Source organism: Syngnathus typhle, linkage group LG19 (genome assembly GCF_033458585.1).
Source record: "Syngnathus typhle isolate RoL2023-S1 ecotype Sweden linkage group LG19, RoL_Styp_1.0, whole genome shotgun sequence".
NCBI classification, from domain to species: Eukaryota; Metazoa; Chordata; class Actinopteri; order Syngnathiformes; family Syngnathidae; genus Syngnathus; species Syngnathus typhle.
Genome location: NC_083756.1, coordinates 587527 through 659615, shown reverse-complemented (window position 1 = coordinate 659615; position 72089 = coordinate 587527). Strand labels below are relative to the sequence as shown.

The 72089-nt window shown below is 42.5% G+C and overlaps 2 protein-coding genes across 2 annotated transcripts; both read right to left on the bottom strand.

The window, feature by feature from the left end:
* Nucleotides 1-17171: 17171 nt before the first annotated feature.
* On the bottom strand, nucleotides 17172-21518 carry LOC133143948 (uncharacterized). The gene is made up of 9 exons (XM_061266243.1): nucleotides 21165-21518; nucleotides 19955-20052; nucleotides 19617-19751; nucleotides 19020-19168; nucleotides 18782-18918; nucleotides 18596-18689; nucleotides 18333-18456; nucleotides 17512-17731; nucleotides 17172-17436 (listed from the first exon to the last, which is right to left on the bottom strand). Coding segments are annotated over exons 1-9 (1086 nt in total). The 5' UTR covers nucleotides 21293-21518; the 3' UTR covers nucleotides 17172-17435.
* A 5850-nt stretch (nucleotides 21519-27368) lies between these two features.
* On the bottom strand, nucleotides 27369-37490 carry LOC133143632 (uncharacterized). Its single transcript, XM_061265693.1, has 2 exons — nucleotides 36697-37490; nucleotides 27369-30522 (listed from the first exon to the last, which is right to left on the bottom strand). Exon 2 carries the CDS (start codon nucleotides 30190-30192, stop codon nucleotides 28030-28032), a length of 2163 nt encoding a protein of 720 aa, XP_061121677.1. The 5' UTR covers nucleotides 30193-30522; nucleotides 36697-37490; the 3' UTR covers nucleotides 27369-28029.
* Between the last annotated feature and the right edge of the window lie 34599 nt (nucleotides 37491-72089).

The following is a 72089-nucleotide window of genomic DNA, read 5'->3' as shown; positions in this document are numbered from 1 at the left end:
CCAACCTAACCAGAGTGACGGGAGCGGCACAATTCAGAAAAAGTGCTCAGCTCGCCGAGAAAATGCGATTTAAGCATTAAAATTAAAAATGCTTATAAAACATAAACCAAACGTTGGAGGTGGTCATTTCTTAATGCGCAGTAATAAACTCGGCACTCTAAAGCACCCGAGAGCGTTTTTTTCGATGCCAACCTAACCAGAGTGACGGGAGCGGCACAATTCAGAAAAAGTGCTCAGCTCGCCGAGAAAATGCGATTTAAGCAATAAAATTAAAAATGCTTATAAAACATAAACCAAACGTTGGAAGTGGTCATTTCTATATGCGCAGTGATAAACTCGGCACTCTAAAGCACCCGAGAGCGTTTTTTTCGATGCCAACCTAACCAGAGTTACGGGAGCGGCACAATTCAGAAAAAGCGCTCAGCTCGCCGAGAAAATGCGATTTAAGCAATAAAATTAAAAATGCTTATAAAACATAAACCAAACGTTGGAGGTGGTCATTTCTTCATGCGCAGTGATAAACTCGGCACTCTAAAGCACCCGAGAGCATTTTTTTCGATGCCAACCTAACCAGAGTGACGGGAGCGGCACAATTCAGAAAAAGCGCTCAGCTCGCCGAGAAAATGCGATTTAAGCAATAAAATTAAAAATGCTTATAAAACATAAACCAAACGTTGGAGGTGGTCATTTCTTCATGCGCAGTGATAAACTCGGCACTCTAAAGCACCCGAGAGCGTTTTTTTCGATGCCAACCTAACCAGAGTGACGGGAGCGGCACAATTCAGAAAAAGCGCTCAGCTCGCCGAGAAAATGCGATTTAAGCAATAAAATTAAAAATGCTTATAAAACATAAACCAAACGTTGGAGGTGGTCATTTCTTCATGCGCAGTGATAAACTCGGCACTCTAAAGCACCCGAGAGCGTTTTTTTCGATGCCAACCTAACCAGAGTGACGGGAGCGGCACAAAAAAGTGCTCAGCTCGCCGAGAAAATGCGATTTAAGCAATAAAATTAAAAATGCTTATAAAACATAAACCAAACGTTGGAGGTGGTCATTTCTTCATGCGCAGTGAATAACTCGGCACTCTAAAGCACCCGAGAGCGTTTTTTTCGATGCCAACCTAACCAGAGTGACGGGAGCGGCACAATTCAGAAAAAGTGCTCAGCTCGCCGAGAAAATGCGATTTAAGCAATAAAATTAAAAATGCTTATAAAACATAAACCAAACGTTGGAGGTGGTCATTTCTTAATGCGCAGTAATAAACTCGGCACTCTAAAGCACCCGTGAGCGTTTTTTTCGATGCCAACCTAACCAGAGTGACGGGAGCGGCACAATTCAGAAAAAGTGCTCAGCTCGCCGAGAAAATGCGATTTAAGCAATAAAATTAAAAATGCTTATAAAACATAAACCAAACGTTGGAGGTGGTCATTTCTTCATGCGCAGTGATAAAGTCGGCACTCTAAAGCACCCGAGGGCGTTTTTTTCGATGCCAACCTAACCAGAGTGACGGGAGCGGCACAATTCAGAAAAAGTGCTCAGCTCGCCGAGAAAATGCGATTTAAGCAATAAAATTAAAAATGCTTATTAAACATGAACCAAACGTTGGAGGTGGTCATTTCTTCATGCGCAGTGATAAACTCGGCACTCTAAAGCACCCGAGAGCGTTTTTTTCGATGCCAACCTAACCAGAGTGACGGGAGCGGCACAATTCAGAAAAAGTGCTCAGCTCGCCGAGAAAATGCGATTTAAGCAATAAAACTAAAAATGCTTATAAAACATAAACCAAACGTTGGAGGTGGTCATTTCTTCATGCGCAGTGAATAACTCGGCACTCTAAAGCACCCGAGAGTGTTTTTTTCGATGCCAACCTAACCAGAGTGACGGGAGCGGCACAATTCAGAAAAAGCGCTCAGCTCGCCGAGAAAATGCGATTTAAGCAATACATTTAAAAATGCTTATAAAACATAAACCAAACGTTGGAGGTGGTCATTTCTTCATGCGCAGTGATAAACTCGGCACTCTAAAGCACCCGAGAGCGTTTTTTTCGATGCCAACCTAACCAGAGTGACGGGAGCGGCACAATTCAGAAAAAGTGCTCAGCTCGCCGAGAAAATGCGATTTAAGCAATAAAATTAAAAATGCTTATAAAACATAAACCAAACGTTGGAGGTGGTCATTTCTTAATGCGCAGTAATAAACTCGGCACTCTAAAGCACCCGAGAGCGTTTTTTTCGATGCCAACCTAACCAGAGTGACGGGAGCGGCACAATTCAGAAAAAGTGCTCAGCTCGCCGAGAAAATGCGATTTAAGCAATAGAATTAACATAAACCAAACGTTGGAGGTGGTCATTTCTTAATGCGCAGTAATAAACTCGGCACTCTAAAGCACCCGAGAGCGTTTTTTTCGATGCCAACCTAACCAGAGTGACGGGAGCGGCACAATTCAGAAAAAGCGCTCAGCTCGCCGAGAAAATGCGATTTAAGCAATAAAATTAAAAATGCTTATAAAACATAAACCAAACGTTGGAGGTGGTCATTTCTTCGTGCGCAGTGAATAACTCGGCACTCTAAAGCACCCGAGAGCGTTTTTTTCGATGCCAACCTAACCAGAGTGACGGGAGCGGCACAATTCAGAAAAAGTGCTCAGCTCGCCGAGAAAATGCGATTTAAGCAATAAAATTAAAAATGCTTATTAAACATAAACCAAACGTTGGAGGTGGTCATTTCTTCATGCGCAGTGAATAACTCGGCACTCTAAAGCACCCGAGAGCGTTTTTTTCGATGCCAACCTAACCAGAGTGACGGGAGCGGCACAATTCAGAAAAAGTGCTCAGCTCGCCGAGAAAATGCGATTTAAGCAATAAAATTAAAAATGCTTATAAAACATAAACCAAACGTTGGAGGTGGTCATTTCTTAATGCGCAGTAATAAACTCGGCACTCTAAAGCACCCGAGAGCGTTTTTTTCGATGCCAACCTAACCAGAGTGACGGGGGCGGCACAATTCAGAAAAAGTGCTCAGCTCGCCGAGAAAATGCGATTTAAGCAATAAAATTAAAAATGCTTATAAAACATAAACCAAACGTTGGAGGTGGTTATTTCTTAATGCGCAGTAATAAACTCGGCACTCTAAAGCACCCGAGAGCGTTTTTTTCGATGCCAACCTAACCAGAGTGACGGGAGCGGCACAATACAGAAAAAGCGCTCAGCTCGCCGAGAAAATGCGATTTAAGCAATAAAATTAAAAATGCTTATAAAACATAAACCAAACGTTGGAGGTGGTCATTTCTTCGTGCGCAGTGAATAACTCGGCACTCTAAAGCACCCGAGAGCGTTTTTTTCGATGCCAACCTAACCAGAGTGACGGGAGCGGCACAATTCAGAAAAAGTGCTCAGCTCGCCGAGAAAATGCGATTTAAGCAATAAAATTAAAAATGCTTATAAAACATAAACCAAACGTTGGAGGTGGTCATTTCTTAATGCGCAGTAATAAACTCGGCACTCTAAAGCACCCGAGAGCGTTTTTTTCGATGCCAACCTAACCAGAGTGACGGGAGCGGCACAATTCAGAAAAAGTGCTCAGCTCGCCGAGAAAATGCGATTTAAGCAATAAAATTAAAAATGCTTATTAAACATAAACCAAACGTTGGAGGTGGTCATTTCTTCATGCGCAGTGAATAACTAAGCACTCTAAAGCACCCGTGAGCGTTTTTTTCGATGCCAACCTAACCAGAGTGACGGGAGCGGCACAATTCAGAAAAAGTGCTCAGCTCGCCGAGAAAATGCGATTTAAGCAATAAAATTAAAAATGCTTATAAAACATAAACCAAACGTTGGAGGTAGTCATTTCTTCATGCGCAGTGATAAAGTCGGCACTCTAAAGCACCCGAGAGCGTTTTTTTCGATGCCAACCTAACCAGAGTGACGGGAGCGGCACAATTCAGAAAAAGTGCTCAGCTCGCCGAGAAAATGCGATTTAAGCAATAAAATTAAAAATGCTTATTAAACATAAACCAAACGTTGGAGGTGGTCATTTCTTCATGCGCAGTGATAAACTCGGCACTCTAAAGCACCCGAGAGCGTTTTTTTCGATGCCAACCTAACCAGAGTGACGGGAGCGGCACAATTCAGAAAAAGTGCTCAGCTCGCCGAGAAAATGCGATTTAAGCAATAAAACTAAAAATGCTTATAAAACATAAACCAAACGTTGGAGGTGGTTATTTCTTAATGCGCAGTAATAAACTCGGCACTCTAAAGCACCCGAGAGCGTTTTTTTCGATGCCAACCTAACCAGAGTGACGGGAGCGGCACAATTCAGAAAAAGCGCTCAGCTCGCCGAGAAAATGCGATTTAAGCAATAAAATTAAAAATGCTTATAAAACATAAACCAAACGTTGGAGGTGGTTATTTCTTCGTGCGCAGTGAATAACTCGGCACTCTAAAGCACCCGAGAGCGTTTTTTTCGATGCCAACCTAACCAGAGTGACGGGAGCGGCACAATTCAGAAAAAGTGCTCAGCTCGCCGAGAAAATGCGATTTAAGCAATAAAATTAAAAATGCTTATAAAACATAAACCAAACGTTGGAGGTGGTCATTTCTTAATGCGCAGTAATAAACTCGGCACTCTAAAGCACCCGAGAGCGTTTTTTTCGATGCCAACCTAACCAGAGTGACGGGAGCGGCACAATTCAGAAAAAGTGCTCAGCTCGCCGAGAAAATGCGATTTAAGCAATAAAATTAAAAATGCTTATAAAACATAAACCAAACGTTGGAAGTGGTCATTTCTTCATGCGCAGTGATAAACTCGGCACTCTAAAGCACCCGAGAGCGTTTTTTTCGATGCCAACCTAACCAGAGTTACGGGAGCGGCACAATTCAGAAAAAGCGCTCAGCTCGCCGAGAAAATGCGATTTAAGCAATAAAATTAAAAATGCTTATAAAACATAAACCAAACGTTGGAGGTGGTCATTTCTTCATGCGCAGTGATAAACTCGGCACTCTAAAGCACCCGAGAGCGTTTTTTTCGATGCCAACCTAACCAGAGTGACGGGAGCGGCACAATTCAGAAAAAGCGCTCAGCTCGCCGAGAAAATGCGATTTAAGCAATAAAATTAAAAATGCTTATAAAACATAAACCAAACGTTGGAGGTGGTCATTTCTTCATGCGCAGTGATAAACTCGGCACTCTAAAGCACCCTAGAGCGTTTTTTTCGATGCCAACCTAACCAGAGTGACGGGAGCGGCACAATTCAGAAAAAGCGCTCAGCTCGCCGAGAAAATGCGATTTAAGCAATAAAATTAAAAATGCTTATAAAACATAAACCAAACGTTGGAGGTGGTCATTTCTTCATGCGCAGTGATAAACTCGGCACTCTAAAGCACCCGAGAGCGTTTTTTTCGATGCCAACCTAACCAGAGTGACGGGAGCGGCACAATTCAGAAAAAGCGCTCAGCTCGTCGAGAAAATGCGATTTAAGCAATAAAATTAAAAATGCTTATAAAACATAAACCAAACGTTGGAGGTGGTCATTTCTTCATGCGCAGTGATAAACTCGGCACTCTAAAGCACCCGAGAGCGTTTTTTTCGATGCCAACCTAACCAGAGTGACGGGAGCGGCACAATTCAGAAAAAGTGCTCAGCTCGCCGAGAAAATGCGATTTAAGCAATAAAATTAAAAATGCTTATAAAACATAAACCAAACGTTGGAGGTGGTCATTTCTTCATGCGCAGTGAATAACTCGGCACTCTAAAGCACCCGAGAGCGTTTTTTTCGATGCCAACCTAACCAGAGTGACGGGAGCGGCACAATTCAGAAAAAGTGCTCAGCTCGCCGAGAAAATGCGATTTAAGCAATAAAATTAAAAATGCTTATAAAACATAAACCAAACGTTGGAGGTGGTCATTTCTTAATGCGCAGTAATAAACTCGGCACTCTAAAGCACCCGTGAGCGTTTTTTTCGATGCCAACCTAACCAGAGTGACGGGAGCGGCACAATTCAGAAAAAGTGCTCAGCTCGCCGAGAAAATGCGATTTAAGCAATAAAATTAAAAATGCTTATAAAACATAAACCAAACGTTGGAGGTGGTCATTTCTTAATGCGCAGTAATAAACTCGGCACTCTAAAGCACCCGAGAGCGTTTTTTTCGATGCCAACCTAACCAGAGTGACGGGAGCGGCACAATTCAGAAAAAGCGCTCAGCTCGCCGAGAAAATGCGATTTAAGCAATAAAATTAAAAATGCTTATAAAACATAAACCAAACGTTGGAGGTGGTCATTTCTTAATGCGCAGTAATAAACTCGGCACTCTAAAGCACCCGAGAGCATTTTTTTCGATGCCAACCTAACCAGAGTGACGGAGCGGCACAATTCAGAAAAAGTGCTCAGCTCGCCGAGAAAATGCGATTTAAGCAATAAAATTAAAAATGCTTATTAAACATAAACCAAACGTTGGAGGTGGTCATTTCTTCATGTGCAGTGAATAACTCGGCACTCTAAAGCACCCGATAGCGTTTTTTTCGATGCCAACCTAACCAGAGTGACGGGAGCGGCACAATTCAGAAAAAGTGCTCAGATCGCCGAGAAAATGCGATTTAAGCAATAAAATTAAAAATGCTTATAAAACATAAACCACACGTTGGAGATGGTCATTTCTTCATGCGCAGTGAATAACTCGGCACTCTAAAGCACCCGAGAGCGTTTTTTTCGATGCCAACCTAACCAGAGTGACGGGAGCGGCACAATTCAGAAAAAGTGCTCATCTCGCCGAGAAAATGCGATTTAAGCAATAAAATTAAAAATGCTTATAAAACATAAACCAAACGTTGGAAGTGGTCATTTCTTCATGCGCAGTGATAAACTCGGCACTCTAAAGCACCCGAGAGCGTTTTTTTCGATGCCAACCTAACCAGAGTTACGGGAGCGGCACAATTCAGAAAAAGCGCTCAGCTCGCCGAGAAAATGCGATTTAAGCAATAAAATTAAAAATGCTTATAAAACATAAACCAAACGTTGGAGGTGGTCATTTCTTCATGCGCAGTGATAAACTCGGCAATCTAAAGCACCCGAGAGCGTTTTTTTCGATGCCAACCTAACCAGAGTGACGGGAGCGGCACAATTCAGAAAAAGCGCTCAGCTCGTCGAGAAAATGCGATTTAAGCAATAAAATTAAAAATGCTTATAAAACATAAACCAAACGTTGGAGGTGGTCATTTCTTCATGCGCAGTGATAAACTCGGCACTCTAAAGCACCCGAGAGCGTTTTTTTCGATGCCAACCTAACCAGAGTGACGGGAGCGGCACAATTCAGAAAAAGTGCTCAGCTCGCCGAGAAAATGCGATTTAAGCAATAAAATTAAAAATGCTTATAAAACATAAACCAAACGTTGGAGGTGGTCATTTCTTCATGCGCAGTGAATAACTCGGCACTCTAAAGCACCCGAGAGCGTTTTTTTCGATGCCAACCTAACCAGAGTGACGGGAGCGGCACAATTCAGAAAAAGTGCTCAGCTCGCCGAGAAAATGCGATTTAAGCAATAAAATTAAAAATGCTTATAAAACATAAACCAAACGTTGGAGGTGGTCATTTCTTAATGCGCAGTAATAAACTCGGCACTCTAAAGCACCCGAGAGCGTTTTTTTCGATGCCAACCTAACCAGAGTGACGGGAGCGGCACAATTCAGAAAAAGTGCTCAGCTCGCCGAGAAAATGCGATTTAAGCAATAAAATTAAAAATGCTTATAAAACATAAACCAAACGTTGGAAGTGGTCATTTCTTCATGCGCAGTGATAAACTCGGCACTCTAAAGCACCCGAGAGCGTTTTTTTCGATGCCAACCTAACCAGAGTTACGGGAGCGGCACAATTCAGAAAAAGCGCTCAGCTCGCCGAGAAAATGCGATTTAAGCAATAAAATTAAAAATGCTTATAAAACATAAACCAAACGTTGGAGGTGGTCATTTCTTCATGCGCAGTGATAAACTCGGCACTCTAAAGCACCCGAGAGCGTTTTTTTCGATGCCAACCTAACCAGAGTGACGGGAGCGGCACAATTCAGAAAAAGCGCTCAGCTCGCCGAGAAAATGCGATTTAAGCAATAAAATTAAAAATGCTTATAAAACATAAACCAAACGTTGGAGGTGGTCATTTCTTCATGCGCAGTGATAAACTCGGCACTCTAAAGCACCCGAGAGCGTTTTTTTCGATGCCAACCTAACCAGAGTGACGGGAGCGGCACAATTCAGAAAAAGCGCTCAGCTCGCCGAGAAAATGCGATTTAAGCAATAAAATTAAAAATGCTTATAAAACATAAACCAAACGTTGGAGGTAGTCATTTCTTAATGCGCAGTAATAAACTCGGCACTCTAAAGCACCCGAGAGCGTTTTTTTCGATGCCAACCTAACCAGTGACGGGAGCGGCACAATTCAGAAAAAGTGCTCAGCTCGCCGAGAAAATGCGATTTAAGCAATAAAATTAAAAATGCTTATTAAACATAAACCAAACGTTGGAGGTGGTCATTTCTTAATGCGCAGTAATAAACTCGGCACTCTAAAGCACCCGAGAGCGTTTTTTTCGATGCCAACCTAACCAGAGTTACGGGAGCGGCACAATTCAGAAAAAGCGCTCAGCTCGCCGAGAAAATGCGATTTAAGCAATAAAATTAAAAATGCTTATAAAACATAAACCAAACGTTGGAGGTGGTCATTTCTTCATGCGCAGTGATAAACTCGGCACTCTAAAGCACCCGAGAGCGTTTTTTTCGATGCCAACCTAACCAGAGTGACGGGAGCGGCACAATTCAGAAAAAGCGCTCAGCTCGTCGAGAAAATGCGATTTAAGCAATAAAATTAAAAATGCTTATAAAACATAAACCAAACGTTGGAGGTGGTCATTTCTTCATGCGCAGTAATAAACTCGGCACTCTAAAGCACCCGAGAGCGTTTTTTTCGATGCCAACCTAACCAGAGTGACGGGAGCGGCACAATTCAGAAAAAGTGCTCAGCTCGCCGAGAAAATGCGATTTAAGCAATAAAATTAAAAATGCTTATAAAACATAAACCAAACGTTGGAGGTGGTCATTTCTTCATGCGCAGTGAATAACTCGGCACTCTAAAGCACCCGAGAGCGTTTTTTTCGATGCCAACCTAACCAGAGTGACGGGAGCGGCACAATTCAGAAAAAGTGCTCAGCTCGCCGAGAAAATGCGATTTAAGCAATAAAATTAAAAATGCTTATAAAACATAAACCAAACGTTGGAGGTGGTCATTTCTTAATGCGCAGTAATAAACTCGGCACTCTAAAGCACCCGTGAGCGTTTTTTTCGATGCCAACCTAACCAGAGTGACGGGAGCGGCACAATTCAGAAAAAGTGCTCAGCTCGCCGAGAAAATGCGATTTAAGCAATAAAATTAAAAATGCTTATAAAACATAAACCAAACGTTGGAGGTGGTCATTTCTTAATGCGCAGTAATAAACTCGGCATTCTAAAGCACCCGAGAGCGTTTTTTTCGATGCCAACCTAACCAGAGTGACGGGAGCGGCACAATTCAGAAAAAGCGCTCAGCTCGCCGAGAAAATGCGATTTAAGCAATAAAATTAAAAATGCTTATAAAACATAAACCAAACGTTGGAGGTGGTCATTTCTTAATGCGCAGTAATAAACTCGGCACTCTAAAGCACCCGAGAGCGTTTTTTTCGATGCCAACCTAACCAGAGTGACGGGAGCGGCACAATTCAGAAAAAGTGCTCAGCTCGCCGAGAAAATGCGATTTAAGCAATAAAATTAAAAATGCTTATTAAACATAAACCAAACGTTGGAGGTTGTCATTTCTTCATGCGCAGTGAATAACTCGGCACTCTAAAGCACCCGAGAGCGTTTTTTTCGATGCCAACCTAACCAGAGTGACGGGAGCGGCACAATTCAGAAAAAGCGCTCAGCTCGCCGAGAAAATGCGATTTAAGCAATAAAATTAAAAATGCTTATTAAACATAAACCAAACGTTGGAGGTGGTCATTTCTTCATGCGCAGTGAATAACTCGGCACTCTAAAGCACCCGAGAGCGTTTTTTTCGATGCCAACCTAACCAGAGTGACGGGAGCGGCACAATTCAGAAAAAGCGCTCAGCTCGCCGAGAAAATGCGATTTAAGCAATAAAATTAAAAATGCTTATAAAACATAAACCAAACGTTGGATGTGGTCATTTCTTCATGCGCAGTGATAAACTCGGCACTCTAAAGCACCCGAGAGCGTTTTTTTCGATGCCAACCTAACCAGAGTGACGGGAGCGGCACAATTCAGAAAAAGTGCTCAGCTCGCCGAGAAAATGCGATTTAAGCAATAAAATTAAAAATGCTTATAAAACATAAACCAAACGTTGGAGGTGGTCATTTCTTAATGCGCAGTAATAAACTCGGCACTCTAAAGCACCCGAGAGCGTTTTTTTCGATGCCAACCTAACCAGAGTGACGGGAGCGGCACAATTCAGAAAAAGTGCTCAGCTCGCCGAGAAAATGCGATTTAAGCAATAAAATTAAAAATGCTTATTAAACATAAACCAAACGTTGGAGGTGGTCATTTCTTCATGCGCAGTGAATAACTCGGCACTCTAAAGCACCCGAGAGCGTTTTTTTCGATGCCAACCTAACCAGAGTGACGGGAGCGGCACAATTCAGAAAAAGCGCTCAGCTCGCCGAGAAAATGCGATTTAAGCAATAAAATTAAAAATGCTTATTAAACATGAACCAAACGTTGGAGGTGGTCATTTCTTCATGCGCAGTAAATAACTAGGCACTCTAAAGCACCCGAGAGCGTTTTTTTTCGATGCCAACCTAACCAGAGTGACGGGAGCGGCACAATTCAGAAAAAGCGCTCAGCTCGTCGAGAAAATGCGATTTAAGCAATAAAATTAAAAATGCTTATAAAACATAAACCAAACGTTGGAGGTGGTCATTTCTTCATGCGCAGTGATAAACTCGGCACTCTAAAGCACCCGAGAGCGTTTTTTTCGATGCCAACCTAACCAGAGTGACGGGAGCGGCACAATTCAGAAAAAGTGCTCAGCTCGCCGAGAAAATGCGATTTAAGCAATAAAATTAAAAATGCTTATAAAACATAAACCAAACGTTGGAGGTGGTCATTTCTTCATGCGCAGTGAATAACTCGGCACTCTAAAGCACCCGAGAGCGTTTTTTTCGATGCCAACCTAACCAGAGTGACGGGAGCGGCACAATTCAGAAAAAGTGCTCAGCTCGCCGAGAAAATGCGATTTAAGCAATAAAATTAAAAATGCTTATAAAACATAAACCAAACGTTGGAGGTGGTCATTTCTTAATGCGCAGTAATAAACTCGGCACTCTAAAGCACCCGAGAGCGTTTTTTTCGATGCCAACCTAACCAGAGTGACGGGAGCGGCACAATTCAGAAAAAGTGCTCAGCTCGCCGAGAAAATGCGATTTAAGCAATAAAATTAAAAATGCTTATAAAACATAAACCAAACGTTGGAAGTGGTCATTTCTTCATGCGCAGTGATAAACTCGGCACTCTAAAGCACCCGAGAGCGTTTTTTTCGATGCCAACCTAACCAGAGTTACGGGAGCGGCACAATTCAGAAAAAGCGCTCAGCTCGCCGAGAAAATGCGATTTAAGCAATAAAATTAAAAATGCTTATAAAACATAAACCAAACGTTGGAGGTGGTCATTTCTTCATGCGCAGTGATAAACTCGGCACTCTAAAGCACCCGAGAGCGTTTTTTTCGATGCCAACCTAACCAGAGTGACGGGAGCGGCACAATTCAGAAAAAGCGCTCAGCTCGCCGAGAAAATGCGATTTAAGCAATAAAATTAAAAATGCTTATAAAACATAAACCAAACGTTGGAGGTGGTCATTTCTTCATGCGCAGTGATAAACTCGGCACTCTAAAGCACCCGAGAGCGTTTTTTTCGATGCCAACCTAACCAGAGTGACGGGAGCGGCACAATTCAGAAAAAGTGCTCAGCTCGCCGAGAAAATGCGATTTAAGCAATAAAATTAAAAATTCTTATAAAACATAAACCAAACGTTGGAGGTGGTCATTTCTTAATGCGCAGTAATAAACTCGGCACTCTAAAGCACCCGAGAGCGTTTTTTTCGATGCCAACCTAACCAGAGTCACAGCAAAAACTGGAGTGTTGAATCAACTCCCACAGAGTCAATTTTAACACTTTTTGTGGGTTTATATAGCTCCACACTCTACAGAGTTAAATTAACACTTTCAAAATAGTTAATTATTTAACACTGTACCTAGAGTTACTTTTTAACTCCCTAGACTGGGTTGAATTAACACTATATCGAGTTACATTAACACTATATCAGAGTTACTTTTTAACTCCCTAGACTGGGTTGAATTAACACTATATCGAGTTACATTAACACTATATCAGAGTTACTTTTTAACTCCCTAGACTGGGTTGAATTAACACTATATCGAGTTACATTAACACTATATCAGAGTTACTTTTTAACTCCCTAGACTGGGTTGAATTAACACTATATCGAGTTACATTAACACTATATCAGAGTTCCTTTTCAACTCCCTAAACTGTGTTAAATTAACACTATATCGAGTTACATTAACACTATATCAGAGTTCCTTTTTAACTCCCTAAACTGTGTTAAATTAACACTATCGATTTACATTATATCAAAGCTCCTTTTTAACTTCCTAAATTGGGTTAAATTGACACTACATAGTTAAAAAAAAAACAGTACAATACAACCATTAAAATGACAATTCCAAGAAAAATGCATTTTCAAAAACACAATTTATTTTAACTTTCCCCCCAATGCAGTCAGTTAAAACATGAGGGTATAATGTACAAACTTCCATCTGCTTACCATTTATTTTAAGAACTTTCCCCCAATGCAGTCAGTTAAAACATAATAAACGAGGGTATAATGTACAAACTTTCATCTGCTTTACCATATGAGCTTTGAATATCAAATGGTTTGTGACATTTGAGTTCAGTCATTTTCATGACACACCTCTCTTCAGTTGGTAAAACTTTGAAGGCATGGTGGTGTTCAACAAACATCTCTGTAAATAGCTTTTTTGTCAAAAAATAAACGTCATCTTCAACCAGAAGTACATCATCTATTTGACAAAAGACTGGCATGTCTTCCTCCATGGAACTGCAAACAACAAGTCCACCTTTGTACTCAACACCATCGACTTTAACCCAACTTGTTGAGAAAACATCTTTGGACAACAGCATTTCACACATTTCACTGTTGACCACATTTTCATCTCGTAAAGAAAATGATTTCATTGGCCCATATTCCTTCTGTTTAAGGGTGAAGGTTTCCCAGTGATAAGCAATGGCCATTTGATGCCTTTTAGCTAGTGATTTGGTAATGTTTTTGAAATTTTTGAAGTAATCTTTAAACATCTTGTGTTTTGCTTCGTACCTCATACACCAAACGTACAACAAAGGGCCAATTTTCCTGATAGAAGAGGGGTAATGGATCATAAAGTGATGCTTGGGTATGAGGTTTCTGTGTGGATACAAGCACTTGAATAATTTGTGGTGGTCAAGGATCAAATCTTTTAAATATACAGTCATGCCCAGAGTGAGAGAAGGTGAAAAGACTATGTTCATAATTTGTAACAGTAACAGTAACAAACTCCAGTGTCTGTTCTCTGCAGGAACAATGTCCCCAAACAGGAGTGGAATGTTTTTCACAAGACAGAATGTCTGGATAGAGTTCAAGCCGATGCCATTGCCAGCACTGTCCAATACGATTTTCGTGGGGCGGTTCTTTCGTTCTAGAAATCCGTAATCAAAACCATAAATCCTTGAAAGCAAGTTCTGTTGTGATATGAAGTGGTGGGTGAGATACTCAAAAAGCAATTTGATCTCATACTGAGCTACACCCTCGAGCAGATCATGCATGATATCAAACGAGTAGTTATGGCAAACATGGAAATACTGCAATGAATTTAGTGCAGAATTTCTTTTCAAACCATACAATGATTTCAGCTGAAGATTTTCCTTTAGAGACTGGCAATGCATGTCAAACATATCTTTCCCACGAAGGATCACTTTAGGATCATCCTCACTGTACACTGTCTGACAATCATCTTTATCAAGCAAACATAGGCGACAGAAATGACGGCTACTGAATGACTCGTTAAAACCAAGAATAGAGTGCATTCCCAGATTATCTCCAGTGATCTGTGAGATTGTACCATGTACCTGCTCATCAGAAAATGGAAGACTTAGCCCTTGGCTTTCCAGTTGTTTCACATCATTTAGCAGTGGTTCCAGTATTGCATCAAAACCATACTTTTGCAGATCTGGCGTATGGAAAAGTGATACTAAATGAATGTTCATCAAAATCGAGTTCAATTTTGGAGGCAGGTTTCTTAAAACAAAATAAATGCAGCCAATCTTGTGGATTCCGCGTTTTGAGCCAAGCGGATTGGCCGTTTCGAAATCATCATAGTATACCTGAATTTGTAATGCAAGTCTTTTGGCTGAAAACAAGGGATGAGCTTTAAAGTAACTTCCGTCACAAAAGTCATGGTAAGTATCAGGCTCTGAGCTACACTCTGTCTTTAGGAAATCACAAATCTCTGGATTTCTACACATGAACTTCAAGGTTTCCAAAATAGGAACATATATGAAAGTATCCTTCACAGGTACTTGATCATATGTACCGGATTTCTGATTGTGCCTGGTGTCATATCTTACTCCAAGTGTCATTTCTCTAGGCTCTACAACTCCCCATTTTTGGTTGAAGTATTTATTTCGTTTCCATTCTGTATTCAGATCAGTGAAGGGGTTTTCAAATTTTTCAAAACATTCATTTATGACAGGAATGTTGGGGTCAGTTGTGGGTAAAGCAGAAGTAACGGCCTGCTTCGCTTCTGAGCGAAGCTCACTTGTTAATTCCTCCAAATCTCCTACAAGCGAGGATACCAAACTGTTAGAAATGCCACTACCTTGCAGTTTGGCCACGATGGATGCACACATTTCTTTGGATAAGTCTCTGGTAAGTCCTGAATCACTGGTCTCTGGAACACTGGAAGAACTAGACACTGGAAGAACACTGGAAGAACTTTGAGGAAGACTTGAGTGAAATTGGTCCTCCAAAGCATCTGAAACTGGGTCACAAGAAGAGCAAGCAACATCTGAAGCAATTTGCTGAACATTGCTGTGAACACTATTGAGGTGCTTTCTGAAGCCAGCGTAAGTTTGGAACTGAAGTCTGCAGCTCGGCTGACAACAAAACAGTTTAAACTTAGGTCCAGGATAATACCCATGTGCACCTCTTAAATGTGAAATCAACTCTTGACTGCTGGGATAAACACTCTTGCACATAAAACATGTTAGCATTTAGCTCACAACTGCCCTGCCTTTTACTCAGATTTTGACAACTACTTCCTGGTTAAGGAGTTTGGCTCTCAAGTCACGAACTCTTGGTGACTCCTTCATTTTTCCCATATCAATGTTATAGACAGTTGTCTGCAGAAAGGTGTAGAAATTCACAAGTGCACCATCATAGGAGACATTGAAGACAAAATGAGCTTTAAAAAGCTCATCAAATGCCCCAATGGAGCGGGTGGCCTGGCAGGGGATGAGATGCTTGTCGATGGAGACGTAGAAGTTGTCGATCTTCCTCTTCTGCCGCCCAACCGCCAGGAGATATGGCTGCTGGTTCTGCTGACTCTGGAGATGCTCCTCCAAGCTGCAGCAAGACTGGGGTTGACACAAGGGTATTGGACAGAGTCAGGGCAAGTCAGAGAAAATAGAGTTACAGAAGTCATTATTCAAACATCCTACAAATCAGGGTGAGATGAGAAATCATCATGAAAACTATGAATTAGTCATAACTAGAAAAAGCATTTCCAGAAGGAAATGCATGTAAATTAGTTTAAGATGTTGTTGGGAAACAAAAAAAGAAAGGAAGAAAGAGACAGAGGGGGTAGATAAAGAAAAAGGACAGAGGGGTTAGATTGAGGAAAAAAAGAAAGAAAAAGACAGGGGGGAGAAGACAGAATAAAAAGAGAGGGGATGATAGAAAGAGGTCAGAAGACAGAAAAAGACAGGGGGTAGAAGACAGAATAAAAAGAGGGGGTGATAGAAAGAGGTCAGAAGACAGAAAAAGACAGGGGGTAGAGAAAGAAAGAAAGAAAGAAATGTGGTAGAAGACAAGAAAAGAGAGAGGGGGTGATAGAAAGAGGGGAAGGAAAAGGGAGAGAAAGAAGAAAGAAAAACAAAAGATGGACAGTGGGGACAGACAGACAGACTTGACATGTTAAAAGCTGTGTATATCAGTCTGATTTAGCTGTGTGTGGGGCTGTGTTTATACACAGCTTAACAAGCACCAGGCTGCACCTGTACCTAGATGTTGATAATGAGCTGGCCAAAGGCACAGAGCAGGAGCAGAGCATGAAGATTTGAGCTCAACCCAGCTCCCAAACAACAGCCGACAAAAAGAGGACCATACCTCTTATCAAACTGTGGTGAAGATTAATTGGGTCAGATGACCTTACTGAACATGGTGATATGTATTAAATGTTTGTAAGGCAAATACTTTGTTTGATATTGCGAGTTAGAAACATAATCTATTTCTGCTTTTCTCAGATCAGTGCCTGCTTTTGAATGTCAATGAGAGGAAGGGAGGGAAGTGGCCACACTCAGCTGTCAGACTGTTAGTGGATGGAGTAATAATAAGTTTAAACAAAGAGAGGAACAATTACCTTATGAAAGACTACCAGTCTCTCGACTGCATCAGAGGCACTGATTTTTGGAAACCTCGGTCGCCCTGGTGGTGGTGGAAGAAGGTACAACAACAGCAACAGGGCGGACATCTCTTGGTCATAGGCTATGGATGGAGAGTAACAAGAATGAATTAACTGCAAATATTTTACAAGTTATTGTTGAAGTTTTAATGAGAACTAGAACCAGCATTTCCTGTGAGCTGAGAAGGGAATGGCTTTTGTAAAGGGCTAAACGCAGTGGAAATGTTAAAAAGACTGAAAAAAACTTTAAATCCTGCTGTTTAAATGTAACAGTGAAAAACAGAGTTGAAATGTGCTTCAATAAACTGTAAACTGACAGCTAAAGAATTATTATTTTTTTTAAAAAGAAAAAGAAATACACAGAATGAACGAACAATTGAAGTCCAGTAACATAAAATCAATCGGTCTTTATTAATCACAAGACTATTGAACTGTAATTGCTTATAACAAATTCTATCGAACAAAACTCACTTGGTGCCTCATCAAGTTCACTTCCTGGAGACTCTGCGGCCTGCAGCATTCGGCGCAGCTCAGGTGTTGGGGTGAGCCGCTTGGCCTCTTTGATGACGTTATCTCTGAAGAACGGATCCCATTTCTGGAGCAGCAGGTTGGAAACCTCCTCTTCAAACAGGAGTGTGAAGTCTTGATTCATCTATAAGAAAGCAAATGTACTACTACCACATTCAGCACATTTCAAGGCATTCTAAAAATCCCATTTCATACTTACCAATCCCTTTGTATCCAGGAATCTTGGGAAGATGGAGAAGATATCTTGAGTTTTGTCTGAGTCGTGGATGAGTTTTTGGCGATTTCTCGAAAGGTCTCTCTCATCTTCAGAAAAATTACGGAACTGTCTGTTGTATGGTTGAGCAAGGAGATGGCTTCCTGGTATGCATCCCCATCAAGCTGCTGGTCAACAACAATGGACCTGCGCACATTTGGGCCTCCTGAAAAAAAGCACACAATTCTTTCAAGAAAAAAAACAAGAAACACCCTAGATGAAGTTGTAAGAAAGAAAGAAAAATGAGGGGTACTTAGAGAAAGAAAGACAGTTGCGGAGAGAGAGAGAGAGAGAGAGAGAGAGAGATAGAGATAGAGAGAGAGAGAGAGAGAGAGAGGAGAGAGAGAGAGATAGAGAGATAGAGAGAGAGAGAGATAGAGAGAGAGAGAGAGAGAGAGAGAGATAGAGAGAGAGAGAGGAGAGAGAGAGAGAGAGAGAGAGATGAGAGATTGAGAGAGAGATGAGAGAGAGAGAGAGAGAGAGAGATGAGAGAGAGAGAGAGAGAGAGAGATATGAGAGAGAGAGAGGATAGAGAGAGAGAGATAGAGAGAGAGAGAGAGAGAGAGATAGAGATAGAGATAGAGATAGAGATAGAGATAGATAGATAGATAGATAGATAGATAGATAGATAGATAGATAGATAGATAGATAGATAGATAGATAGATAGATAGATAGATAGATAGATAGATAGATAGATAGGATAGATAGATAGATAGATAGATAGATAGATAGATAGATAGATAGATAGATAGATAGATAGACTGACCTCCTCCTGGGGAAAAGCCAGTGGGGCTACTTGTAGATGCATGTCCTCTTCGAATCTTTCTCTGAATCGTTTTCAGACGCCAAGAAATGTATCCGGTGCTGCTTGCAGCATCATAGAAATGTTCCTAAAATGGAAATACATTCAAAATTAATGTGATGTCAACCTCATAAGCTACTGTGAAATTTCAGAAATCTAAATGTTACTGTAATGTAGACAAAACATGAAAATTATGTAAACAGAGAGTACAATAATAATGACTATACATAGCCTTTCTTGGAGTATGGGTCTTTGAGGGACGGGAACACTGTCACTATCCCAAGAGCGTACTCTTCTCGAACAGCTTTGCTGGGGAGTTGCCTGAGAAAAGATCAAATTAGCATTAATACAAGGGCCAAGTAGTTAACTTGTTAATAAAAAAAGGATAGTACAGACAAATAGAACACACATACCCGTGTTTATCAATCATGTGTGCCACTATTATATTGACCAACTTTCTTCTGGTAGCATCTGTTAGAGTTTTTGTTGTGTGATACTCTTGAAGGACCTCTTCACCACCTGAGCTGGTACCAAGGACATCTTCAATCAACTTTGAAAAAGAAGCAAAAAAACAAATGTGATAAACTGCCTTTCTAGAGTTTAAGGATGACAAATGTTGATTTTAAGAAACCTGTGAGTACTTAGCACAACCTTTCTAGCAGATGCTGCAGTAAGTGGGCCCTCAAGTCTTGGTTTCTTCCTAGGAACCTCATCTAGGAGTATAGTTGATGTACTTGCACATGAACTGAAGCTTGAATCAGAATAATCGGATGGAGAGGACAAGGAGCAATCAGAAAATTCTAAAAAAAAAAAAAAAAAAAGGGGGGTGGGGTGTTTATTTGCAGTATACAAAAAGTCATAGAAGATTTTTGATCTAACCAAGCCAACGGCACACCATAGACTCAACTCATTTAATCAATTGATTCTCAGTCTTGATAGGCAATTCAGAAATATTTTCAGAAATTGTTTTAAAGGCATGAATTAGATTAATCAAAAATACATTTGGTATTCATGTTGGATTTATGTCAGTTAAAATGACATTTAAACCATTTAATAAAAGTCAGGCTGAATGTCCCTGTTGTGTAACCACAAAGAATGATATTGAATATTTGATCCACCTTTAAGTGTATTAAATGACTTAATTCTGAAAACATTAAATTGAAATTGTTTACTGTATTTCTGTACTTATAAATTTGCATTAGTGTTTTACACATTGCATTATGTAATTTACCCCTTTACATTTCTCACCGTCATTTGAGAAAACTGATAGAGTCACATTGCCTTGGCTGACAAGGTCACTGAAAATGTCCTCATCAACTTCTGTCCCTGTTGCATCTTTGTACACTAATTTTGCGTCAGGTGGCAGGCAAAATCTCTCGATGACTGGAAAAGACAAGATACATCTGAGTGGACCTTTAAGCTAGCACTGATCTTGCCTCATTTCACATTCAATAATTTAATCCACCACTGTAAACAAATTCAGAGCCCTGCATAAAATACATTCCCTTTTCAGTCCAAATCTTAAAAGAAAGGGGCGTTGTTCTGCCCTTTATATCAAACCAAGCATAAGTAAAACAAAAACAAACCTTTGTCATGGAACTGCACAAAATCAAAACATCCATCAACCTCATCCAACTTCACATACTTCTGCTGTTGGCAATACCGAACCTGGATCAACATTTTTCTGAGACATGCAACAACAAACAAATGTCAGTAAACACTTAACATGCAAGAAATAATTATTTAACACTCACATAAACGTTGTGTATCATGCAAGAAATTGTTTCATTATTAATTTCACTGCATGTCTAAGATCAAACACATTCAGCAGCTGCTGGGAGGCTGTTAAAACATGCCACAGCAGGCCCAGTGGAAACGCTCTCATTGATGAACGTGGCAGCGACTAGCTGTAGTGACTGCAGCACATGCTACCGTAATTAACATTTACATTTGAGGCAAAACTGATTTATTAAAACATTCCCCTCTGTTAAAAGCTGGTTTTCAGCGACCAAACAAACACAACACAGCACCAGTAAAGTTGACCCTTTTTAGTCTGACTGCCCACTACATTACCTACATTACCCATTAATCAGAGTTATTAACCACACCTGTATGATCAGAGCCTCGGACACTCGTCTCGGTGCAGTGGCACAGGGAGTCTGCCACACAGGCACCCAACTGCAATTGTTTAGGCTAATTATTTCACTCTAGCCGTGGCTCCTATGCAAAGTGCGGGGTTAATTGCATGAATTAACTCCTCACTTCGTGTTGGAGCCAAAGTTCATCCTGTCGGGGCTTATTTCTCCATAACAACCTCTGAACTGTTTATCCCTTACTTATTCTAGAGGGTTATGGTTAGGATTAGGGTTAAGGTTAGATTAATGGACGCAGAAATTAACAAGTGTATGGTCGGAGAAATGGGAAGAGGAAGTATTGGGCAGTCGGACTCATGCCATGCACCCGCCATGAACTTCAAGTTAGCTTTTTAACATGTGCTAACGTTAGCCCCAAACTATATTCGACAGTTAAATATGAAGCCTTGTTTATACAACCTCTCAAGCACGCGTGAGACTTGGTAAAATGCAAAGGATAACATAGGAAACCGTTTTTTTATTAATGTTTATTTTTTAGCAAGTGGTAACGTTAGTGGTGAAGTTAACATTGCATTAAAAAAAAAATCCAAACGTTCGCTGTCCAGTGCCAACCACAAAAAATGCTTAGCAAAGTTACATAAATATTCTCAGCAGATGTTTAATTCAATGTTATTGTTCCTACAAGTTTGATTTTGTAGCTTACCTCGTGTAAAAGTCCAACTCCGCATCCATTTTTGATTCCAGCAGCGAAATAAACGACGGTTGACCACGCCACGCACAGGAGACTATTGATTGATGCACGGGTTCACCCTGCTGAAAGCCCAGGGGCATAACACATGGGGTTACCTGGACTGAAGCCCAGGGGCCTATCAAGCAAGTTAACTCGGCCGAGATGCACTTTACATCTCTACAGAGTTGATTTGCTTAGGTTGGAATAACTCTGTTAAATAACTCCAACACTGAACACCATTTTAATCAGAATGTGTTAAAATGACACTTTGAGAGTTGAAATCAACTCTGACATGTTTAACCCTGAAATTTCAACACTCCAGTTTTTGCTGTGGTGACGGGAGCGGCACAATTCAGAAAAAGTGCTCAGCTCGCCGAGAAAATGCGATTTAAGCAATAAAATTAAAAATGCTTATAAAACATAAACCAAACGTTGGAGGTGGTCATTTCTTAATGCGCAGTAATAAACTCGGCACTCTAAAGCACCCGAGAGCGTTTTTTTCGATGCCAACCTAACCAGAGTGACGGGAGCGGCACAATTCAGAAAAAGCGCTCAGCTCGCCGAGAAAATGCGATTCAAGCAATAAAATTAAAAATGCTTATAAAACATAAACCAAACGTTGGAGGTGGTCATTTCTTCGTGCGCAGTGAATAACTCGGCACTCTAAAGCACCCGAGAGCGTTTTTTTCGATGCCAACCTAACCAGAGTGACGGGAGCGGCACAATTCAGAAAAAGTGCTCAGCTCGCCGAGAAAATGCGATTTAAGCAATAAAATTAAAAATGCTTATAAAACATAAACCAAACGTTGGAGGTGGTCATTTCTTAATGCGCAGTAATAAACTCGGCACTCTAAAGCACCCGAGAGCGTTTTTTTCGATGCCAACCTAACCAGAGTGACGGGAGCGGCACAATTCAGAAAAAGTGCTCAGCTCGCCGAGAAAATGCGATTTAAGCAATAAAATTAAAAATGCTTATTAAACATAAACCAAACGTTGGAGGTGGTCATTTCTTCATGCGCAGTGAATAACTCGGCACTCTAAAGCACCCGAGAGCGTTTTTTTCGATGCCAACCTAACCAGAGTGACGGGAGCGGCACAATTCAGAAAAAGCGCTCAGCTCGCCGAGAAAATGCGATTTAAGCAATAAAATTAAAAATGCTTATAAAACATAAACCAAACGTTGGAGGTAGTCATTTCTTAATGCGCAGTAATAAACTCGGCACTCTAAAGCACTCGAGAGCGTTTTTTTCGATGCCAACCTAACCAGAGTGACGGGAGCGGCACAATTCAGAAAAAGTGCTCAGCTCGCCGAGAAAATGCGATTTAAGCAATAAAATTAAAAATGCTTATTAAACATAAACCAAACGTTGGAGGTGGTCATTTCTTCATGCGCAGTGAATAACTCGGCACTCTAAAGCACCCGAGAGCGTTTTTTTCGATGCCAACCTAACCAGAGTTACGGGAGCGGCACAATTCAGAAAAAGCGCTCAGCTCGCCGAGAAAATGCGATTTAAGCAATAAAATTAAAAATGCTTATAAAACATAAACCAAACGTTGGAGGTGGTCATTTCTTCATGCGCAGTGATAAACTCGGCACTCTAAAGCACCCGAGAGCGTTTTTTTCGATGCCAACCTAACCAGAGTGACGGGAGCGGCACAATTCAGAAAAAGCGCTCAGCTCGTCGAGAAAATGCGATTTAAGCAATAAAATTAAAAATGCTTATAAAACATAAACCAAACGTTGGAGGTGGTCATTTCTTCATGCGCAGTGATAAACTCGGCACTCTAAAGCACCCGAGAGCGTTTTTTTCGATGCCAACCTAACCAGAGTGACGGGAGCGGCACAATTCAGAAAAAGTGCTCAGCTCGCCGAGAAAATGCGATTTAAGCAATAAAATTAAAAATGCTTATAAAACATAAACCAAACGTTGGAGGTGGTCATTTCTTCATGCGCAGTGAATAACTCGGCACTCTAAAGCACCCGAGAGCGTTTTTTTCGATGCCAACCTAACCAGAGTGACGGGAGCGGCACAATTCAGAAAAAGTGCTCAGCTCGCCGAGAAAATGCGATTTAAGCAATAAAATTAAAAATGCTTATAAAACATAAACCAAACGTTGGAGGTGGTCATTTCTTAATGCGCAGTAATAAACTCGGCACTCTAAAGCACCCGTGAGCGTTTTTTTCGATGCCAACCTAACCAGAGTGACGGGAGCGGCACAATTCAGAAAAAGTGCTCAGCTCGCCGAGAAAATGCGATTTAAGCAATAAAATTAAAAATGCTTATAAAACATAAACCAAACGTTGGAGGTGGTCATTTCTTAATGCGCAGTAATAAACTCGGCACTCTAAAGCACCCGAGAGCGTTTTTTTCGATGCCAACCTAACCAGAGTGACGGGAGCGGCACAATTCAGAAAAAGCGCTCAGCTCGCCGAGAAAATGCGATTTAAGCAATAAAATTAAAAATGCTTATAAAACATAAACCAAACGTTGGAGGTGGTCATTTCTTAATGCGCAGTAATAAACTCGGCACTCTAAAGCACCCGAGAGCGTTTTTTTCGATGCCAACCTAACCAGAGTGACGGGAGCGGCACAATTCAGAAAAAGTGCTCAGCTCGCCGAGAAAATGCGATTTAAGCAATAAAATTAAAAATGCTTATTAAACATAAACCAAACGTTGGAGGTTGTCATTTCTTCATGCGCAGTGAATAACTCGGCACTCTAAAGCACCCGAGAGCGTTTTTTTCGATGCCAACCTAACCAGAGTGACGGGAGCGGCACAATTCAGAAAAAGCGCTCAGCTCGCCGAGAAAATGCGATTTAAGCAATAAAATTAAAAATGCTTATTAAACATAAACCAAACGTTGGAGGTGGTCATTTCTTCATGCGCAGTGAATAACTCGGCACTCTAAAGCACCCGAGAGCGTTTTTTTCGATGCCAACCTAACCAGAGTGACGGGAGCGGCACAATTCAGAAAAAGCGCTCAGCTCGCCGAGAAAATGCGATTTAAGCAATAAAATTAAAAATGCTTATAAAACATAAACCAAACGTTGGATGTGGTCATTTCTTCATGCGCAGTGATAAACTCGGCACTCTAAAGCACCCGAGAGCGTTTTTTTCGATGCCAACCTAACCAGAGTGACGGGAGCGGCACAATTCAGAAAAAGTGCTCAGCTCGCCGAGAAAATGCGATTTAAGCAATAAAATTAAAAATGCTTATAAAACATAAACCAAACGTTGGAGGTGGTCATTTCTTAATGCGCAGTAATAAACTCGGCACTCTAAAGCACCCGAGAGCGTTTTTTTCGATGCCAACCTAACCAGAGTGACGGGAGCGGCACAATTCAGAAAAAGTGCTCAGCTCGCCGAGAAAATGCGATTTAAGCAATAAAATTAAAAATGCTTATTAAACATAAACCAAACGTTGGAGGTGGTCATTTCTTCATGCGCAGTGAATAACTCGGCACTCTAAAGCACCCGAGAGCGTTTTTTTCGATGCCAACCTAACCAGAGTGACGGGAGCGGCACAATTCAGAAAAAGCGCTCAGCTCGCCGAGAAAATGCGATTTAAGCAATAAAATTAAAAATGCTTATTAAACATGAACCAAACGTTGGAGGTGGTCATTTCTTCATGCGCAGTAAATAACTAGGCACTCTAAAGCACCCGAGAGCGTTTTTTTTCGATGCCAACCTAACCAGAGTGACGGGAGCGGCACAATTCAGAAAAAGCGCTCAGCTCGCCGAGAAAATGCGATTTAAGCAATAAAATTAAAAATGCTTATAAAACATAAACCAAACGTTGGAGGTGGTCATTTCTTCATGCGCAGTGATAAACTCGGCACTCTAAAGCACCCGAGAGCGTTTTTTTCGATGCCAACCTAACCAGAGTGACGGGAGCGGCACAATTCAGAAAAAGTGCTCAGCTCGCCGAGAAAATGCGATTTAAGCAATAAAATTATAAATGCTTATAAAACATAAACCAAACGTTGGAGGTGGTCATTTCTTCATGCGCAGTGAATAACTCGGCACTCTAAAGCACCCGAGAGCGTTTTTTTCGATGCCAACCTAACCAGAGTGACGGGAGCGGCACAATTCAGAAAAAGTGCTCAGCTCGCCGAGAAAATGCGATTTAAGCAATAAAATTAAAAATGCTTATAAAACATAAACCAAACGTTGGAGGTGGTCATTTCTTAATGCGCAGTAATAAACTCGGCACTCTAAAGCACCCGAGAGCGTTTTTTTCGATGCCAACCTAACCAGAGTGACGGGAGCGGCACAATTCAGAAAAAGTGCTCAGCTCGCCGAGAAAATGCGATTTAAGCAATAAAATTAAAAATGCTTATAAAACATAAACCAAACGTTGGAAGTGGTCATTTCTTCATGCGCAGTGATAAACTCGGCACTCTAAAGCACCCGAGAGCGTTTTTTTCGATGCCAACCTAACCAGAGTTACGGGAGCGGCACAATTCAGAAAAAGCGCTCAGCTCGCCGAGAAAATGCGATTTAAGCAATAAAATTAAAAATGCTTATAAAACATAAACCAAACGTTGGAGGTGGTCATTTCTTCATGCGCAGTGATAAACTCGGCACTCTAAAGCACCCGAGAGCGTTTTTTTCGATGCCAACCTAACCAGAGTGACAGGAGCGGCACAATTCAGAAAAAGCGCTCAGCTCGCCGAGAAAATGCGATTTAAGCAATAAAATTAAAAATGCTTATAAAACATAAACCAAACGTTGGAGGTGGTCATTTCTTCATGCGCAGTGATAAACTCGGCACTCTAAAGCACCCGAGAGCGTTTTTTTCGATGCCAACCTAACCAGAGTGACGGGAGCGGCACAATTCAGAAAAAGTGCTCAGCTCGCCGAGAAAATGCGATTTAAGCAATAAAATTAAAAATGCTTATAAAACATAAACCAAACGTTGGAGGTGGTCATTTCTTAATGCGCAGTAATAAACTCGGCACTCTAAAGCACCCGAGAGCGTTTTTTTCGATGCCAACCTAACCAGAGTGACGGGAGCGGCACAATTCAGAAAAAGTGCTCAGCTCGCCGAGAAAATGCGATTCAAGCAATAAAATTAAAAATGCTTATTAAACATAAACCAAACGTTGGAGGTGGTCATTTCTTCATGCGCAGTGATAAACTCGGTTCTCTAAAGCACCCGAGAGCGTTTATTTCGATGCCAACCTAACCAGAGTGACGGGAGCGGCACAATTCAGAAAAAGTGCTCAGCTCGCCGAGAAAATGCGATTTAAGCAATAAAATTAAAAATGCTTATAAAACATAAACCAAACGTTGGAGGTGGTCATTTCTTAATGCGCAGTAATAAACTCGGCACTCTAAAGCACCCGAGAGCGTTTTTTTCGATGCCAACCTAACCAGAGTGACGGGAGCGGCACAATTCAGAAAAAGTGCTCAGCTCGCCGAGAAAATGCGATTTAAGCAATAAAATTAAAAATGCTTATAAAACATAAACCAAACGTTGGAAGTGGTCATTTCTTCATGCGCAGTGATAAACTCGGCACTCTAAAGCACCCGAGAGCGTTTTTTTCGATGCCAACCTAACCAGAGTTACGGGAGCGGCACAATTCAGAAAAAGCGCTCAGCTCGCCGAGAAAATGCGATTTAAGCAATAAAATTAAAAATGCTTATAAAACATAAACCAAACGTTGGAGGTGGTCATTTCTTCATGCGCAGTGATAAACTCGGCACTCTAAAGCACCCGAGAGCGTTTTTTTCGATGCCAACCTAACCAGAGTGACAGGAGCGGCACAATTCAGAAAAAGCGCTCAGCTCGCCGAGAAAATGCGATTTAAGCAATAAAATTAAAAATGCTTATAAAACATAAACCAAACGTTGGAGGTGGTCATTTCTTCATGCGCAGTGAATAACTCGGCACTCTAAAGCACCCGAGAGCGTTTTTTTCGATGCCAACCTAACCAGAGTTACGGGAGCGGCACAATTCAGAAAAAGCGCTCAGCTCGCCGAGAAAATGCGATTTAAGCAATAAAATTAAAAATGCTTATAAAACATAAACCAAACGTTGGAGGTGGTAATTTCTTCATGCGCAGTGATAAACTCGGCAATCTAAAGCACCCGAGAGCGTTTTTTTCGATGCCAACTGTCAGGTTCAAAATCAGCAAAAGGATCAGCAGACAAAACCAGTGAGGCAGAATGTTGAGTCTTTTCTCGCGAGGAGTGCAACCAGACTTACAGCAGTCCAAAATACACTAAAGATCTGTCACACCCCTCGCTCTTTTTATTTTGGGATGCCCTACCTACAATGTGAGACTAGCCCCTAACAGGTGGGGGGGGGAAAGCATGGCCTAGTCTCATGAGAAACAAAAAGAGCGCAAGGACAAAATGCTATGTAAAACAAGTGCTCACAAGACGTCATGAGAAAATAAAGGAGCGCAAGGACATAAACAAGTAGTCACAGACAAGACGTCATGACAAAATTCTATGTGAAACAAGTAGTTACAGACAGGACGCCATGGGAAAGGAGTGCAAGGACAGAATGCCATGTGCAGACATCAACAGAGTAGATTGAGCTATCAGCAACTTTCTTGGATTCCCAGAGGTGTAGAAGGTCAGGAAGCCCCAGACAGCATCGTATGACTTGTTGTGGACTGGTGGACGTCTGCAAGGCGAAACAGCAAGCATTCTGCGCAATAACTTATTAATAAGTACTCATTAGGGAACGCATGATAACATATATATACAATTTATCTAACAATTCCCCCCTGTTTATCATAAGTTCCCGGAGACCAACCCATCACCCATATGGCCACTTCAAAAAGATCTTCAGCCACAGGGATCACATTTCGCAGGAACCAACTTACACACGGGAGGAAACTGAGTCACAATCGGCAAAGCCCGGGTCAGAAAACAAATCGGACCAGCTAACCACAACAGATTCGCTGACCGGGTCGTCAATAGAGAAGGAACCCCCGTCGACCGAAAGGTCATCCCTTAGGAGCAACGGGAAAGTCTCAGCTGGTGGAGAGATAGCAGCCGTAATTAGCCTGTTAATTAGGGATCGGAGACAAGGGATGCAACAACATCCACACAAGGTCAAAATGGCAGAGAAAACGGCAACGGAGACCAGGGCAGAGGAAACCAGGGTGCGGTACTTTCCGAACACGTTCAACCAGTTGGCCCAAACCTCCGTGTTCACCCCACTGTGCTCCTTCATCTTCCCGTTCAAGGCCCGCAGGCCCTCAAGGGCCTGGGACAGGCTTCCGTCGGCCGCAGTGTTATTTGGAATAAAAGTGCAACATTGCTCACCGAACATGGCGCAGACACCGCCCTCTCTTGAGAGTAGCATGTCAAGGGCCATTCGATTCTGGAAAGCCATGAGGGAAGTAGCGGCCAGTTGGGAGTGGACCGCCCTGAAACCCGCCTCGGTCCAGTTTCCAAGCCTCTGCACGTTGTAATGGACGTAGTTAATCCTGTCAACATTTTTGTTAAGAGTACACCACCAACACAGGGCGGATTCAAAACCAGCCGCTATCTGATTCACCAGCTTATACTCATCCGGCACTCCCCTAGGAACACCAATGGCGTCGATGTAGGTTGGATTAGCTGTGCCCCGCCATTCGGCGTCTCGTTTCGTTCTCGGCCAGAATTTGGGCACTACGGACTTAGCAAAAGACGTTAGATCATAAGAGGACATCGGTATCAAATAAACAGGTAGCAATAGGGTTACCAAAGCGCAAATTCCAGCGCTGTCGAAAGGCAACCTATCATAAAGTTTGTCACTATTACACCAAAACCAAATATCACAACGAGCAATGGGCAAAAAAGGGGCCGTGACCTTGGTCACGGACCCACACCACGGAGCAGGTAGGGCGCCGAGCATCACACCGGTACCAGGTAATCTAATGCATGTAAAATTACCCTTAGCTACAACAGACGAAAAAAGGGGTTTATGCTTTGTCATAGGGGCAACAGGGTAAACCGTATCCCATCTAAAACAATCGTGAGTGGGTGAAATGGACGAGTCTAACATCAAAACGACAGCACACTTAGGGCCTATATTTGCAGGTATGATTTTCAAAAGAGGTCTGGGACCCATGCATGCAATGCAACTAGCGCCAGCCATCTTTGCGGCCTGCTCAGCCACAAGAAGCCAGTTGTTAGTATGACCGCTTATCCCTGTGGAGGCCACAAAATAGCTGTCTACATCAGTGAGGAGCGTACTTGTGATTTTTGCTCCCGCTGACAAGGTGTATTTATTTGTAACGGGACGGTCTGCGACCGACATTGTTCTATTAAGGCAAATAGCAATAGGAAAGCGAGGATCGGTTCCAGAGGACCAAGCCCACAGTTGAAAACCCCAACAAGAAGTGTTAAACAAGGTGGCATTTGGAGGACGAATATGACCGTCAGGGAGTGTAAGAGTCAAAAGGAGGCTTGTGCCCCGATTTATCAAAGTCACTCGTTTAGCAAAGAACACAGCCTCGTCACTGGAACCAGAGGGCCAATACCCTCGCATTTGCGTGGTGACAAGGGTGCCCCAGCCGGTGTTAACCGGGTGGCCAGTTAAATACCACCAATACCCGAGCCATCTATCTCCAGTAGTGGGGCGACCATTACGAAACCCTTTCAAACTTTTCAAAGGTAAAATAATAGAAGAAGATGTGTTAGGAGCCACAGTAAACATTAATGAGTTATTATAAGCCCAAGACAAAAGCCATGGTACACAGGTTGGAACACGGACGGCTCCTGGAACACAAACAACATGACCAAAAGGGGATTTAGTGTCGCGCTTATGTCTAGCAAGTTCTCCCCATGAGCCACATCGACTAGAATTAGCGTTAGCAGTCGCCTGAGAGAATAATGTGCGAGGCTCATGGTACTCTATCCCTCCAGATAAAGTAACCCCCGAAAAAAATATAATGGTAACACAAACCAGCAAAAACAACCAAAAGCACATGGTAGACTTCGCGCAGGCTACAGCCCGATTAAAGCACTCACCAAATGACTCTCTAATGCTCATGTTTTGGATCTCCCCAGAGTCAACACCCTGAGCTTCGGGTTGGTGTCTTGGAAATCGGCTTCTGCTAGCTTTCGTGTCAACCCTGGATCTTGGCACCAGGATCAGGCACTATTACCAGACTTTGCTCACCTTCCGTACTTAGGTTGGGTCTGCGGAGATCACTTTTTTACAATGAGTTAAATGAATCCACGTGTTGCGTTCGGCTATTTTTAAAGCATTAGGAGTCGTGAGTAGTACCAAAAAGGGACCTCCCCACTTGGGTGAATGCCAATTCTTCCTCTTGATACTCCTGATCAAAACCCAGTCTCCCGGTACCACTTTGGGGTCTTCCTGCAGAGAAATGGGTTCATCATCAGTGTTATTGGTTAGATTCTTTTGACGTTCCAACATTTTTCTCATGTAATCAGCTAACGTGGCGTCCTCGGGGATCTCCCATGTGTTTTTGAACTGAGGAAGCCTGTAAGGTCTCCCAAACATAGTTTCATAAGGAGTTAGCCCTGTTGTACTTGTAATATTTATGTACATTTTAACCAGGTCTAAACACTGAGTCCACGGTCGTTTTGTTTCTTCCATACATTTCTTTAATCTGTTTTTTATAGACTGGTTCGCTCTCTCAACCAGGCCAGCGGATTGCGGTCTGTATGAACAATGGTTCTTTACATTTATGTGGAACATTCTCCCAATGTTATGCACTATTTGATTTACAAAATGTGGACCATTGTCGCTATAAATTGTTTCTGGAATACCGTACCTTGGAATGATGTCTTTGCATAAGGCTTTTGCCACTGTGAGTGCATCTGCATGTTTGGTAGGAAATATTTCTACCCATTTAGAAAATGCGTCTATTATGACCAATCAATATTCTTTCCCTTCACATTTATGTAATTGGATATAATCCATATGTATTGTCTGAAACGGGTACAATGGAGTCGGGAATTTCCCTCTCTGAGGTCTTAAATTGCCTTGTGGGTTATGTTTAGCACAGATCAAACACGCTCTGCAAAATCGTTGTGAAAAAGCGGCAAAGCCGTATGTTGTATAAATAGCCTCGACTTGTTTCACCATACCTCCCGCCGAGACATGGGTGACCCCGTGACTTGAAATAGCAGCCCATTTGAACAAGCTACGAGGCAAGACAGGTTTGCCCAAAGGTCACACAAAAAGACCATCGGTGTTTTTAGTTGCACCCCGCTTTTCCCAAGAGAGTCGTTCCTGGGAGGGGCTCTGAGACTGCATGTCAAGCAACACATCAGGGGAGATGTGTGACATTGAATCATGAGCCGTGAGAGACGAGAGGACATGAAGCAGGCCTTCCGCAGCGGCCTTAGCGGATTTGTCAGCAAAAGCATTACCGAGAGAAACAGGATCAGAGCCCGCAGTGTGAGCAGCACACTTGCAAACCGCTACCTTTAAAGGCAGCTGGACAGCATCCAAAAGTTGAGTTAGTATAGCGGAATGGGAGACGGGCTTCCCTGTAGAAGTTATCATGCCACGGTTGCTCCACTGCTGAGCAAAAACATGCACTGTAGCAAAAGCATACTGACTATCAGTCCAGATAGTGACGGACTTGTTTGCAAACAATTTGCAGGCCCCAGTCAAAGCAATGAGCTCAGCGGCCTGTGCCGACATATTGGATGGCAGTTTAGCAGCCTCCAAAACCACGTCGGCAGTAACAATGGCATACCCAGTAAGGGTCACACCAGATTCATTCTTCTTAGAAGACCCATCAACAAAAACCACATGACCATCTGGCAGAGGCGTATCTTCCAAATCAGGCCGAGCCTTTGCAATCTGTTGGGCAGCATCGACACAATCATGGAATTCGCCATCGTCAGGAAGGGGAATGAGAGTGGCAGGATTGAGTGTCGTGCATCTTTCAACGGTCAGATGCGGCTGAGACAGCAACGTAGCCATGCAAGAAAGATGACGCGCAGGCGACAGAAAGGTCATATTAGTCTGTAGCAGAAGAGCCGAGACAGCATGAGGAACTTTCAGTGTTAAAGGATGAAATAACACAACACCAGCACTGCTCTCCACAGCCATGGAGGCTGCCACCACGGCCCTCACGCATGGTGGGAGAGCACATGCAACACTGTCCAGTTTAGAGGAATAAAAAGCAATAGGACGCAATTTTGAGCCATGTGATTGGAGCAAAACAGAGGTCATGTAATGACCTTTGCAGTCAACAGTCTGGACAAACACCTTATCATAGTCGGGTAAGGCTAGAGTGGAGCTGGAGACCAAAGCCTGTTTGATCAAAACAAAAGCATCCTCGGCTTCAGGAGTCCATTTTAAGTGAGCGGACATTGAGATGTCTTCCACATACATCAATTTGGACAGAGGAGCAACAATTTGGGCATAATCAAGTATCCAGTTTCTACAATAACCTGTGAGACCCAAAAAAGACATCATTTGCTTCTTTGTTAGTGGCTTAGGAGCTTGTAAAATAGAGGCTTTTCTGCTTTCAATTATGGATCGACCTTGGGAACTTAGATTGTGGCCTAGATACTTAATTTCAGCGGACCACAGTTGAAGCTTGTTCTTGCTGACCTTGTGGCCTTCACTTGCCAAGTGATGCAGCACTGCAAGCGTGTCTTTTTGGCAAGAGGCAAAATCAGGAGATGCTATCAAAATGTCATCAACATAAAGCAAGATCTGACTTCCCATTGGCGGGACAAATTTAGCCATGCTGGCTGCCATCACCTGGGAGTAAATTGTCGGGCTTTCACAGTACCCTTGTGGTAACCTTGAAAAGGTGTACCTTGAGCCAGCATATGTAAACGCAAACCAAAACTGACTCTCTTTTGCAATAGGGACAGAGAAAAAAGCATTGCTAATGTCAATCACTGTGAAGATTTTCGCATCAGGTGTCAATGAATTCAACAAAGTATGCGGGTCAGGGACACAAGGTGCTCTCTGAATAACAGCATTGTTTACAGCTTGCAAGTCTTGCACCATTCTCCACCCCACAGAAGGGGGTGCCTTCTTTACAGGGAAAATTGGGGTATTGCAAGGAGAATCCGGGCAAGGAACGATGACACCTGCTTTTAATAAATCAGAAATAACAGGTGCTATACCCTGTAAGGCATCAGGTTTTAAAGGATACTGCCTCACACAAGGGCGGTATTCAGTTTTAGGTCTTATGACAACAGGAAGCGCACCTTTCACTAAACCAACGTCAGAAGGACCCGCAGACCAAAGATGACTTGGGACCTCAGCGAGGATGTGCTCGTCATCGGACGTCAACACATAATCTCAAGATGAGGGTGTTTGCTCAACACCAGGATCAGCGTGGATTCCACTAATGAATGACAAGGCTTTAGTCATATTTTGTTTGAAGAGCTTGGTGGAAGGACTGTAAAAGGAGTCAGGATTAACCTGAGTCCAGTCAGAAGCTGCCAAGGCATCACCAGCCATAAATCCTAAACTCTGCCAGGCTGCGGTGTGAGGCCTGTAGAGAGAGATGTGGAGCGGAGTGGGAGACACGTGTAACTTCTGCACAGCAGGGGGAGCCGCTTGTATGACTACACAAGCACGGCTCTCACCATCGTGCAGAAGGAAAGAAGTTGTCAAGGTGGCAGGTGTAGCAGCCTCAAGCATGTTCTCGTAGTTGTGATCAGGACCCGGTGTGTCTTTATGCCACATAGTTATGTGTAGTTGATTGGCTTCCATTGCTTGTTCAGGGCAGCGCAAAAGGGTGGCCACACGGGCCAAAAGAGGGGAACCAAATTCCATCACTTCTGCGTCAGCCAAATCCAATGAATAAAAATAGTAGCAGTGAAATTGGCCAAATATCTGTAACTGGTGTCGCCTTTTGACAGCAATTTGACCATTAAGAGACACAAGGGAAAGCCCAAGGGCAGTGAGAGCGTCTCTACCTAGCAAATTAATAGGGAAACTGGGCATCAGCAAAATGGGAATGCAACAACTTCCCCCTTCTGGGTCCCGTATCCAAACTGGTCGAGACTGGGGAACTGTAGTTGCCAGCCCATTCGCTGCTCTCACCCAAAAGGATCTACCGTTACTTTGCACATCTGCAGGTATGTCACGACACGTGGTCACACATGCCCCTGAGTCACACAAAAAGGTTATTGGAGTCCCGTTTACGAATAGAGTTATCACTGGCTTCTCAACATTGTTCATCAACAAATCTTGAATGTTCAAATCTACATCAACAGGGGGAGCTGTTGGCAAGACAGTTGTTTCAACTGTATTTTGACCTTCGGCCAGTCATAAGGGAGGTCTACTCCCACCCTTGTGATTATCTGGGCAGTTTCTTGCTATATGGCCTGTTTTCCCACATGACCAGCAAACGGGAGGTCCAGCATTGTACCGTCTTGACTGACCTGAAGCGGGCTGGTCATTTGTTCCATAATTGGGAGAATCACGACTGTACCCCCCTCTACCCTTGCCACGGAATTTGTTACGACCACGCCCCTCCAGGCGCGGTTCGAAGGTCTTATTTTGATAAAACATCTCAGACTGCTCTCCTTTAACAAAAAACACGGTGCCCATTTTCCCCTTCTCTTTTGCTCTTTTTGCATTGACAACTTTTTCGGCGTGTATAGCATGATCAATGAACTGTGGCAAGGTAGATGTCGGGAAAGTGATCATATGTTTAGTGATCCAGCTCTGGATCGCTGGTCGCGAATTTGCATGTAGAGCGTTTTTGAGTTGTTGGTCATAAACATCAGTTCCATGCTCCAAGCCACTATTGGCCTTGAACACTCTCTCGAGTCTGTGCCTAAAGTCTTCAAACAACTCATCTTCTTTTTGTTTGGTTCGGCCAATGTCTGTGTAATTTGCTCTACGTTCAAATTTTATTTTGATCCTGCCCAATAGTTGGTCAATTTCTCTTTGTAATGGCACCCCGTTACATTCCAATGGACGGCCCCGGGAATCAAAGGGATCCCAGGTGCCTTTAACGCTTGCCCAATGTTTGGTTAAAGATGCCATAAAAACCTGTTGCACTTCATCGCCTCTCAAATTGTATGAAGCAATGAGTTGTCTCATGTCGGTACAATATTGATTAACATCTTCAGTGGGCAACGCTATACCCTCAATTGCTGATTTTATATCAGCGTGGGTCCATGTTCTGTATACTAAAATTGTGGGTCCTCCCTCATCATGAGGATTTGCCACTTCAATCATCGGGTATGCGTCTGCGTCAGCCGAAGGAACCAACTTAGCACGGCCCCGCGTCAACACACCACGAGCACGGCTCCGCGTCAACACACCACGAGCAGAAGCACCATACTCAGGAGGATGATTTGTGCTTGGTAATTTGGGGTACAGAGACGGGAAAATTGGTTCACTTTGGCGTGCTGCAATCTCCGTCTTTATAGATTGATCATTTTTTCTCATCCTCATTCATCGCATCGTCAGCTTTGGCCTTCAAGCGAGCCCGCGCTGACACTGTCTCATCATCCTCCTGCCTGTGCAACAACAAGTTCTTTTTTATCTTTCCTCCGTCTTCCTTATCTCTCAGTCTTTCTCTTATCTGCCCACATTTTCTCTTCTCAGCCTCCAATTCCCATTTTACTATTAGATGATATCCGTCGTTATTCCTCTTTACACCACATTTAGCATCAATTGATTGCTTTAGGTTATTCAACGAATTTATTTTCAGCTGACCGTCAAATTTGTAATCGGTTATCCATTTGTCAAGATATTTTACATTTTCGGGGTCAACTTCTTCCATCAATGTCCAATCTTTGCATTTCAATTCATGTCGGGGCAGCGGCTTTTGCTTGCTATTTGCTGTCCCCATGATTTATTTGTTTAGTTTACGGATTTGGCAATTTGAATGGCACCCGCAGTGTCCTAAAGCCAATTTAGTTCACAGGACAGTGGATAAATGTTCGATGTGTGGTGGGTCTCCGGAGGAAACGGAGAATCCTTGCTTTCGTCCACACAAAGCCACTGTTTACACTCCTGCGTGTTTATACAGAGGACTCAAACCTCAAATCAGAGCTCAAATGAGGTCACTCTCAGTCAAACCATACACACGCACACACACACACAATGCGCATTCCTATCGTCTCACAGGCAAGCAGGGGAGCCCGCCCTCCAGTGGATTTTAACAACTCTTTAACCTTCCTATTGTGTAAGGAAAACTTATCTTTACCTTTTTCCCAAAGTAAATATAAAACCTATCTTTTCACGGAGAAAGAAGCCAAACCAGCTAAACAAGGGATAAGGAAAACCCACCACAGATGGCAGCAGAAAACTAACACAGTAGGAAGGTTAGTGAGGAGGCCCCACCACACCTCAGCGGGATTTAACTGCTCCAACTACCTGTACTTCTTTATTTCTTTAGAAAACAGAGGAGTCTGCCCTCCTGTGGAATTTAACTGACGTTTACGTCAGGGGACTCCAGCATCCCATACAGAATTTAACTGTCTCTAAATATGCACTTGATAGGGTCTAGAATTGTCAAGGTTTCAAGTGACCTCTTGCCACTACACTTTCATTCCTTTCAACAGAATCAACATTCATACTCACAGTCCGCTGGGCCTTTCCCTCGGACGATCTCGTCAACCACTCCGGCGTCCAGCTGACTGATCGAGTCAGCCCCGTGAAAAGGGTTTCCTTTATATGCCTTGGCCAAGGACTTGTCCTGCGTCGAAAAGTCAGCCGGAACCCGAAGTAGGTCTATTGAGATCCCGGACGAGCCCCCAAAAATCTGTCAGGTTCAAAATCAGCAAAAGGATCAGCAGACAAAACCAGTGAGGCAGAATGTTGAGTCTTTTCTCGCGAGGAGTGCAACCAGACTTACAGCAGTCCAAAATACACTAAAGATCTGTCACACCCCTCGCTCTTTTTATTTTGGGATGCCCTACCTACAATGTGAGACTAGCCCCTAACAGGTGGGGGGGGGAAAGCATGGCCTAGTCTCATGAGAAACAAAAAGAGCGCAAGGACAAAATGCTATGTAAAACAAGTGCTCACAAGACGTCATGAGAAAATAAAGGAGCGCAAGGACATAAACAAGTAGTCACAGACAAGACGTCATGACAAAATTCTATGTGAAACAAGTAGTTACAGACAGGACGCCATGGGAAAGGAGTGCAAGGACAGAATGCCATGTGCAGACATCAACAGAGTAGATTGAGCTATCAGCAACTTTCTTGGATTCCCAGAGGTGTAGAAGGTCAGGAAGCCCCAGACAGCATCGTATGACTTGTTGTGGACTGGTGGACGTCTGCAAGGCGAAACAGCAAGCATTCTGCGCAATAACTTATTAATAAGTACTCATTAGGGAACGCATGATAACATATATATACAATTTATCTAACACCAACCTAACCAGAGTGACGGGAGCGGCACAATTCAGAAAAAGCGCTCAGCTCGTCGAGAAAATGCGATTTAAGCAATAAAATTAAAAATGCTTATAAAACATAAACCAAACGTTGGAGGTGGTCATTTCTTCATGCGCAGTGATAAACTCGGCACTCTAAAGCACCCGAGAGCGTTTTTTTCTATGCCAACCTAACCAGAGTGACGGGAGCGGCACAATTCAGAAAAAGTGCTCAGCTCGCCGAGAAAATGCGATTTAAGCAATAAAATTAAAAATGCTTATAAAACATAAACCAAACGTTGGAGGTGGTCATTTCTTCATGCGCAGTGAATAACTCGGCACTCTAAAGCACCCGAGAGCGTTTTTTTCGATGCCAACCTAACCAGAGTGACGGGAGCGGCACAATTCAGAAAAAGTGCTCAGCTCGCCGAGAAAATGCGATTTAAGCAATAAAATTAAAAATGCTTATAAAACATAAACCAAACGTTGGAGGTGGTCATTTCTTAATGCGCAGTAATAAACTCGGCACTCTAAAGCACCCGTGAGCGTTTTTTTCGATGCCAACCTAACCAGAGTGACGGGAGCGGCACAATTCAGAAAAAGTGCTCAGCTCGCCGAGAAAATGCGATTTAAGCAATAAAATTAAAAATGCTTATAAAACATAAACCAAACGTTGGAGGTGGTCATTTCTTAATGCGCAGTAATAAACTCGGCACTCTAAAGCACCCGAGAGCGTTTTTTTCGATGCCAACCTAACCAGAGTGACGGGAGCGGCACAATTCAGAAAAAGCGCTCAGCTCGCCGAGAAAATGCGATTTAAGCAATAAAATTAAAAATGCTTATAAAACATAAACCAAACGTTGGAGGTGGTCATTTCTTCATGCGCAGTAATAAACTCGGCACTCTAAAGCACCCGAGAGCGTTTTTTTCGATGCCAACCTAACCAGAGTGACGGAGCGGCACAATTCAGAAAAAGTGCTCAGCTCGCCGAGAAAATGCGATTTAAGCAATAAAATTAAAAATGCTTATTAAACATAAACCAAACGTTGGAGGTGGTCATTTCTTCATGCGCAGTGAATAACTCGGCACTCTAAAGCACCCGATAGCGTTTTTTTCGATGCCAACCTAACCAGAGTGACGGGAGCGGCACAATTCAGAAAAAGTGCTCAGATCGCCGAGAAAATGCGATTTAAGCAATAAAATTAAAAATGCTTATAAAACATAAACCAAACGTTGGAGATGGTCATTTCTTCATGCGCAGTGAATAACTCGGCACTCTAAAGCACCCGAGAGCGTTTTTTTCGATGCCAACCTAACCAGAGTGACGGGAGCGGCACAATTCAGAAAAAGTGCTCAGCTCGCCGAGAAAATGCGATTTAAGCAATAAAATTAAAAATGCTTATAAAACATAAACCAAACGTTGGAGGTTGTCATTTCTTAATGCACAGTAATAAACTCGGCACTCTAAAGCACCCGAGAGCGTTTTTTTCGATGCCAACCTAACCAGAGTGACGGGAGCGGCACAATTCAGAAAAAGTGCTCATCTCGCCGAGAAAATGCGATTTAAGCAATAAAATTAAAAATGCTTATAAAACATAAACCAAACGTTGGAAGTGGTCATTTCTTCATGCGCAGTGATAAACTCGGCACTCTAAAGCACCCGAGAGCGTTTTTTTCGATGCCAACCTAACCAGAGTTACGGGAGCGGCACAATTCAGAAAAAGCGCTCAGCTCGCCGAGAAAATGCGATTTAAGCAATGAAATTAAAAATGCTTATAAAACATAAACCAAACGTTGGAGGTGGTCATTTCTTCATGCGCAGTGATAAACTCGGCACTCTAAAGCACCCGAGAGCGTTTTTTTCGATGCCAACCTAACCAGAGTGACGGGAGCGGCACAATTCAGAAAAAGCGCTCAGCTCGTCGAGAAAATGCGATTTAAGCAATAAAATAAAAAATGCTTATTAAACATAAACCAAACGTTGGAGGTGGTCATTTCTTCATGCGCAGTGAATAACTCGGCACTCTAAAGCACCCGAGAGCGTTTTTTTCGATGCCAACCTAACCAGAGTGACGGGAGCGGCACAATTCAGAAAAAGCGCTCAGCTCGCCGAGAAAATGCGATTTAAGCAATAAAATTAAAAATGCTTATAAAACATAAACCAAACGTTGGAGGTGGTCATTTCTTCATGCGCAGTGAATAACTCGGCACTCTAAAGCACCCGAGAGCGTTTTTTTCGATGCCAACCTAACCAGAGTGACGGGAGCGGCACAATTCAGAAAAAGTGCTCAGCTCGCCGAGAAAATGCGATTTAAGCAATAAAATTAAAAATGCTTATAAAACATAAACCAAACGTTGGAGGTGGTCATTTCTTAATGCGCAGTAATAAACTCGGCACTCTAAAGCACCCGAGAGCGTTTTTTTCGATGCCAACCTAACCAGAGTGACGGGAGCGGCACAATTCAGAAAAAGTGCTCAGCTCGCCGAGAAAATGCGATTTAAGCAATAAAATTAAAAATGCTTATAAAACATAAACCAAACGTTGGAAGTGGTCATTTCTTCATTCGCAGTGATAAACTCGGCACTCTAAAGCACCCGAGAGCGTTTTTTTCGATGCCAACCTAACCAGAGTTACGGGAGCGGCACAATTCAGAAAAAGCGCTCAGCTCGCCGAGAAAATGCGATTTAAGCAATAAAATTAAAAATGCTTATAAAACATAAACCAAACGTTGGAGGTGGTCATTTCTTCATGCGCAGTGATAAACTCGGCACTCTAAAGCACCCGAGAGCGTTTTTTTCGATGCCAACCTAACCAGAGTGACAGGAGCGGCACAATTCAGAAAAAGCGCTCAGCTCGCCGAGAAAATGCGATTTAAGCAATAAAATTAAAAATGCTTATAAAACATAAACCAAACGGTGGAGGTGGTCATTTCTTCATGCGCAGTGATAAACTCGGCACTCTAAAGCACCCGAGAGCGTTTTTTTCGATGCCAACCTAACCAGAGTGACGGGAGCGGCACAATTCAGAAAAAGTGCTCAGCTCGCCGAGAAAATGCGATTTAAGCAATAAAATTAAAAATGCTTATAAAACATAAACCAAACGTTGGAGGTGGTCATTTCTTAATGCGCAGTAATAAACTCGGCACTCTAAAGCACCCGAGAGCGTTTTTTTCGATGCCAACCTAACCAGAGTGACGGGAGCGGCACAATTCAGAAAAAGTGCTCAGCTCGCCGAGAAAATGCGATTTAAGCAATAAAATTAAAAATGCTTATAAAACATAAACCAAACGTTGGAGGTGGTCATTTCTTAATGCGCAGTAATAAACTCGGCACTCTAAAGCACCCGAGAGCGTTTTTTTCGATGCCAACCTAACCAGAGTGACGGGAGCGGCACAATTCAGAAAAAGCGCTCAGCTCGCCGAGAAAATGCGATTTAAGCAATAAAATTAAAAATGCTTATAAAACATAAACCAAACGTTGGAGGTGGTCATTTCTTCGTGCGCAGTGAATAACTCGGCACTCTAAAGCACCCGAGAGCGTTTTTTTCGATGCCAACCTAACCAGAGTGACGGGAGCGGCACAATTCAGAAAAAGTGCTCAGCTCGCCGAGAAAATGCGATTTAAGCAATAAAATTAAAAATGCTTATAAAACATAAACCAAACGTTGGAGGTGGTCATTTCTTAATGCGCAGTAATAAACTCGGCACTCTAAAGCACCCGAGAGCGTTTTTTTCGATGCCAACCTAACCAGAGTGACGGGAGCGGCACAATTCAGAAAAAGTGCTCAGCTCGCCGAGAAAATGCGATTTAAGCAATAAAATTAAAAATGCTTATTAAACATAAACCAAACGTTGGAGGTGGTCATTTCTTCATGCGCAGTGAATAACTCGGCACTCTAAAGCACCCGAGAGCGTTTTTTTCGATGCCAACCTAACCAGAGTGACGGGAGCGGCACAATTCAGAAAAAGCGCTCAGCTCGCCGAAAAATGCGATTTAAGCAATAAAATTAAAAATTCTTATAAAACATAAACCAAACGTTGGAGGTGGTCATTTCTTAATGCGCAGTAATAAACTAGGCACTCTAAAGCACCCGAGAGCGTTTTTTTCGATGCCAACCTAACCAGAGTGACGGGAGCGGCACAATTCAGAAAAAGTGCTCAGCTCGCCGAGAAAATGCGATTTAAGCAATAAAATTAAAAATGCTTATTAAACATAAACCAAACGTTGGAGGTGGTCATTTCTTCATGCGCAGTGAATAACTCGGCACTCTAAAGCACCCGAGAGCGTTTTTTTCGATGCCAACCTAACCAGAGTGACGGGAGCGGCACAATTCAGAAAAAGCGCTCAGCTCGCCGAGAAAATGCGATTTAAGCAATAAAATTAAAAATGCTTATTAAACATAAACCAAACGTTGGAGGTGGTCATTTCTTCATGCGCAGTGAATAACTCGGCACTCTAAAGCACCCGAGAGCGTTTTTTTCGATGCCAACCTAACCAGAGTGACGGGAGCGGCACAATTCAGAAAAAGCGCTCAGCTCGCCGAGAAAATGCGATTTAAGCAATAAAATTAAAAATGCTTATAAAACATAAACCAAACGTTGGAGGTGGTCATTTCTTCATGCGCAGTAATAAACTCGGTTCTCTAAAGCACCCGAGAGCGTTTATTTCGATGCCAACCTAACCAGAGTGACGGGAGCGGCACAATTCAGAAAAAGTGCTCAGCTCGCCGAGAAAATGCGATTTAAGCAATAAAATTAAAAATGCTTATAAAACATAAACCAAACGTTGGAGGTGGTCATTTCTTAATGCGCAGTAATAAACTCGGCACTCTAAAGCACCCGAGAGCGTTTTTTTCGATGCCAACCTAACCAGAGTGACGGGAGCGGCACAATTCAGAAAAAGCGCTCAGCTCGCCGAGAAAATGCGATTTAAGCAATAAAATTAAAAATGCTTATAAAACATAAACCAAACGTTGGAAGTGGTCATTTCTTCATGCGCAGTGATAAACTCGGCACTCTAAAGCACCCGAGAGCGTTTTTTTCGATGCCAACCTAACCAGAGTTACGGGAGCGGCACAATTCAGAAAAAGCGCTCAGCTCGCCGAGAAAATGCGATTTAAGCAATAAAATTAAAAATGCTTATAAAACATAAACCAAACGTTGGAGGTGGTCATTTCTTCATGCGCAGTGATAAACTCGGCACTCTAAAGCACCCGAGAGCGTTTTTTTCGATGCCAACCTAACCAGAGTGACGGGAGCGGCACAATTCAGAAAAAGCGCTCAGCTCGCCGAGAAAATGCGATTTAAGCAATAAAATTAAAAATGCTTATTAAACATAAACCAAACGTTGGAGGTGGTCATTTCTTCATGCGCAGTGAATAACTCGGCACTCTAAAGCACCCGAGAGTGAATTTCTCGATGCCAACCTAACCAGAGTGACGGGAGCGGCACAATTCAGAAAAAGCGCTCAGCTCGCCGAGAAAATGCGATTTAAGCAATAAAATTAAAAATGCTTATAAAACATAAACCAAACGTTGGATGTGGTCATTTCTTCATGCGCAGTGATAAACTCGGCACTCTAAAGCACCCGAGAGCGTTTTTTTCGATGCCAACCTAACCAGAGTGACGGGAGCGGCACAATTCAGAAAAAGTGCTCAGCTCGCCGAGAAAATGCGATTTAAGCAATAAAATTAAAAATGCTTATAAAACATAAACCAAACGTTGGAGGTGGTCATTTCTTAATGCGCAGTAATAAACTCGGCACTCTAAAGCACCCGAGAGCGTTTTTTTCGATGCCAACCTAACCAGAGTGACGGGAGCGGCACAATTCAGAAAAAGTGCTCAGCTCGCCGAGAAAATGCGATTTAAGCAATAAAATTAAAAATGCTTATTAAACATAAACCAAACGTTGGAGGTGGTCATTTCTTCATGCGCAGTGAATAACTCGGCACTCTAAAGCACCCGAGAGCGTTTTTTTCGATGCCAACCTAACCAGAGTGACGGGAGCGGCACAATTCAGAAAAAGTGCTCAGCTCGCCGAGAAAATGCGATTTAAGCAATAAAATTAAAAATGCTTATAAAACATAAACCAAACGTTGGAAGTGGTCATTTCTTCATGCGCAGTGATAAACTCGGCACTCTAAAGCACCCGAGAGCGTTTTTTTCGATGCCAACCTAACCAGAGTGACGGGAGCGGCACAATTCAGAAAAAGTGCTCAGCTCGCCGAGAAAATGCGATTTAAGCAATAAAATTAAAAATGCTTATAAAACATAAACCAAACGTTGGAAGTGGTCATTTCTTCATGCGCAGTGATAAACTCGGCACTCTAAAGCACCCGAGAGCGTTTTTTTCGATGCCAACCTAACCAGAGTGACGGGAGCGGCACAATTCAGAAAAAGCGCTCAGCTCGCCGAGAAAATGCGATTTAAGCAATAAAATTAAAAATGCTTATAAAACATAAACCAAACGTTGGATGTGCTCATTTCTTCATGCGCAATGATAAACTCGGCACTCTAAAGCACCCGAGAGCGTTTTTTTCGATGCCAACCTAACCAGAGTGACGGGAGCGGCACAATTCAGAAAAAGTGCTCAGCTCGCCGAGAAAATGCGATTTAAGCAATAAATTTAAAAATGCTTATAAAACATAAACCAAACGTTGGAGGTGGTCATTTCTTAATGCGCAGTAATAAACTCGGCACTCTAAAGCACTCGAGAGCGTTTTTTTCGATGCCAACCTAACCAGAGTGACGGGAGCGGCACAATTCAGAAAAAGTGCTCAGCTCGCCGAGAAAATGCGATTTAAGCAATAAAATTAAAAATGCTTATAAAACATAAACCAAACGTTGGAAGTGGTCATTTCTTCATGCGCAGTGATAAACTCGGCACTCTAAAGCACCCGAGAGCGTTTTTTTCGATGCCAACCTAACCAGAGTTACGGGAGCGGCACAATTCAGAAAAAGCGCTCAGCTCGCCGAGAAAATGCGATTTAAGCAATGAAATTAAAAATGCTTATAAAACATAAACCAAACGTTGGAGGTGGTCATTTCTTCATGCGCAGTGATAAACTCGGCACTCTAAAGCACCCGAGAGCGTTTTTTTCGATGCCAACCTAACCAGAGTGACGGGAGCGGCACAATTCAGAAAAAGCGCTCAGCTCGTCGAGAAAATGCGATTTAAGCAATAAAATAAAAAATGCTTATTAAACATAAACCAAACGTTGGAGGTGGTCATTTCTTCATGCGCAGTGAATAACTCGGCACTCTAAAGCACCCGAGAGCGTTTTTTTCGATGCCAACCTAACCAGAGTGACGGGAGCGGCACAATTCAGAAAAAGCGCTCAGCTCGCCGAGAAAATGCGATTTAAGCAATAAAATTAAAAATGCTTATAAAACATAAACCAAACGTTGGAGGTGGTCATTTCTTCATGCGCAGTGAATAACTCGGCACTCTAAAGCACCCGAGAGCGTTTTTTTCGATGCCAACCTAACCAGAGTGACGGGAGCGGCACAATTCAGAAAAAGTGCTCAGCTCGCCGAGAAAATGCGATTTAAGCAATAAAATTAAAAATGCTTATAAAACATAAACCAAACGTTGGAGGTGGTCATTTCTTAATGCGCAGTAATAAACTCGGCACTCTAAAGCACCCGAGAGCGTTTTTTTCGATGCCAACCTAACCAGAGTGACGGGAGCGGCACAATTCAGAAAAAGTGCTCAGCTCGCCGAGAAAATGCGATTTAAGCAATAAAATTAAAAATGCTTATAAAACATAAACCAAACGTTGGAAGTGGTCATTTCTTCATTCGCAGTGATAAACTCGGCACTCTAAAGCACCCGAGAGCGTTTTTTTCGATGCCAACCTAACCAGAGTTACGGGAGCGGCACAATTCAGAAAAAGCGCTCAGCTCGCCGAGAAAATGCGATTTAAGCAATAAAATTAAAAATGCTTATAAAACATAAACCAAACGTTGGAGGTGGTCATTTCTTCATGCGCAGTGATAAACTCGGCACTCTAAAGCACCCGAGAGCGTTTTTTTCGATGCCAACCTAACCAGAGTGACAGGAGCGGCACAATTCAGAAAAAGCGCTCAGCTCGCCGAGAAAATGCGATTTAAGCAATAAAATTAAAAATGCTTATAAAACATAAACCAAACGGTGGAGGTGGTCATTTCTTCATGCGCAGTGATAAACTCGGCACTCTAAAGCACCCGAGAGCGTTTTTTTCGATGCCAACCTAACCAGAGTGACGGGAGCGGCACAATTCAGAAAAAGTGCTCAGCTCGCCGAGAAAATGCGATTTAAGCAATAAAATTAAAAATGCTTATAAAACATAAACCAAACGTTGGAGGTGGTCATTTCTTAATGCGCAGTAATAAACTCGGCACTCTAAAGCACCCGAGAGCGTTTTTTTCGATGCCAACCTAACCAGAGTGACGGGAGCGGCACAATTCAGAAAAAGTGCTCAGCTCGCCGAGAAAATGCGATTTAAGCAATAAAATTAAAAATGCTTATAAAACATAAACCAAACGTTGGAGGTGGTCATTTCTTAATGCGCAGTAATAAACTCGGCACTCTAAAGCACCCGAGAGCGTTTTTTTCGATGCCAACCTAACCAGAGTGACGGGAGCGGCACAATTCAGAAAAAGCGCTCAGCTCGCCGAGAAAATGCGATTTAAGCAATAAAATTAAAAATGCTTATAAAACATAAACCAAACGTTGGAGGTGGTCATTTCTTCGTGCGCAGTGAATAACTCGGCACTCTAAAGCACCCGAGAGCGTTTTTTTCGATGCCAACCTAACCAGAGTGACGGGAGCGGCACAATTCAGAAAAAGTGCTCAGCTCGCCGAGAAAATGCGATTTAAGCAATAAAATTAAAAATGCTTATAAAACATAAACCAAACGTTGGAGGTGGTCATTTCTTAATGCGCAGTAATAAACTCGGCACTCTAAAGCACCCGAGAGCGTTTTTTTCGATGCCAACCTAACCAGAGTGACGGGAGCGGCACAATTCAGAAAAAGTGCTCAGCTCGCCGAGAAAATGCGATTTAAGCAATAAAATTAAAAATGCTTATTAAACATAAACCAAACGTTGGAGGTGGTCATTTCTTCATGCGCAGTGAATAACTCGGCACTCTAAAGCACCCGAGAGCGTTTTTTTCGATGCCAACCTAACCAGAGTGACGGGAGCGGCACAATTCAGAAAAAGCGCTCAGCTCGCCGAAAAATGCGATTTAAGCAATAAAATTAAAAATTCTTATAAAACATAAACCAAACGTTGGAGGTGGTCATTTCTTAATGCGCAGTAATAAACTAGGCACTCTAAAGCACCCGAGAGCGTTTTTTTCGATGCCAACCTAACCAGAGTGACGGGAGCGGCACAATTCAGAAAAAGTGCTCAGCTCGCCGAGAAAATGCGATTTAAGCAATAAAATTAAAAATGCTTATTAAACATAAACCAAACGTTGGAGGTGGTCATTTCTTCATGCGCAGTGAATAACTCGGCACTCTAAAGCACCCGAGAGCGTTTTTTTCGATGCCAACCTAACCAGAGTGACGGGAGCGGCACAATTCAGAAAAAGCGCTCAGCTCGCCGAGAAAATGCGATTTAAGCAATAAAATTAAAAATGCTTATTAAACATAAACCAAACGTTGGAGGTGGTCATTTCTTCATGCGCAGTGAATAACTCGGCACTCTAAAGCACCCGAGAGCGTTTTTTTCGATGCCAACCTAACCAGAGTGACGGGAGCGGCACAATTCAGAAAAAGCGCTCAGCTCGCCGAGAAAATGCGATTTAAGCAATAAAATTAAAAATGCTTATAAAACATAAACCAAACGTTGGAGGTGGTCATTTCTTCATGCGCAGTAATAAACTCGGTTCTCTAAAGCACCCGAGAGCGTTTATTTCGATGCCAACCTAACCAGAGTGACGGGAGCGGCACAATTCAGAAAAAGTGCTCAGCTCGCCGAGAAAATGCGATTTAAGCAATAAAATTAAAAATGCTTATAAAACATAAACCAAACGTTGGAGGTGGTCATTTCTTAATGCGCAGTAATAAACTCGGCACTCTAAAGCACCCGAGAGCGTTTTTTTCGATGCCAACCTAACCAGAGTGACGGGAGCGGCACAATTCAGAAAAAGCGCTCAGCTCGCCGAGAAAATGCGATTTAAGCAATAAAATTAAAAATGCTTATAAAACATAAACCAAACGTTGGAAGTGGTCATTTCTTCATGCGCAGTGATAAACTCGGCACTCTAAAGCACCCGAGAGCGTTTTTTTCGATGCCAACCTAACCAGAGTTACGGGAGCGGCACAATTCAGAAAAAGCGCTCAGCTCGCCGAGAAAATGCGATTTAAGCAATAAAATTAAAAATGCTTATAAAACATAAACCAAACGTTGGAGGTGGTCATTTCTTCATGCGCAGTGATAAACTCGGCACTCTAAAGCACCCGAGAGCGTTTTTTTCGATGCCAACCTAACCAGAGTGACGGGAGCGGCACAATTCAGAAAAAGCGCTCAGCTCGCCGAGAAAATGCGATTTAAGCAATAAAATTAAAAATGCTTATTAAACATAAACCAAACGTTGGAGGTGGTCATTTCTTCATGCGCAGTGAATAACTCGGCACTCTAAAGCACCCGAGAGTGAATTTCTCGATGCCAACCTAACCAGAGTGACGGGAGCGGCACAATTCAGAAAAAGCGCTCAGCTCGCCGAGAAAATGCGATTTAAGCAATAAAATTAAAAATGCTTATAAAACATAAACCAAACGTTGGATGTGGTCATTTCTTCATGCGCAGTGATAAACTCGGCACTCTAAAGCACCCGAGAGCGTTTTTTTCGATGCCAACCTAACCAGAGTGACGGGAGCGGCACAATTCAGAAAAAGTGCTCAGCTCGCCGAGAAAATGCGATTTAAGCAATAAAATTAAAAATGCTTATAAAACATAAACCAAACGTTGGAGGTGGTCATTTCTTAATGCGCAGTAATAAACTCGGCACTCTAAAGCACCCGAGAGCGTTTTTTTCGATGCCAACCTAACCAGAGTGACGGGAGCGGCACAATTCAGAAAAAGTGCTCAGCTCGCCGAGAAAATGCGATTTAAGCAATAAAATTAAAAATGCTTATTAAACATAAACCAAACGTTGGAGGTGGTCATTTCTTCATGCGCAGTGAATAACTCGGCACTCTAAAGCACCCGAGAGCGTTTTTTTCGATGCCAACCTAACCAGAGTGACGGGAGCGGCACAATTCAGAAAAAGTGCTCAGCTCGCCGAGAAAATGCGATTTAAGCAATAAAATTAAAAATGCTTATAAAACATAAACCAAACGTTGGAAGTGGTCATTTCTTCATGCGCAGTGATAAACTCGGCACTCTAAAGCACCCGAGAGCGTTTTTTTCGATGCCAACCTAACCAGAGTGACGGGAGCGGCACAATTCAGAAAAAGTGCTCAGCTCGCCGAGAAAATGCGATTTAAGCAATAAAATTAAAAATGCTTATAAAACATAAACCAAACGTTGGAAGTGGTCATTTCTTCATGCGCAGTGATAAACTCGGCACTCTAAAGCACCCGAGAGCGTTTTTTTCGATGCCAACCTAACCAGAGTGACGGGAGCGGCACAATTCAGAAAAAGCGCTCAGCTCGCCGAGAAAATGCGATTTAAGCAATAAAATTAAAAATGCTTATAAAACATAAACCAAACGTTGGATGTGCTCATTTCTTCATGCGCAATGATAAACTCGGCACTCTAAAGCACCCGAGAGCGTTTTTTTCGATGCCAACCTAACCAGAGTGACGGGAGCGGCACAATTCAGAAAAAGTGCTCAGCTCGCCGAGAAAATGCGATTTAAGCAATAAATTTAAAAATGCTTATAAAACATAAACCAAACGTTGGAGGTGGTCATTTCTTAATGCGCAGTAATAAACTCGGCACTCTAAAGCACTCGAGAGCGTTTTTTTCGATGCCAACCTAACCAGAGTGACGGGAGCGGCACAATTCAGAAAAAGTGCTCAGCTCGCCGAGAAAATGCGATTTAAGCAATAAAATTAAAAATGCTTATAAAACATAAACCAAACGTTGGAGGTGGTCATTTCTTCATGCGCAGTGATAAAGTCGGCACTCTAAAGCACCCGAGAGCGTTTTTTTCGATGCCAACCTAACCAGAGTGACGGGAGCGGCACAATTCAGAAAAAGTGCTCAGCTCGCCGAGAAAATGCGATTTAAGCAATAAAATTAAAAATGCTTATTAAACATAAACCAAACGTTGGAGGTGGTCATTTCTTCATGCGCAGTGATAAACTCGGCACTCTAAAGCACCCGAGAGCGTTTTTTTCGATGCCAACCTAACCAGAGTGACGGGAGCGGCACAATTCAGAAAAAGTGCTCAGCTCGCCGAGAAAATGCGATTTATGCAATAAAACTAAAAATGCTTATAAAACATAAACCAAACGTTGGAGGTGGTCATTTCTTCATGCGCAGTGAATAACTCGGCACTCTAAAGCACCCGAGAGCGTTTTTTTCGATGCCAACCTAACCAGAGTGACGGGAGCGGCACAATTCAGAAAAAGCGCTCAGCTCGCCGAGAAAATGCGATTTAAGCAATAAATTTAAAAATGCTTATAAAACATAAACCAAACGTTGGAGGTGGTCATTTCTTCATGCGCAGTGATAAACTCGGCACTCTAAAGCACCCGAGAGCGTTTTTTTCGATGCCAACCTAACCAGAGTGACGGGAGCGGCACAATTCAGAAAAAGTGCTCAGCTCGCCGAGAAAATGCGATTTAAGCAATAAAATTAAAAATGCTTATAAAACATAAACCAAACGTTGGAGGTGGTCATTTCTTAATGCGCAGTAATAAACTCGGCACTCTAAAGCACCCGAGAGCGTTTTTTTTGATGCCAACCTAACCAGAGTGACGGAGCGGCACAATTCAGAAAAAGTGCTCAGCTCGCCGAGACAATGCGATTTAAGCAATAAAATTAAAAATGCTTATTAAACATAAACCAAACGTTGGAGGTGGTCATTTCTTCATGCGCAGTGAATAACTCGGCACTCTAAAGCACCCGATAGCGTTTTTTTCGATGCCAACCTAACCAGAGTGACGGGAGCGGCACAATTCAGAAAAAGTGCTCAGCTCGCCGAGAAAATGCGATTTAAGCAATAAAATTAAAAATGCTTATAAAACATAAACCAAACGTTGGAGGTGGTCATTTCTTAATGCGCAGTAATAAACTCGGCACTCTAAAGCACCCGAGAGCGTTTTTTTTCGATGCCAACCTAACCAGAGTGACGGGAGCGGCACAATTCAGAAAAAGTGCTCAGCTCGCCGAGAAAATGCGATTTAGGCAATAAAATTAAAAATGCTTATAAAACATAAACCAAACGTTGGAGGTGGTCATTTCTTCATGCGCAGTGAATAACTCGGCACTCTAAAGCACCCGAGAGCGTTTTTTTCGATGCCAACCTAACCAGAGTGACGGGAGCGGCACAATTCAGAAAAAGCGCTCAGCTCGCCGAGAAAATGCGATTTAAGCAATAAATTTAAAAATGCTTATAAAACATAAACCAAACGTTGGAGGTGGTCATTTCTTCATGCGCAGTGAATAACTCGGCACTCTAAAGCACCCGAGAGCGTTTTTTTCGATGCCAACCTAACCAGAGTGACGGGAGCGGCACAATTCAGAAAAAGCGCTCAGCTCGCCGAGAAAATGCGATTTAAGCAATCAATTTAAAAATGCTTATAAAACATAAACCAAACGTTGGAGGTGGTCATTTCTTCATGCGCAGTGATAAACTCGGCACTCTAAAGCACCCGAGAGCGTTTTTTTCGATGCCAACCTAACCAGAGTGACGGGAGCGGCACAATTCAGAAAAAGTGCTCAGCTCGCCGAGAAAATGCGATTTAAGCAATAAAATTAAAAATGCTTATAAAACATAAACCAAACGTTGGAGGTGGTCATTTCTTAATGCGCAGTAATAAACTCGGCACTCTGAAGCACCCGAGAGCGTTTTTTTCGATGCCAACCTAACCAGAGTGACGGAGCGGCACAATTCAGAAAAAGTGCTCAGCTCGCCGAGAAAATGCGATTTAAGCAATAAAATTAAAAATGATTATTAAACATAAACCAAACGTTGGAGGTGGTCATTTCTTCATGCGCAGTGAATAACTCGGCACTCTAAAGCACCCGATAGCGTTTTTTTCGATGCCAACCTAACCAGAGTGACGGGAGCGGCACAATTCAGAAAAAGTGCTCAGCTCGCCGAGAAAATGCGATTTAAGCAATAAAATTAAAAATGCTTATAAAACATAAACCAAACGTTGGAGGTGGTCATTTCTTAATGCGCAGTAATAAACTCGGCACTCTAAAGCACCCGAGAGCGTTTTTTTCGATGCCAACCTAACCAGAGTGACGGGAGCGGCACAATTCAGAAAAAGTGCTCAGCTCGCCGAGAAAATGCGATTTAGGCAATAAAATTAAAAATGCTTATAAAACATAAACCAAACGTTGGAGGTGGTCATTTCTTCATGCGCAGTGAATAACTCGGCACTCTAAAGCACCCGAGAGCGTTTTTTTCGATGCCAACCTAACCAGAGTGACGGGAGCGGCACAATTCAGAAAAAGCGCTCAGCTCGCCGAGAAAATGCGATTTAAGCAATAAATTTAAAAATGCTTATAAAACATAAACCAAACGTTGGAGGTGGTCATTTCTTCATGCGCAGTGATAAACTCGGCACTCTAAAGCACCCGAGAGCCTTTTTTTCGATGCCAACCTAACCAGAGTGACGGGAGCGGCACAATTCAGAAAAAGTGCTCAGCTCGCCGAGAAAATGCGATTTAAGCAATAAAATTAAAAATGCTTATAAAACATAAACCAAACGTTGGAGGTGGTCATTTCTTAATGCGCAGTAATAAACTCGGCACTCTAAAGCACCCGAGAGCGTTTTTTTCGATGCCAACCTAACCAGAGTGACGGGAGCGGCACAATTCAGAAAAAGTGCTCAGCTCGCCGAGAAAATGCGATTTAAGCAATAAAATTAAAAATGCTTATAAAACATAAACCAAACGTTGGAGGTGGTCATTTCTTAATGCGCAGTAATAAACTCGGCACTCTAAAGCACCCGAGAGCGTTTTTTTCGATGCCAACCTAACCAGAGTGACGGAGCGGCACAATTCAGAAAAAGTGCTCAGCTCGCCGAGAAAATGCGATTTAAGCAATAAAATTAAAAATGCTTATTAAACATAAACCAAACGTTGGAGGTGGTCATTTCTTCATGCACAGTGAATAACTCGGCACTCTAAAGCACCCGAGAGCGTTTTTTTCGATGCCAACCTAACCAGAGTGACGGGAGCGGCACAATTCAGAAAAAGTGCTCAGCTCGCCGAGAAAATGCAATTTAAGCAATAAAATTAAAAATGCTTATAAAACATAAACCAAACGTTGGAGGTGGTCATTTCTTAATGCGCAGTAATAAACTCGGCACTCTAAAGCACCCGAGAGCGTTTTTTTCGATGCCAACCTAACCAGAGTGACGGGAGCGGCACAATTCAGAAAAAGAGCTCAGCTCGCCGAGAAAATGCGATTTAAGCAATAAAATTAAAAATGCTTATAAAACATAAACCAAACGTTGGAGGTGGTCATTTCTTAATGCGCAGTAATAAACTCGGCACTCTAAAGCACCCGAGAGCGTTTTTTTCGATGCCAACCTAACCAGAGTGACGGAGCGGCACAATTCAGAAAAAGTGCTCGCCGAGAAAATGCGATTTAAGCAATAAAATTAAAAATGCTTATTAAACATAAACCAAACGTTGGAGGTGGTCATTTCTTCATGCGCAGTGAATAACTCGGCACTCTAAAGCACCCGATAGCGTTTTTTTCGATGCCAACCTACCAGAGTGACGGGAGCGGCACAATAAAGAAAAAGTGCTCAGCTCGCCGAGAAAATGCGATTTAAGCAATAAAATTAAAAATGCTTATAAAACATAAACCAAACGTTGGAGGTGGTCATTTCTTAATGCGCAGTAATAAACTCGGCACTCTAAAGCACCCGAGAGCGTTTTTTTCGATGCCAACCTAACCAGAGTGACGGGAGCGGCACAATTCAGAAAAAGTGCTCAGCTCGCCGAGAAAATGCGATTTAGGCAATAAAATTAAAAATGCTTATAAAACATAAACCAAACGTTGGAGGTGGTCATTTCTTAATGCGCAGTAATAAACTCGGCACTCTAAAGCACCCGAGAGCGTTTTTTTCGATGCCAACCTAACCAGAGTGACGGGAGCGGCACAATTCAGAAAAAGCGCTCATCTCGCCGAGAAAATGCGATTTAAGCAATAAAATTAAAAATGCTTATAAAACATAAACCAAACGTTGGAGGTGGTCATTTCTTCATGCACAGTGAATAACTCGGCACTCTAAAGCACCCGAGAGCGTTTTTTTCGATGCCAACCTAACCAGAGTGACGGGAGCGGCACAATTCAGAAAAAGTGCTCAGCTCGCCGAGAAAATGCGATTTAAGCAATAAAATTAAAAATGCTTATAAAACATAAACCAAACGTTGGAGGTGGTCATTTCTTAATGCGCAGTAATAAACTCGGCACTCTAAAGCACCCGTGAGCGTTTTTTTCGATGCCAACCTAACCAGAGTGACGGGAGCGGCACAATTCAGAAAAAGTGCTCAGCTCGCCGAGAAAATGCGATTTAAGCAATAAAATTAAAAATGCTTATAAAACATAAACCAAACGTTGGAGGTGGTCATTTCTTCATGCGCAGTGATAAAGTCGGCACTCTAAAGCACCCGAGAGCGTTTTTTTCGATGCCAACCTAACCAGAGTGACGGGAGCGGCACAATTCAGAAAAAGTGCTCAGCTCGCCGAGAAAATGCGATTTAAGCAATAAAATTAAAAATGCTTATTAAACATAAACCAAACGTTGGAGGTGGTCATTTCTTCATGCGCAGTGATAAACTCGGCACTCTAAAGCACCCGAGAGCGTTTTTTTCGATGCCAACCTAACCAGAGTGACGGGAGCGGCACAATTCAGAAAAAGTGCTCAGCTCGCCGAGAAAATGCGATTTAAGCAATAAAATTAAAAATGCTTATTAAACATAAACCAAACGTTGGAGGTGGTCATTTCTTCATGCGCAGTGATAAACTCGGCACTCTAAAGCACCCGAGAGCGTTTTTTTCGATGCCAACCTAACCAGAGTGACGGGAGCGGCACAATTCAGAAAAAGTGCTCAGCTCGCCGAGAAAATGCGATTTAAGCAATACAACTAAAAATGCTTATAAAACATAAACCAAACGTTGGAGGTGGTCATTTCTTCATGCGCAGTGAATAACTCGGCACTCTAAAGCACCCGAGAGCGTTTTTTTCGATGCCAACCTAACCAGAGTGACGGGAGCGGCACAATTCAGAAAAAGCGCTCAGCTCGCCGAGAAAATGCGATTTAAGCAATAAATTTAAAAATGCTTATAAAACATAAACCAAACGTTGGAGGTGGTCATTTCTTCATGCGCAGTGATAAACTCGGCACTCTAAAGCACCCGAGAGCGTGTTTTTCGATGCCAACCTAACCAGAGTGACGGGAGCGGCACAATTCAGAAAAAGTGCTCAGCTCGCCGAGAAAATGCGATTTAAGCAATAAAATTAAAAATTCTTATAAAACATAAACCAAACGTTGGAGGTGGTCATTTCTTAATGCGCAGTAATAAACTCGGCACTCTAAAGCACCCGAGAGCGTTTTTTTCGATGCCAACCTAACCAGAGTGACGGGAGCGGCACAATTCAGAAAAAGTGCTCAGCTCGCCGAGAAAATGCGATTTAAGCAATAAAATTAAAAATGCTTATAAAACATAAACCAAACGTTGGAGGTGGTCATTTCTTAATGCGCAGTGAATAACTCGGCACTCTAAAGCACCCGAGAGCGTTTTTTTCGATGCCAACCTAACCAGAGTGACGGAGCGGCACAATTCAGAAAAAGTGCTCAGCTCGCCGAGAAAATGCGATTTAAGCAATACAATTAAAAATGCTTATTAAACATAAACCAAACGTTGGAGGTGGTCATTTCTTCATGCGCAGTGAATAACTCGGCACTCTAAAGCACCCGATAGCGTTTTTTTCGATGCCAACCTAACCAGAGTGACGGGAGCGGCACAATTCAGAAAAAGTGCTCAGCTCGCCGAGAAAATGCGATTTAAGCAATAAAATTAAAAATGCTTATAAAACATAAACCAAACGTTGGAAGTGGTCATTTCTTCATGCGCAGTGATAAACTCGGCACTCTAAAGCACCCGAGAGCGTTTTTTTCGATGCCAACCTAACCAGAGTTACGGGAGCGGCACAATTCAGAAAAAGCGCTCAGCTCGCCGAGAAAATGCGATTTAAGCAATAAAATTAAAAATGCTTATAAAACATAAACCAAACGTTGGAGGTGGTCATTTCCTAATGCGCAGTAATAAACTCGGCACTCTAAAGCACCCGAGAGCGTTTTTTTCGATGCCAACCTAACCAGAGTGACGGGAGCGGCACAATTCAGAAAAAGTGCTCAGCTCGCCGAGAAAATGCGATTTAAGCAATAAAATTAAAAATGCTTATTAAACATAAACCAAACGTTGGAGGTGGTCATTTCTTCATGCGCAGTGAATAACTCGGCACTCTAAAGCACCCGAGAGCGTTTTTTTCGATGCCAACCTAACCAGAGTGACGGGAGCGGCACAATTCAGAAAAAGCGCTCAGCTCGCCGAGAAAATGCGATTTAAGCAATAAAATTAAAAATGCTTATTAAACATAAACCAAACGTTGGAGGTGGTCATTTCTTCATGCGCAGTGAATAACTCGGCACTCTAAAGCACCCGAGAGCGTTTTTTTCGATGCCAACCTAACCAGAGTGACGGGAGCGGCACAATTCAGAAAAAGCGCTCAGCTCGCCGAGAAAATGCGATTTAAGCAATAAAATTAAAAATGCTTATAAAACATAAACCAAACGTTGGAGGTGGTCATTTCTTCATGCGCAGTGATAAACTCGGCACTCTAAAGCACCCGAGAGCGTTTTTTTCGATGCCAACCTAACCAGAGTGACGGGAGCGGCACAATTCAGAAAAAGTGCTCAGCTCGCCGAGAAAATGCGATTTAAGCAATAAAATTAAAAATGCTTATAAAACATAAACCAAACGTTGGAGGTGGTCATTTCTTCATGCGCAGTGAATAACTCGGCACTCTAAAGCACCCGAGAGCGTTTTTTTCGATGCCAACCTAACCAGAGTGACGGGAGCGGCACAATTCAGAAAAGTGCTCAGCTCGCCGAGAAAATGCGATTTAAGCAATAAAATTAAAAATGCTTATAAAACATAAACCAAACGTTGGAGGTGGTCATTTCTTAATGCGCAGTAATAAACTCGGCACTCTAAAGCACCCGAGAGCGTTTTTTTCGATGCCAACCTAACCAGAGTGACGGGAGCGGCACAATTCAGAAAAAGTGCTCAGCTCGCCGAGAAAATGCGATTTAAGCAATAAAATTAAAAATGCTTATAAAACATAAACCAAACGTTGGAAGTGGTCATTTCTTCATGCGCAGTGATAAACTCGGCACTCTAAAGCACCCGAGAGGGTTTTTTTCGATGCCAACCTAACCAGAGTTACGGGAGCGGCACAATTCAGAAAAAGCGCTCAGCTCGCCGAGAAAATGCGATTTAAGCAATAAAATTAAAAATGCTTATAAAACATAAACCAAACGTTGGAGGTGGTCATTTCTTCATGCGCAGTGATAAACTCGGCACTCTAAAGCACCCGAGAGCGTTTTTTTCGATGCCAACCTAACCAGAGTGACGGGAGCGGCACAATTCAGAAAAAGTGCTCAGCTCGCCGAGAAAATGCGATTTAAGCAATAAAATTAAAAATGCTTATAAAACATAAACCAAACGTTGGAGGTGGTCATTTCTTAATGCGCAGTAATAAACTCGGCACTCTAAAGCACCCGAGAGCGTTTTTTTCGATGCCAACCTAACCAGAGTGACGGGAGCGGCACAATTCAGAAAAAGTGCTCAGCTCGCCGAGAAAATGCGATTTAAGCAATACAATTAAAAATGCTTATAAAACATAAACCAAACGTTGGAAGTGGTCATTTCTTCATGCGCAGTGATAAACTCGGCACTCTAAAGCACCCGAGAGCGTTTTTTTCGATGCCAACCTAACCAGAGTTACGGGAGCGGCACAATTCAGAAAAAGCGCTCAGCTCGCCGAGAAAATGCGATTTAAGCAATAAAATTAAAAATGCTTATAAAACATAAACCAAACGTTGGAGGTGGTCATTTCTTCATGCGCAGTGATAAACTCGGCACTCTAAAGCACCCGAGAGCGTTTTTTTCGATGCCAACCTAACCAGAGTGACGGGAGCGGCACAATTCAGAAAAAGCGCTCAGCTCGCCGAGAAAATGCGATTTAAGCAATAAAATTAAAAATGCTTATAAAACATAAACCAAACGTTGGAGGTGGTCATTTCTTCATGCGCAGTGATAAACTCGGCACTCTAAAGCACCCGAGAGCGTTTTTTTCGATGCCAACCTAACCAGAGTGACGGGAGCGGCACAATTCAGAAAAAGTGCTCAGCTCGCCGAGAAAATCCGATTTAAGCAATAAAATTAAAAATGCTTATAAAACATAAACCAAACGTTGGAGGTGGTCATTTCTTCATGCGCAGTGAATAACTCGGCACTCTAAAGCACCCGAGAGCGTTTTTTTCGATGCCAACCTAACCAGAGTGACGGGAGCGGCACAATTCAGAAAAAGTGCTCAGCTCGCCGAGAAAATGCGATTTAAGCAATAAAATAAAAAATGCTTATACAACATAAACCAAACGTTGGAGGTGGTCATTTCTTAATGCGCAGTAATAAACTCGGCACTCTAAAGCACCCGTGAGCGTTTTTTTCGATGCCAACCTAACCAGAGTGACGGGAGCGGCACAATTCAGAAAAAGTGCTCAGCTCGCCGAGAAAATGCGATTTAAGCAATAAAATTAAAAATGCTTATAAAACATAAACCAAACGTTGGAGGTGGTCATTTCTTCATGCGCAGTGATAAAGTCGGCACTCTAAAGCACCCGAGAGCGTTTTTTTCGATGCCAACCTAACCAGAGTGACGGGAGCGGCACAATTCAGAAAAAGTGCTCAGCTCGCCGAGAAAATGCGATTTAAGCAATAAAATTAAAAATGCTTATTAAACATAAACCAAACGTTGGAGGTGGTCATTTCTTCATGCGCAGTGATAAACTCGGCACTCTAAAGCACCCGAGAGCGTTTTTTTCGATGCCAACCTAACCAGAGTGACGGGAGCGGCACAATTCAGAAAAAGTGCTCAGCTCGCCGAGAAAATGCGATTTAAGCAATACAACTAAAAATGCTTATAAAACATAAACCAAACGTTGGAGGTGGTCATTTCTTCATGCGCAGTGAATAACTCGGCACTCTAAAGCACCCGAGAGCGTTTTTTTCGATGCCAACCTAACCAGAGTGACGGGAGCGGCACAATTCAGAAAAAGCGCTCAGCTCGCCGAGAAAATGCGATTTAAGCAATAAATTTAAAAATGCTTATAAAACATAAACCAAACGTTGGAGGTGGTCATTTCTTCATGCGCAGTGATAAACTCGGCACTCTAAAGCACCCGAGAGCGTTTTTTTCGATGCCAACCTAACCAGAGTGACGGGAGCGGCACAATTCAGAAAAAGTGCTCAGCTCGCCGAGAAAATGCGATTTAAGCAATAAAATTAAAAATGCTTATAAAACATAAACCAAACGTTGGAGGTGGTCATTTCTTCATGCGCAGTGATAAACTCGGCACTCTAAAGCACCCGAGAGCGTTTTTTTCGATGCCAACCTAACCAGAGTGACGGGAGCGGCACAATTCAGAAAAAGCGCTCTGCTCGCCGAGAAAATGCGATTTAAGCAATAAAATTAAAAATGCTTATAAAACATAAACCAAACGTTGGAGGTGGTCATTTCTTCATGCGCAGTGATAAACTCGGCACTCTAAAGCACCCGAGAGCGTTTTTTTCGATGCCAACCTAACCAGAGTGACGGGAGCGGCACAATTCAGAAAAAGTGCTCAGCTCGCCGAGAAAATGCGATTCAAGCAATAAAATTAAAAATGCTTATTAAACATAAACCAAACGTTGGAGGTGGTCATTTCTTCATGCACAGTGAATAACTCGGCACTCTAAAGCACCCGAGAGCGTTTTTTTCGATGCCAACCTAACCAGAGTGACGGGAGCGGCACAATTCAGAAAAAGTGCTCAGCTCGCCGAGAAAATGCGATTTAAGCAATAAAATTAAAAATGCTTATAAAACATAAACCAAACGTTGGAGGTGGTCATTTCTTAATGCGCAGTAATAAACTCGGCACTCTAAAGCACCCGAGAGCGTTTTTTTCGATGCCAACCTAACCAGAGTGACGGGAGCGGCACAATTCAGAAAAAGTGCTCAGCTCGCCGAGAAAATGCGATTTAGGCAATAAAATTAAAAATGCTTATAAAACATAAACCAAATGTTGGAGGTGGTCATTTCTTAATGCGCAGTAATAAACTCGGCACTCTAAAGCACCCGTGAGCGTTTTTTTCGATGCCAACCTAACCAGAGTGACGGGAGCGGCACAATTCAGAAAAAGCGCTCAGCTCGCCGAGAAAATGCGATTTAAGCAATAAAATTAAAAATGCTTATAAAACATAAACCAAACGTTGGAGGTGGTCATTTCTTCATGCGCAGTGAATAACTCGGCACTCTAAAGCACCCGAGAGCGTTTTTTTCGATGCCAACCTAACCAGAGTGACGGGAGCGGCACAATTCAGAAAAAGTGCTCAGCTCGCCGAGAAAATGCGATTTAAGCAATAAAATTAAAAATGCTTATAAAACATAAACCAAACGTTGGAGGTGGTCATTTCTTCATGCGCAGTGAATAACTCGGCACTCTAAAGCACCCGAGAGCGTTTTTTTCGATGCCAACCTAACCAGAGTGACGGGAGCGGCACAATTCAGAAAAAGTGCTCAGCTCGCCGAGAAAATGCGATTTAAGCAATACAATTAAAAATGCTTATAAAACATAAACCAAACGTTGGAGGTGGTCATTTCTTAATGCGCAGTAATAAACTCGGCACTCTAAAGCACCCGTGAGCGTTTTTTTCGATGCCAACCTAACCAGAGTGACGGGAGCGGCACAATTCAGAAAAAGTGCTCAGCTCGCCGAGAAAATGCGATTTAAGCAATAAAATTAAAAATGCTTATAAAACATAAACCAAACGTTGGAGGTGGTCATTTCTTCATGCGCAGTGATAAACTCGGCACTCTAAAGCACCCGAGAGCGTTTTTTTCGATGCCAACCTAACCAGAGTGACGGGAGCGGCACAATTCAGAAAAAGTGCTCAGCTCGCCGAGAAAATGCGATTTAAGCAATAAAATTAAAAATGCTTATTAAACATAAACCAAACGTTGGAGGTGGTCATTTCTTCATGCGCAGTGAATAACTCGGCACTCTAAAGCACCCGAGAGCGTTTTTTTCGATGCCAACCTAACCAGAGTGACGGGAGCGGCACAATTCAGAAAAAGTGCTCAGCTCGCCGAGAAAATGCGATTTAAGCAATAAAATTAAAAATGCTTATAAAACATAAACCAAACGTTGGAGGTGGTCATTTCTTAATGCGCAGTAATAAACTCGGCACTCTAAAGCACCCGAGAGCGTTTTTTTCGATGCCAACCTAACCAGAGTGACGGGAGCGGCACAATTCAGAAAAAGTGCTCAGCTCGCCGAGAAAATGCGATTTAAGCAATAAAATTAAAAATGCTTATTAAACATAAACCAAACGTTGGAGGTGGTCATTTCTTCATGCGCAGTGATAAACTCGGCACTCTAAAGCACCCGAGAGCGTTTTTTTCGATGCCAACCTAACCAGAGTGACGGGAGCGGCACAATTCAGAAAAAGTGCTCAGCTCGCCGAGAAAATGCGATTTAAGCAATAAAATTAAAAATGCTTATAAAACATAAACCAAACGTTGGAGGTGGTCATTTCTTAATGCGCAGTAATAAACTCGGCACTCTAAAGCACCCGAGAGCGTTTTTTTCGATGCCAACCTAACCAGAGTGACGGGAGCGGCACAATTCAGAAAAAGTGCTCAGCTCGCCGAGAAAATGCGATTTAAGCAATAAAATTAAAAATGCTTATAAAACATAAAACAAACGTTGGAGGTGGTCATTTCTTCATGCGCAGTGATAAACTCGGCACTCTAAAGCACCCGAGAGCGTTTTTTTCGATGCCAACCTAACCAGAGTGACGGGAGCGGCACAATTCAGAAAAAGCGCTCAGCTCGCCGAGAAAATGCGATTTAAGCAATAAAATTAAAAATGCTTATTAAACATAAACCAAACGTTGGAGGTGGTCATTTCTTCATGCGCAGTGAATAACTCGGCACTCTAAAGCACCCGAGAGCGTTTTTTTCGATGCCAACCTAACCAGAGTGACGGGAGCGGCACAATTCAGAAAAAGTGCTCAGCTCGCCGAGAAAATGCGATTTAAGCAATAAAATTAAAAATGCTTATAAAACATAAACCAAACGTTGGAGGTGGTCATTTCTTAATGCGCAGTAATAAACTCGGCACTCTAAAGCACCCGAGAGCGTTTTTTTCGATGCCAACCTAACCAGAGTGACGGGAGCGGCACAATTCAGAAAAAGTGCTCAGCTCGCCGAGAAAATGCGATTTAAGCAATAAAATTAAAAATGCTTATTAAACATAAACCAAACGTTGGAGGTGGTCATTTCTTCATGCGCAGTGATAAACTCGGCACTCTAAAGCACCCGAGAGCGTTTTTTTCGATGCCAACCTAACCAGAGTGACGGGAGCGGCACAATTCAGAAAAAGTGCTCAGCTCGCCGAGAAAATGCGATTTAAGCAATAAAATTAAAAATGCTTATAAAACATAAACCAAACGTTGGAGGTGGTCATTTCTTCATGCGCAGTAATAAACTCGGCACTCTAAAGCACCCGAGAGCGTTTTTTTCGATGCCAACCTAACCAGAGTGACGGGAGCGGCACAATTCAGAAAAAGTGCTCAGCTCGCCGAGAAAATGCGATTTAAGCAATAAAATTAAAAATGCTTATAAAACATAAACCAAACGTTGGAGGTGGTCATTTCTTCATGCGCAGTGATAAACTCGGCACTCTAAAGCACCCGAGAGCGTTTTTTTTTATGCCAACCTAACCAGAGTGACGGGAGCGGCACAATTCAGAAAAAGTGCTCAGCTCGCCGAGAAAATGCGATTCAAGCAATAAAATTAAAAATGCTTATTAAACATAAACCAAACGTTGGAGGTGGTCATTTCTTCATGCGCAGTGAATAACTCGGCACTCTAAAGCACCCGAGAGCGTTTTTTTCGATGCCAACCTAACCAGAGTGACGGGAGCGGCACAATTCAGAAAAAGTGCTCAGCTCGCCGAGAAAATGCGATTTAAGCAATAAAATTAAAAATGCTTATAAAACATAAACCAAACGTTGGAGGTGGTCATTTCTTAATGCGCAGTAATAAACTCGGCACTCTAAAGCACCCGAGAGCGTTTTTTTCGATGCCAACCTAACCAGAGTGACGGGAGCGGCACAATTCAGAAAAAGTGCTCAGCTCGCCGAGAAAATGCGATTTAAGCAATAAAACTAAAAATGCTTATTAAACATAAACCAAACGTTGGAGGTGGTCATTTCTTCATGCGCAGTGAATAACTCGGCACTCTAAAGCACCCGAGAGCGTTTTTTTCGATGCCAACCTAACCAGAGTGACGGGAGCGGCACAATTCAGAAAAAGTGCTCAGCTCGCCGAGAAAATGCGATTTAAGCAATAAAATTAAAAATGCTTATAAAACATAAACCAAACGTTGGAGGTGGTCATTTCTTAATGCGCAGTAATAAACTCGGCACTCTAAAGCACCCGAGAGCGTTTTTTTCTATGCCAACCTAACCAGAGTGACGGGAGCGGCACAATTCAGAAAAAGTGCTCAGCTCGCCGAGAAAATGCGATTTAAGCACTAAAATTAAAAATGCTTATAAAACATAAACCAAACGTTGGAAGTGGTCATTTCTTCATGCGCAGTGATAAACTCGGCACTCTAAAGCACCCGAGAGTGTTTTTTTCGATGCCAACCTAACCAGAGTTACGGGAGCGGCACAATTCAGAAAAAGCGCTCAGCTCGCCGAGAAAATGCGATTTAAGCAATAAAATTAAAAATGCTTATAAAACATAAACCAAACGTTGGATGTGGTCATTTCTTCATGCGCAGTGATAAACTCGGCACTCTAAAGCACCCGAGAGCGTTTTTTTCGATGCCAACCTAACCAGAGTGACGGGAGCGGCACAATTCAGAAAAAGCGCTCAGCTCGCCGAGAAAATGCGATTTAAGCAATAAAATTAAAAATGCTTATAAAACATAAACCAAACGTTGGAGGTGGTCATTTCTTAATGCGCAGTAATAAACTCGGCACTCTAAAGCACCCGAGAGCGTTTTTTTCGATGCCAACCTAACCAGAGTGACGGGAGCGGCACAATTCAGAAAAAGCGCTCAGCTCGCCGAGAAAATGCGATTTAAGCAAGAAAATTAAAAATGCTTATAAAACATAAACCAAACGTTGGAGGTGGTCATTTCTTAATGCGCAGTAATAAACTCGGCACTCTAAAGCACCCGAGAGCGTTTTTTTCGATGCCAACCTAACCAGAGTGACGGGAGCGGCAGAATTCAGAAAAAGTGCTCAGCTCGCCGAGAAAATGCGATTTAAGCAATAAAATTAAAAATGCTTAATAAACATAAACCAAACGTTGGAGGTTGTCATTTCTTCATGCGCAGTGAATAACTCGGCACTCTAAAGCACCCGAGAGCGTTTTTTTCGATGCCAACCTAACCAGAGTGACGGGAGCGGCACAATTCAGAAAAAGCGCTCAGCTCGCCGAGAAAATGCGATTTAAGCAATAAAATTAAAAATGCTTATTAAACATAAACCAAACGTTGGAGGTGGTCATTTCTTCATGCGCAGTGAATAACTCGGCACTCTAAAGCACCCGAGAGCGTTTTTTTCGATGCCAACCTAACCAGAGTGACGGGAGAGGCACAATTCAGAAAAAGCGCTCAGCTCGCCGAGAAAATGCGATTTAAGCAATAAAATTAAAAATGCTTATAAAACATAAACCAAACGTTGGAGGTGGTCATTTCTTCGTGCGCAGTGAATAACTCGGCACTCTAAAGCACCCGAGAGCGTTTTTTTCGATGCCAACCTAACCAGAGTGACGGGAGCGGCACAATTCAGAAAAAGTGCTCAGCTCGCCGAGAAAATGCGATTTAAGCAATAAAATTAAAAATGCTTATAAAACATAAACCAAACGTTGGAGGTGGTCATTTCTTAATGCGCAGTAATAAACTCGGCACTCTAAAGCACCCGAGAGCGTTTTTTTCGATGCCAACCTAACCAGAGTGACGGGAGCGGCACAATTCAGAAAAAGTGCTCAGCTCGCCGAGAAAATGCGATTTAAGCAATAAAATTAAAAATGCTTATTAAACATAAACCAAACGTTGGAGCTGGTCATTTCTTCATGCGCAGTGAATAACTCGGCACTCTAAAGCACCCGAGAGCGTTTTTTTCGATGCCAACCTAACCAGAGTGACGGGAGCGGCACAATTCAGAAAAAGCGCTCAGCTCGCCGAGAAAATGCGATTTAAGCAATAAAATTAAAAATGCTTATTAAACATAAACCAAACGTTGGAGGTGGTCATTTCTTCATGCGCAGTGAATAACTCGGCACTCTAAAGCACCCGAGAGCGTTTTTTTCGATGCCAACCTAACCAGAGTGACGGGAGCGGCACAATTCAGAAAAAGCGCTCAGCTCGCCGAGAAAATGCGATTTAAGCAATAAAATTAAAAATGCTTATAAAACATAAACCAAACGTTGGAGGTGGTCATTTCTTCATGCGCAGTGATAAACTCGGCACTCTAAAGCACCCGAGAGCGTTTTTTTCGATGCCAACCTAACCAGAGTGACGGGAGTGGCACAATTCAGAAAAAGTGCTCAGCTCGCCGAGAAAATGCGATTTAAGCAATAAAATTAAAAATGCTTATAAAACATAAACCAAACGTTGGAGGTGGTCATTTCTTCATGCGCAGTGAATAACTCGGCACTCTAAAGCACCCGAGAGCGTTTTTTTCGATGCCAACCTAACCAGAGTGACGGGAGCGGCACAATTCAGAAAAAGTGCTCAGCTCGCCGAGAAAATGCGATTTAAGCAATAAAATTAAAAATGCTTATAAAACATAAACCAAACGTTGGAGGTGGTCATTTCTTAATGCGCAGTAATAAACTCGGCACTCTAAAGCACCCGAGAGCGTTTTTTTCGATGCCAACCTAACCAGATTGACGGGAGCGGCACAATTCAGGAAAAGTGCTCAGCTCGCCGAGAAAATGCGATTTAAGCAATAAAATTAAAAATGCTTATAAAACATAAACCAAACGTTGGAAGTGGTCATTTCTTCATGCGCAGTGATAAACTCGGCACTCTAAAGCACCCGAGAGCGTTTTTTTCGATGCCAACCTAACCAGAGTTACGGGAGCGGCACAATTCAGAAAAAGCGCTCAGCTCGCCGAGAAAATGCGATTTAAGCAATAAAATTAAAAATGCTTATAAAACATAAACCAAACGTTGGAGGTGGTCATTTCTTCATGCGCAGTGATAAACTCGGCACTCTAAAGCACCCGAGAGCGTTTTTTTCGATGCCAACCTAACCAGAGTGACGGGAGCGGCACAATTCAGAAAAAGCGCTCAGCTCGCCGAGAAAATGCGATTTAAGCAATAAAATTAAAAATGCTTATAAAACATAAACCAAACGTTGGAGGTGGTCATTTCTTCATGCGCAGTGATAAACTCGGCACTCTAAAGCACCCGAGAGCGTTTTTTTCGATGCCAACCTAACCAGAGTGACGGGAGCGGCACAATTCAGAAAAAGTGCTCAGCTCGCCGAGAAAATGCGATTTAAGCAATAAAATTAAAAATGCTTATAAAACATAAACCAAACGTTGGAGGTGGTCATTTCTTCATGCGCAGTGAATAACTCGGCACTCTAAAGCACCCGAGAGCGTTTTTTTCGATGCCAACCTAACCAGAGTGACGGGAGCGGCACAATTCAGAAAAAGCGCTCAGCTCGCCGAGAAAATGCGATTTAAGCAATAAAATTAAAAATGCTTATAAAACATAAACCAAACGTTGGAGGTGGTCATTTCTTCATGCGCAGTGATAAACTCGGCACTCTAAAGCACCCGAGAGCGTTTTTTTCGATGCCAACCTAACCAGAGTGACGGGAGCGGCACAATTCAGAAAAAGTGCTCAGCTCGCCGAGAAAATGCGATTTAAGCAATAAAATTAAAAATGCTTATAAAACATAAACCAAACGTTGGAGGTGGTCATTTCTTAATGCCCAGTAATAAACTCGGCACTCTAAAGCACCCGAGAGCGTTTTTTTCGATGCCAACCTAACCAGAGTGACGGGAGCGGCACAATTCAGAAAAAGCGCTCAGCTCGCCGAGAAAATGCGATTTAAGCAATAAAATTAAAAATGCTTATAAAACATAAACCAAACGTTGGAGGTGGTCATTTCTTCATGCGCAGTGATAAACTCGGCACTCTAAAGCACCCGAGAGCGTTTTTTTCGATGCCAACCTAACCAGAGTGACAGGAGCGGCACAATTCAGAAAAAGTGCTCAGCTCGCCGAGAAATTGCGATTTAAGCAATAAAATTAAAAATGCTTATAAGACATAAACCAAACGTTGGAGGTGGTCATTTCTTAATGCGCAGTGAATAACTCGGCACTCTAAAGCACCCGAGAGCGTTTTTTTCGATGCCAACCTAACCAGAGTGACGGGAGCGGCACAATTCAGAAAAAGTGCTAAGCTCGCCGAGAAAATGCGATTTAAGCAATAAAATTAAAAATGCTTATTAAACATAAACCAAACGTTGGAGGTGGTCATTTCTTCATGCGCAGTGAATAACTCGGCACTCTAAAGCACCCGATAGCGTTTTTTTCGATGCCAACCTAACCAGAGTGACGGGAGCGGCACAATTCAGAAAAAGTGCTCAGCTCGCCGAGAAAATGCGATTTAAGCAATAAAATTAAAAATGCTTATAAAACATAAACCAAACGTTGGAGGTGGTCATTTCTTAATGCGCAGTAATAAACTCGGCACTCTAAAGCACCCGAGAGCGTTTTTTTCGATGCCAACCTAACCAGAGTGACGGGAGCGGCACAATTCAGAAAAAGTGCTCAGCTCGCCGAGAAAATGCGATTTAAGCAATAAAACAAAAAATGCTTATAAAACATAAACCAAACGTTGGAGGTGGTCATTTCTTAATGCGCAGTAATAAACTCGGCACTCTAAAGCACCCGAGAGCGTTTTTTTCGATGCCAACCTAACCAGAGTGTTGGGAGCGGCACAATTCAGAAAAAGTGCTCAGCTCGCCGAGAAAATGCGATTTAAGCAATAAAATTAAAAATGCTTATAAAACATAAACCAAACGTTGGAGGTGGTCATTTCTTAATGCGCAGTAATAAACTCGGCACTCTAAAGCACCCGAGAGCGTTTTTTTCGATGCCAACCTAACCAGAGTGACGGGAGCGGCACAATTCAGAAAAAGTGCTCAGCTCGCCGAGAAAATGCGATTTAAGCAATAAAATTAAAAATGCTTATAAAACATAAACCAAACGTTGGAGGTGGTCATTTCTTAATGCGCAGTAATAAACTCGGCACTCTAAAGCACCCGAGAGCGTTTTTTTCGATGCCAACCTAACCAGAGTGACGGGAGCGGCACAATTCAGAAAAAGCGCTCAGCTCGCCGAGAAAATGCGATTTAAGCAATAAAATTAAAAATGCTTATAAAACATAAACCAAACGTTGGAGGTGGTCATTTCTTCGTGCGCAGTGAATAACTCGGCACTCTAAAGCACCCGAGAGCGTTTTTTTCGATGCCAACCTAACCAGAGTGACGGGAGCGGCACAATTCAGAAAAAGTGCTCAGCTCGCCGAGAAAATGCGATTTAAGCAATAAAATTAAAAATGCTTATAAAACATAAACCAAACGTTGGAGGTGGTCATTTCTTAATGCGCAGTAATAAACTCGGCACTCTAAAGCATGCACCCGAGAGCGTTTTTTTCGATGCCAACCTAACCAGAGTGAATGGGAGCGGCACAATTCAGAAAAAGTGCTCAGCTCGCCGAGAAAATGCGATTTAAGCAATAAAATTAAAAATGCTTATTAAACATAAACCAAACGTTGGAGGTGGTCATTTCTTCATGCGCAGTGAATAACTCGGCACTCTAAAGCACCCGAGAGCGTTTTTTTCGATGCCAACCTAACCAGAGTGACGGGAGCGGCACAATTCAGAAAAAGCGCTCAGCTCGCCGAGAAAATGCGATTTAAGCAATAAAATTAAAAATGCTTATTAAACATAAACCAAACGTTGGAGGTGGTCATTTCTTCATGCGCAGTGAATAACTCGGCACTCTAAAGCACCCGAGAGCGTTTTTTTCGATGCCAACCTAACCAGAGTGACGGGAGCCGCACAATTCAGAAAAAGCGCTCAGCTCGCCGAGAAAATGCGATTTAAGCAATAAAATTAAAAATGCTTATAAAACATAAACCAAACGTTGGAGGTGGTAATTTCTTCATGCGCAGTGATAAACTCGGCACTCTAAAGCACCCGAGAGCGTTTTTTTCGATGCCAACCTAACCAGAGTGACGGGAGCGGCAAAATTCAGAAAAAGTGCTCAGCTCGCCGAGAAAATGCGATTTAAGCAATAAAATTAAAACATAAACCAAACGTTGGAGGTGGTCATTTCTTCATGCGCAGTGAATAACTCGGCACTCTAAAGCACCCGAGAGCGTTTTTTTCGATGCCAACCTAACCAGAGTGACGGGAGCGGCACAATTCAGAAAAAGTGCTCAGCTCGCCGAGAAAATGCGATTTAAGCAATAAAATTAAAAATGCTTATAAAACATAAACCAAACGTTGGAGGTGGTCATTTCTTAATGCGCAGTAATAAACTCGGCACTCTAAAGCACCCGAGAGCGTTTTTTTCGATGCCAACCTAACCAGAGTGACGGGAGCGGCACAATTCAGAAAAAGTGCTCAGCTCGCCGAGAAAATGCGATTTAAGCAATAAAATTAAAAATGCTTATAAAACATAAACCAAACGTTGGAAGTGGTCATTTCTTCATGCGCAGTGATAAACTCGGCACTCTAAAGCACCCGAGAGCGTTTTTTTCGATGCCAACCTAACCCGAGTTACGGGAGCGGCACAATTCAGAAAAAGCGCTCAGCTCGCCGAGAAAATGCGATTTAAGCAATAAAATTAAAAATGCTTATAAAACATAAACCAAACGTTGGAGGTGGTCATTTCTTCATGCGCAGTGATAAACTCGGCACTCTAAAGCACCCGAGAGCGTTTTTTTCGATGCCAACCTAACCAGAGTGACGGGAGCGGCACAATTCAGAAAAAGCGCTCAGCTCGCCGAGAAAATGCGATTTAAGCAATAAAATTAAAAATGCTTATAAAACATAAACCAAACGTTGGAGGTGGTCATTTCTTCATGCGCAGTGATAAACTCGGCACTCTAAAGCACCCGACAGCGTTTTTTTCGATGCCAACCTAACCAGAGTGACGGGAGCGGCACAATTCAGAAAAAGTGCTCAGCTCGCCGAGAAAATGCGATTTAAGCAATAAAATTAAAAATGCTTATAAAACATAAACCAAACGTTGGAGGTGGTCATTTCTTAATGCGCAGTAATAAACTCGGCACTCTAAAGCACCCGAGAGCGTTTTTTTCGATGCCAACCTAACCAGAGTGACGGGAGCGGCACAATTCAGAAAAAGTGCTCAGCTCGCCGAGAAAATGCGATTTAAGCAATAAAATTAAAAATGCTTATAAAACATAAACCAAACGTTGGAGGTGGTCATTTCTTAATGCGCAGTAATAAACTCGGCACTCTAAAGCACCCGAGAGCGTTTTTTTCGATGCCAACCTAACCAGAGTGACGGGAGCGGCACAATTCAGAAAAAGTGCTCAGCTCGCCGAGAAAATGCGATTTAAGCAATAAAACTAAAAATGCTTATTAAACATAAACCAAACGTTGGAGGTGGTCATTTCTTCATGCGCAGTGAATAACTCGGCACTCTAAAGCACCCGAGAGCGTTTTTTTCGATGCCAACCTAACCAGAGTGACGGGAGCGGCACAATTCAGAAAAAGTGCTCAGCTCGCCGAGAAAATGCGATTTAAGCAATAAAATTAAAAATGCTTATAAAACATAAACCAAACGTTGGAGGTGGTCATTTCTTAATGCGCAGTAATAAACTCGGCACTCTAAAGCACCCGAGAGCGTTTTTTTCTATGCCAACCTAACCAGAGTGACGGGAGCGGCACAATTCAGAAAAAGTGCTCAGCTCGCCGAGAAAATGCGATTTAAGCAATAAAATTAAAAATGCTTATAAAACATAAACCAAACGTTGGAAGTGGTCATTTCTTCATGCGCAGTGATAAACTCGGCACTCTAAAGCACCCGAGAGTGTTTTTTTCGATGCCAACCTAACCAGAGTTACGGGAGCGGCACAATTCAGAAAAAGCGCTCAGCTCGCCGAGAAAATGCGATTTAAGCAATAAAATTAAAAATGCTTATAAAACATAAACCAAACGTTGGATGTGGTCATTTCTTCATGCGCAGTGATAAACTCGGCACTCTAAAGCACCCGAGAGCGTTTTTTTCGATGCCAACCTAACCAGAGTGACGGGAGCGGCACAATTCAGAAAAAGCGCTCAGCTCGCCGAGAAAATGCGATTTAAGCAATAAAATTAAAAATGCTTATAAAACATAAACCAAACGTTGGAGGTGGTCATTTCTTAATGCGCAGTAATAAACTCGGCACTCTAAAGCACCCGAGAGCGTTTTTTTCGATGCCAACCTAACCAGAGTGACGGGAGCGGCACAATTCAGAAAAAGCGCTCAGCTCGCCGAGAAAATGCGATTTAAGCAAGAAAATTAAAAATGCTTATAAAACATAAACCAAACGTTGGAGGTGGTCATTTCTTAATGCGCAGTAATAAACTCGGCACTCTAAAGCACCCGAGAGCGTTTTTTTCGATGCCAACCTAACCAGAGTGACGGGAGCGGCAGAATTCAGAAAAAGTGCTCAGCTCGCCGAGAAAATGCGATTTAAGCAATAAAATTAAAAATGCTTAATAAACATAAACCAAACGTTGGAGGTTGTCATTTCTTCATGCGCAGTGAATAACTCGGCACTCTAAAGCACCCGAGAGCGTTTTTTTCGATGCCAACCTAACCAGAGTGACGGGAGCGGCACAATTCAGAAAAAGCGCTCAGCTCGCCGAGAAAATGCGATTTAAGCAATAAAATTAAAAATGCTTATTAAACATAAACCAAACGTTGGAGGTGGTCATTTCTTCATGCGCAGTGAATAACTCGGCACTCTAAAGCACCCGAGAGCGTTTTTTTCGATGCCAACCTAACCAGAGTGACGGGAG

Excerpts from the sequence above, each read along its gene's own strand:
- LOC133143632 (XM_061265693.1), bottom strand. The coding sequence starts at position 30,192 with ATGAGCATTAGAGAGTCATTTGGTGAGTGCTTTAATCGGGCTGTAGCC.
- LOC133143948 (XM_061266243.1), bottom strand. The coding sequence starts at position 21,292 with ATGCCCCTGGGCTTTCAGCAGGGTGAACCCGTGCATCAATCAATAGTC. Across the intron at positions 18,919-19,019 it reads CTGCAGCATCTGCTAGAAAG|TTGATTGAAGATGTCCTTGG; the intron begins GTTGTGCTAAGT and ends TCTTTTTCAAAG. Across the intron at positions 17,732-18,332 it reads TGGCTTTTCCCCAGGAGGAG|GAGGCCCAAATGTGCGCAGG; the intron begins GTCAGTCTATCT and ends GCTTTTTTTCAG.